General features: G+C 47.1%; 2 protein-coding genes across 9 annotated transcripts; both read right to left on the bottom strand.

Moving 5' to 3' along the window:
• Positions 1–3,711: 3,711 nt before the first annotated feature.
• Positions 3,712–25,038, bottom strand: TOM1 (target of myb1 membrane trafficking protein). 3 transcript variants are annotated; one of them, XM_052788823.1, is made up of 16 exons: positions 24,929–25,038; positions 17,360–17,444; positions 15,581–15,659; positions 15,287–15,436; positions 15,040–15,174; positions 14,638–14,784; positions 13,495–13,611; positions 12,905–13,038; positions 12,207–12,240; positions 11,525–11,633; positions 10,363–10,483; positions 7,891–7,966; positions 7,386–7,448; positions 5,640–5,699; positions 5,252–5,288; positions 3,712–5,147 (listed from the first exon to the last, which is right to left on the bottom strand). In XM_052788823.1, the coding sequence occupies exons 1-16, from the start codon at positions 24,978–24,980 to the stop codon at positions 4,999–5,001; spliced, it is 1,548 nt and encodes a 515-aa protein (XP_052644783.1). In that variant the 5' UTR covers positions 24,981–25,038; the 3' UTR covers positions 3,712–4,998. The 3 variants fall into 3 exon arrangements, with proteins under 3 accessions (XP_052644783.1, XP_052644784.1, XP_052644785.1); XM_052788824.1 differs by lacking the exon at positions 7,386–7,448 and having other exon boundaries at positions 24,929–25,037; XM_052788825.1 differs by lacking the exons at positions 3,712–5,147; positions 5,252–5,288; positions 5,640–5,699; positions 7,386–7,448; positions 7,891–7,966 and adding an exon at positions 8,798–9,869.
• Positions 25,039–25,708: 670 nt separating this feature from the next.
• Positions 25,709–42,271, bottom strand: HMGXB4 (HMG-box containing 4). Of its 6 annotated transcripts, none has more exons than XM_052788820.1 (11): positions 40,867–41,011; positions 38,569–38,674; positions 37,861–37,979; positions 36,409–36,484; positions 34,240–35,441; positions 32,971–33,052; positions 32,468–32,532; positions 32,070–32,175; positions 31,340–31,509; positions 30,026–30,148; positions 25,709–28,092 (listed from the first exon to the last, which is right to left on the bottom strand). In XM_052788820.1, the coding sequence occupies exons 2-11, from the start codon at positions 38,597–38,599 to the stop codon at positions 28,048–28,050; spliced, it is 2,019 nt and encodes a 672-aa protein (XP_052644780.1). In that variant the 5' UTR covers positions 38,600–38,674; positions 40,867–41,011; the 3' UTR covers positions 25,709–28,047. The 6 variants fall into 6 exon arrangements, with proteins under 6 accessions (XP_052644780.1, XP_052644778.1, XP_052644779.1 ...); XM_052788818.1 differs by lacking the exon at positions 40,867–41,011 and adding an exon at positions 40,438–40,640; XM_052788819.1 differs by lacking the exons at positions 38,569–38,674; positions 40,867–41,011 and adding an exon at positions 42,250–42,271.
• Positions 42,272–54,964: the final 12,693 nt, after the last annotated feature.

The raw sequence follows: 54,964 nt of genomic DNA, 5'->3' as shown, positions 1-54,964 counted from the left end.
GTGCTTCTGTTTGCTTATGCCCCCACACAGATAAAAATGAGTTACCTGCAGAAATGTTTTCCTTCCTCACAGCCCCCCCTCTGCTGCCCACCAGGTCCCCACCGTTCGTCCCTTCCCAGCATCTCCATCTGCCCTAAGCAGCACCACTAACAGTGATACAAAGGGAAGAAGTGGCTTTATTCTTGTTTTGTGAAGGAAAGGGGAATTTTGTTATCCAAAATAGGCTTTGATGAAGTTTTGACATGGCAGAGCAACATGAAAGTCCTGTGGGATGGAGAACAGCCTTCCCAGTATACCAGCACAGGACACTTCTGTGAGACAATGTTGCAGCAAATCAGGAGATATTTTTGTCAACCGCTCTTTAGAAAAAAATTTATATACTATGTGAAGGTTATTAGTAGATAGAGAGAAAGAGAAGCATGTGGTTTTTTGCCTCTATGAATGTGATGCTGGCATGCCAAGAACCACACAACCCAAACATCATGGAAATTTTCATTAACTTTTAGCATATATTTGATTTTTAGAGGTGTGGAACAACTCTGACCCAGTACAAGGAAGTTATGCCTTTCTTCAGCTGACATAGAAACAACTGTTCTGGGTCATGCAAAATATCTGTCCAGGTCAGGATCCTGTTCCCAGTGTGGTTATTAATGGATGCTTAGACACAGCGCAAGCGCTCCTTCCCGGCCCCCATGCAGTCACAACGCTTGAATGCATGCTCTGGAGCCGTCGCTCTGTGTGTCCATGCTGCTGGGCTGCAGCATGATACTTCAAATAAGGAAAAACTTTGTTTTGTTTTGTTACCGGTGGTTGCATAGCCTGCTAAGAGAGGTTGTCCTCTGCAGTTGGTGGAGCTCAGGCTGAGTGTGCGAGGGACCACAGCCATCTGGTGGTCAGAAGCCAGCAGGCAGCGTTCGTTCTTTTTAAAATAGCAACGTTAGAAAACACTTTTAAAAAGGGAAAGGCATTTAAAGGAATTCTTTATAGCGGTGTCATTTTATTTTTTCACAATCATAAAGCAGTTTTTGCCGATGCAAAACACCTGGCTTCTACTTAAAATGATCCCTTGCAGACCTGGCACATTTTTTTTTCCAAGTTCCTCCTCAAAAGAAACCTTGCAAAATTATTCAAGCTATTACTGGTATAATCTATAACGAGTATGACAGTACTAATTTGGGCATGGAAAGATTCCATGCCCTCGTCCCCATTCTTCATATTTTCAGTTGCTTGAAAAAAAAGATACGTCATCCCTGTGGGATGAATCTCTGCGCTGGGTGGCCCACAGTGAAGAGCACCGCGACCATGGCTGGCTGCATGGTGGGCAGGGGACAGGCTCGCCACGAACAGCACTTTGAATTTTCACCTGTTGGTCATTGCTTCAAACTGACCCCACTTGACAGCCACCAAAAACCCTTCCCACCTGTTCGCCCCATGATGAAAATAGTGATGAGCCAATTCCCCTCAGGGACAGTTCCCTCTTGGCTTTGCCAGCTCCTGTGCCGGCTGTCTGGGGAGAAGGAAAACAAGGTGAGGGTGGAGAAGGGGTCCTTACCCCGAGGTGGGCTCAGGGCATCCCAGGGGCAGCAAGGAGAAGCCTCAGCTCCCTGTGCTCGGGGTATACATTTGGGGATGGCTTCATTTCTCTTTGAAGGGAAGCTGCAGGCAATGCACTTAGGGAGCTGGCGGCACCGAGCGCTTCAAGCGCGCGTTGAGGCACAAACTGGTGTTCAAAATATCACCGGTGTGAACAGACTGGTGTCCTTCACGAATGCTGACCGGACATCAGAAGCCCTCCCTTCCCGGCAGAGCCAGGCAGCCCAAGTCCAGGCACCGGCAAGAGGGTTTGGGCATCGGACCCCTTGCTCCGGAGGCCCTTCTGGTCCCACAATTTCCAAACCCACCAGCCTGGGCTCCACTGTGCCTCTGCTCTTGCTTCCTATCCTTTAAGTGCTCCAGGAGGGGAAGCTCAGCATTTGTCCCTTTTGCCTTTCCTCCTTGTTCTGTTTTTCTGTTGAGACTCGCAGGAGGGAAGCTGCGGGGGCTGTCAGCCCCTCGTGTCTCAGCTCAGAGTCCTGTCTCGCAGGAGGGACCTGCCCTCGCAGGTCAGCAGCACTGGGGGGGACGCTGTGCTGGCCTGTACCTCATGGTCCCTTGATTTCGAATGTCCTCCTGCAGGCCACATTCCCAGCACAGAGCCTTTGGTGCAAGCTCTGCGTGCTTTGGCTGGGGTGGGGGGGAAGGTGGTCTCCAGGGAGCCCAGTTCGGCTCTGGGCTTGCTGCAGGGGTGACAGCAGAGACCAGAGCCAGCGCTGCATGGGCAAATCCAGCCTCTCCACCCAGGTTTCACTTCTAGTATCTGCTGGGAAAAGGATGCTTTGGAAATTTAAAAAAAAAAAAAAAAAAGGTGGCTATTTCAGGAAGCTGCGAGTGTGGTAAAAATGGACTTGTGACAGCATCTGCAGCTGCACCACTCCCCAGCGTTTACCCGTGTTTGCCACATGAAACCCTCATGTATTTGGTAAGGCAGAAACCCGCGGCTCTTGGGTTGCACTCTTCAGAGAGAAAGTGCTTTGCACGCTTCGTTCGATCTAAGCCCTTCTTAGGTGAGGAGCCTGGGGTCCTGTGGCACGGTGAAGCCCTGCTGCAGAACTGGCTGCGGGAGGGAGAGTAGCTCAGGGATGAAGCCGTGACCGTTTCGCTTCAGGCAACCTCCAGCAGAGCCACTCGTGGACTCATCAGCAAGATGGGGCAGAATGGGTGGCTTTTAGGCTCGTTAGGCTGGGCTTTCCCCTCCCCACCACCTCCAGAAGATAGCACGCGCACCCTGGTTTGAGGACTGCTGCTCAAAGAGGGTTATATTAAATATATAACAGCACCTGGTTCAGAAAGGAGGGGGGCCTCCCCCAGTTCCTCCCAGAAGCATTGGGAATGCAATGGAATTGGAAGTGGCGATTCAGTTTTCCAAGGGACAACCCATCCGAGGATAGTATGTGCTGTCCGTCTTGGAAAGCTGAAGAAGCCACAAAGCCTCCTCCCGTCCCACAACTGCTTACAGAGGAGGAAACCCAGCACCCTGCTTTTTCCAGCCCCGCTGCCACCAGCTGCAGACCAGCTTTGCTCACAGCTCTTACCCTCAAGTCTCTGCCTGGGCTTGGTACAGCTGAGACTGCAACGCAGGCAAGGGGAGAGGGAGGTGCTGAGGTTTGGACAACTTCAGCTAATTCAACTCCTTCCTACAAGTCTAGGGCTCAGATGACACTTTCAACCTGTTCAATCTGCTTTTAAGAATCTTTCCCCCAGTTCCCACTCAGCTGGACACCAGGGGATGGCATGGGAACAACTGAGGACGCCCGGTGGATACCAGAGAGCCCCTTCATAGCAACTGTATTTCTTGCGTGTCTTAAAGTGATTTGTGGGCTGCGAGGTGGATATTCGGATCTGGTCACAAGGCAGAGAGGGAAGGGAGAGGCGGCAGCTCGCCCTTTTGCTATTTTGAGATGGGCTGTAGTCACCTCCCCGGGACACTGTCCTAAAAAGCAGCGAGCACCTGCCTTGGCTCGCAGCACCCTCAGCCCCCATGCTGTGCCTCGTCTCAGCACCACAGTGCCCTTGCCTTTTCGTGGAGAGCAAATGTGGCTGCACGGTTGCACCCCTCTTCTCCCCACCAGGGTCCTCCCCTCCCCACGCCGGCGCTGAGAACGCACACCTATCTTCAAGGGAGGCTCAAGACTTTGCTCCTTTAATGTGCAATAAAAAAAAGGCAACTCTCCCACACTCAACAGGAAATCCCACCAGCAGGAGCCCCAGGCTTGGCACCCTCCTCCCTGGCTGCCTTTTACAATTGGGCAGCGTGTGCGGTTTGCTCGGAAGGGGTTTTTCTCCCCACGTGCACAGGAGCTGCTGGCTGCTGCAGGGCTGCTTTTGCTGGCACGAGATGACCGATGTCTCGCTTCACCTCTGTGCTCACCAGCTGAACAAGCTACCCGAGCAACAGCGTGCGTGTTCTTGCGAGTAGAACAGTGTCAATGCAAGGGCCTCCTGCTTTAGGGAACACAGCTCTTCGGCCCCAGCACACACAGCTACCCTGAGGGAGCTTATAGCGTTCGCCTGATCAAAGGCTCGGAAAGACTCCCCACACTGCGGCACGATGTGGTGGAAGGCATCAGTGGAAGTGAGAGAGGGAGGTGGGATTGCATCGGGGAAAGAGGGGAGAAAAGTATAATAACGGGAGAATTAAATTAACTGCAAAGTTTGCTGAAGGCACGTCCTACCCCATAGCAGACAGCCCGTTCAGCCTGGGGTACCGCTCGCAGCTCAAGCCCTGCGTGCAGCCGAGGCCGTCGATAACTGGCTGTCATGCGACGGAAACATTTGGGCTGTGGGTAGGATTCTAGATAAACTGATAGGGAGGGGGAGGAAAGGAAGAGGAAGAGAAGGGGTTGTGATTGGGAAGGTGTTGCATACCACAAGCACTTGTGCAAGAGAGACTAGAGCAACAGGGCCCCTCTACCATTAGTGTTCCTCCTCTGCCACCTGTAATGCTTCGCATCCCCATGCTTTCCAGACTAGCAGTGGCAGGCAGAGGGCTGGAAATCCATCCTAGGGATGGGGCAAGGAAAGAGGCAGGCTGGAATGATTTCAGCAGCAGAGTGCAGCCTCTCCTGTTTCTTGGGCAAGATCTCTAACTACCTCACTGGAGAGGAGGATGGGGAGCTTCTTCCGCTTTGCCCACACTGTACCAAAAACCCCACCCCACTGAACTCCCGCATTCTCTAGCAGCTTTGAAAACCCCCTTCACAAGTCTATTGTGTGACATCCCTAAACACAACAAAGATTATCTGAAATCTGAAAGCAGCTTAAAAATAAAAACAACTCAAAGGGAAAACAGGAAGAGAGTGGAGGAAGGGGACAGAGTCCTTCCCCTGCTGGCCCCTGGTCGGAGGCAAGCAAAACAGCACACAACAGCCTCCTGCTCCACAGCACACCAGTCCATAGCATTCACAAAGCAAACATAGCATCATCTTCCTTTGCTTGCTTCCGATGATGGCTGGCAGCAGGAGGGGAGACGGACGTCCCTGCCGAGGAGCTGGACAAAGTGGGTAGCCGGTCCGCAACTTTTGCTCGCTCTTCCAGAAACTTGTCAAACTCTGGAGAAAGAGAAGAGCAGAACATTAGCAAGGAGGGAGGTTTGTGGAAGAGCCAAGGTGCTGCCAGGAACGGCTGGAGAAAGGGAGTGGCTTGCAAGTCTTACCTTCGCTGGTGACACCTTTTGCATCCTCTGACTCTCCCTAGGGAAGGAGGACGAGGGCACAGTTAGAAGCAAGGTAGACAAAGGCACCTCCACAGATGTAATTCTTTGTCTGCATGGAGGGAGACAGGATAGTGCTCCCCCCACTTCCACAGTACAGACATGTCAGAGTGGCCCTGAGCCTCAGTTCATTAGCTATGCTTCCCAGAAGGCTAATTATACTGGTGTGGTATCCCAAACCCTGTGCCCTTGGCTTTTCCTCCCCTGCTCCCTCCGAGCAGCCTGTGCCACACATTCAGCAGTGCCAGCGCTGTTGTACACTGCCTGAAATCCAGCCCTGCAGGCAACTCTGGCAGGACTGCTGGCTCCAGGAAAGCAGCCCCTCACTTACCACATCAGTGGAGAGCCATTTTTCTATGTCTTCCATGAAATTGGCTTGGGGAACCGGCACCTGGGACAGAAGAGAAGGATGAGGCCAAGAAAAGAGAGGATGTTCCAGGAAACCCACTCTGCAAAAGGAAAGCCCAATCCAAAAGCTAACTCTCTCACCCCACCATTCAGTCAGCTCAGGCCCTTCCATATCCAGCCAGTGCCACCACAAAGCTCTCCCAGCTACCATTGCCACCACGCACCTGCTTCCTCTGCCCCATCCGCACCCAGACACGTATAGTTTCTAGAATACGTGCCATTAAAAGCATCTGGGGTTTGGTGGCTGGCTTTGCGGTATTAGGACTGGTCCAGTCTTTCAGTTTTGGTGAGGACTCATTAGGTGGAAGTTGGCTGCTTATGGTAGGCAGCCAGAGAACAAGAGATGTGCTTTTCTCCACACCTCCTCCCTTCTACAAACCAGTGGCAGTCTGATGTCAAAGTCTGCGATGCTGAAGATATCGGACATGCCAGGTTTGGCACCACATTAAGAAGGAAAGAAGTGATTACTTGGTAGGATCATGGAGCACAGCAGGATCTGACATCTCACCAAACTACAGAAACAGACTCATCAAAGAGAAAGTCCTCCATAATTAAAGTAAATTTTGCTTCCAGTAGGGATGAGGCTAGCTCAGAAGACTTCATGTCCCTGGCCAATTTAAGCAGCAAAGAGACACCTTCCTAATGGACAGAGATAACCTTGAGGGCAACCAAGCCTGATTCAAAACCCCAGATCCTCTTCTCCACTTACGAGCTCCTGAACAAAGCTGAGCAAGGAGCAGCCCTTGCTAGACGCTCCACAAGCAGAAGCACGAAGGCATATTTGTGGGAACTTATTTATTAGTCTCCTAATATGTATAGCTCCCTTGCTCTCAGGAAAATAGCAAGACCAAGAAAAAGAGCAACGCCTTCTTACCGAGGACAGGCAGATTTCCCCAAACCAGGGAGCAAGTTCAGATAGTTACCACAGCTGGCAGATGGATGAATGGGGATGGAAGAGGATGTGTGAGATTAGGCAAGTTTCAAAGCAAAGTGGCTCTGTCTACCCAAAGAGGAACTCTTTGGGGTAGAAGTGCATTCAAGCCAACTGGACAGCATGTGGGGAAAATTTCTAGAGCAGACATCAGTCTGGGCACTAGTTATTTCAGGAAGACAGGCTAACAAGCTTCAGACCTGGGAGTGTGTCAAAGCCTCAGCGTGCCTGAGGGGATGTAATTGCAGGAATTCCTGCTGCCAAAAGACCAAATTCAACAGCCTGAAGGCTCAAACACTTTAGCTAGAGGAGGAGGCCTTGAACAGAGTAAAAGCTGGAATGTGTTTTCCTCCAAATGGGGCAGCTTATGCTGAGCAGGAGAGGCTGCAGGGGGAATGAATGGCGGCAGCCTTCCTCATGATGCCACCAGCTAGTGCCTCTGCCCCAGACACCCACCCCAAAACAGGCCATCCTCTAGCACAAAGAGTGGCACATGCTCTCCTGGCCTCAGAGCTCCTAGGATTTCTTCCTACAGACATGTTTACTTGAGGAAGGACTGACACTCTGCCTGCTTCCTTCCCAACCCTGGTCTTCACTACTGGCCCAGACCAGGGTTGCTCCATTTCAATTTGCAGTCTCTGCTGATGTCTGCTGTGCATCCTCACGTGCTGCGCCAGCACCACCTCTAGTTCAGCAGCCCCAGCCTCCTTCCTCCCTGCTGGTGCTCCACGATCTCACCATTCCTTGCCGCATCATCCACTTAGTCAGTTGGGCTCCATCACTGGAGGCACCAGACTCCCCCTGGTCGAGAGAGAGTCAGCACTGAAAGCTGCTGTCGCAGAGGGTGAGGGAGAGGGGAGGCAATGGGTTTAGGGTGGGGGAAAGAACACACTAGTACTGGTGGCCTACTTCTCTGATTGCAGAGAGAAGGCAACTGGACTCGGAAACCTGCTGAAGAGGAATAAAACATACATTTCCAGGTGGAAATTTCCCTGCAGATATAAGGAGGCCATCCTGTTACTGACTGAGTCAACCCCAGACTTTCCATAGTTCCCCACTGCTGGGGTTTAAAGAATGAGGTATATAGCCCAGGTAGGACATGCAGGTTGGTGGAGACTGGGAGTTATCATCAGTCATGTTAAACACTTGATCTTTTCCAAACAGACAGCACATTTATCGCGTTGGTGAGCAGGGAGGATACTTTCATTGCTGGTGATGCACTGAAAGCTCTGTGGCCACTTACCGTTCCTGTGTTCTGCTGCCGGGCATCCAGGGCACCAGCAAGTCCTTTGGAGGCTTGGGGATCTTCGTACTTTACCCTGAAAGCATGAAGTTAAATAACACACAGGCTGATGAGATGCCTGAGAGTGAAAAGCAGGAACTCCTAAACATATATTCAGTGCTTCTGACTGCAAAACTTTTAATCTCTCGTCATTCTGCTCCCAAGAGCTTCTAGAAAAGGTGTGCAACACCCCTGTTAAAGATGTAGCCCACCAAAAACCAGACTAATCTCCTCACTGCAACATCACTGTGGGACACCACAGGACAGGCCTGGCACATGACAAGAGGATGACAAGGCATCATATGAAAACAACCATCCAACAGGCTAAAACACAGACTGACAGAGCTAGGTGAATTCATCTTCTTCACATTCATCTTCTCTGGGCTTGACTACAGAAGAGAGATAACTAACACAGACTGACCAGAAGACTACAGCTACTTTAGAAAGGATTTGAGTAACAAGCCCCTACATATTCACCTACCTTCACAGACACAAACACAGCTCAAAAACATCTCTTTAACTGATACCACTCAAGAACTGATGGTGGCAGAGACTCACTGGTCTATGCTACATAGGAGGTGAGACTGGATGATCAGAAGAGCCTAGTGTTGTTTCGAGGTCTCCAAATGCACCATTACAGCAACCTCTTTCCACACACAGACACACGTCTCACCCATAATCTCCCTCATCCCATTTCTGTGTCCCCTTTAGGCTGCTACCACACATGCTAATGCCACACATCACCATTTGATCCATGCAGAGTGGGGAAAACAGTCCATCCTTGCTGGGAGAATAAAGCCTCTCCCAGAAACTCTCCGCAAGCCTCTTCTCCAGCTGCTCCCAGGCCCCTTGCCGCAGATCCAGCAGACCATCAAGTGGAGCTGTTTTTGTTGGGGGCCAGGGGCTTGGGCCACCGGCGCTCAAACTTCTCAAAGAAGTGCTCATCAGTGAAGGGGCCGCTGTGGACAATGGCATCAAGGATGAAGTACAATGCTGCTATCATGCCACTGATGAGGAAGAATGGCAGAAAAGGCTTGAGGTGTTTCAAGCACTGCTTTGCCGAGACAGACATGAAGCATGGGAGGGTCAGGAACAAACTCCAGCAGCCCTGCCTGTGTCTCCTGCCAGCACGTCCCGTCCAGGAGCAGCAGGGCAATGGGTCTGTTCAGGCGGAGGGAGACACTGAGAGCAGAGGCTGGTGAGTGAAATGTGAAGCCTGAGACAGTGAGAGTAGAGGCTACCTGGCAGGAGTGCAAGTGCGGGCAGATGGAGGGCAGTGAGGAATAAATAGAAGATGTCTCTTTACTTGGGCAGAGATCACAAGCCGCAGTCTGTTAAAGATTGCGCCACAGTAGAGAGGATACGATTCCACCCCTGCCCAGATCTCCCCCAGCCTCCAGCACTGAGCACATTCCAGTGGCTCAGGTGTCAGCACCACTGTTTTTGTCTGGGCTGCCTCTGTCCTCAGGCAGTACACCCCACAGTAAAAGTGGTGGGGAAACCCATGGGCAAAACACATGAAGTTGTGTGTAGGCCACGGGTTTTCCCACTACTTTTACCAGAAGCAGTCTGAGGCAGAGGAATGAAAGCAGACAACCTTAAGAGACCTTAACTTGCTACTGCCCAGCTGCAGAACAAGGCACTCCAGTGGATGGAGGTCAGGAGCACAGGTCTTTGAGGGCTGGAGGCAGCCATGTGCCTCTGAGCTCTACTGCTTGGTAACCGGTGGAGAACAGTGGATGACTCTGACAGGCAAAACAGCGTGAGATCAGCCACAGTCTCTCCAGCCAAAGGGATCTGGTCGGCACAGCTCTTGTCGGCTCCTCCCAGAACATGGATTCAGGAATCCACTCTTTGCAGTAGAGAAGAGGCCTCTTCAGTTCAGCCAGTACTATGGAGACCCAACTCTTAGTGCTTTACACCAGGACATCTCAAGCACACTATGGAGGAAGAAACATCAGTCCCGCTTACCAACAGGGAAGCTGAGGCACAGAGCAGTGCCCTGCCCTGCAAGCCACAACTGACTGCATACTTCCTGCACTCCAGTTCAATACTCTGTCCATTACGCTGCATCGATATTCAGCAGTTCCCAAATTTAACATCACCCCAGTCAGGGCACATGAGTTGAGAGGCAGACAAGAAACCTCAGCCAGTCTTACTCCACACCTTCATCTCCAGACACTGCATTTCCCCAGCACATGTGGCACTGCAGTCCCCACATGCAAGAGACAGCTTCCTTCTGCCCATGCCCGGGAGAACACTGTGAAGGGGAGACAACGGCAGCAGGAAGAAGGACTGGGAACACAGAGGTCATCCCACAAACACTGTGTGTCAGAAGAGTGCATTTCTATTGCATCCTACTGTCTCCCAGTTGCCCCGAGCCCTCCCCTTTGCAAGAAGACAGGACAGGACAGAGTGGGCTGCTACACTCACTCTCTGCGCTGCTCAGCCAGCGAGCTGCCACGGGTCAGGGCAAACATGTCAAACTCTTCTTCCAGCTTGCCAGAGGTGTCGAGGGTGTGCAGCCCCGCACTTACGCTGCTCGAGCCCAGGTCTGTGGGAGAGAAAGCAGGGTGAGCAGGCAGCACAGGGCAGTAAATGGAAGGCTGTGGGCTTGGAGGGTGCTAAGTGGAAGGCTAGCATCAGAACAAGTTAAACTGCTCTAGGCCCACTCCTCTATGCTACCCCTCAGCTGCAGCACAGTCTATGCATGTGTGCAGTGTTGTGGGTGAAGTAACAGAAGCAGTTTCTTCGCCTGCTCAGCAGATATTTTTAGCTCAGTCTCAGGCAGCAGCAGTAGCATCAATTTACTGCAGTGATGCTGAAGGCTACATGTTCCTGACCATTTAAGACAACTCAGAGGGAACTGCTCCATAACCTGTGGAAGAAGATAACCTGTGCTTCTGGGCAAGCACCTCTGAGACAGATGAGCGGACTTTCATGACTCAGGCATCATCTGAAAAAACCCTGACTTGAAAAAATATCTCAACTGGCTTGTCTGTAAAAACAGTCTTGCCAATTTTCTGTAGCTGCATCCAAGCTGTACTGAACGTGCTCACAGCTAGCGAGAGCTTCAGGCAATGCTATGTATGCTGTTGGTATGTCTTGAAGAACCCTCAGGACCTCTCAAGCTTTCCGAGTAAACAACCTGTCAAATCCTGGGTCCTCAGCCCAAGATGCTCATGGCTGCCTTTGCAGCACAGCTCAGCTGCTTTTCTTCTCCCAGACTTCAGTGGTCAGCCTGACACCACACAGCAAGAGAGGCAACTGCACTGCTGCTTAGGCATTGCAGAGGGAGCAAATTTCTGCCCTACCCTGCTGGAAGGCCCAGTCCTTAGCCACAGCCTAATGCTGAGGTCCTTCTTAAGTCATGTCCACCTCCTGCACAACATGAGGTGTGGATGCTGAGACATATGCTTGTGTGCCTTGGGGCATATACAAGTTTCTTCATGAGTTTATTAGTTGACAATACACCCTATTTCTCTAGGTTACTTTATGAATGTCACTAAATAATTTTGCGAGGTGATTCAAGGGCAGAGAAAGGATTCCCAGAGCAGCACAGGAGGACTGAGGGGAAAACCATATGGCAATATACTCATTCCAGCCAGCTGAGAGGAGAGATTGTTGGTGACTTCAGGCTGTCTCACTGCAGAAGGAGGACTGGGTCCCAGGTCAATCAAGCTGTTCTCTGCCTCATTTGGTGCCTTTCAAGAAAAAGAAAGGAAGATGATGGAGAGTTTCTGAAGCCCAGATACCCTGACCCTTCAGTCCTAGCTCATTAACACTGGAGAGGGAAGCCCTTCTGTAACCATTGAAAGATACCAGTTGTGAACCCTCCCCTTGTGAGAAGGGGGACAGTGACCAGAGACCTCGCTGGCAATAGTGTCCCAGGGCAGAATTTGCCTTGGTAGCCAGCCTCCCAGCTCTGCTGGATGTTAGTAAGTAGGGTAGGTGCTGGTTCAGAGGACAGGGCAGTGCTCAGAGGACAAAGGAAGGCTTACGTGGGAATTGATCCTCTCAACGTTCAATACTGGAAAACCGTAACTGCTGCTGGTCTGCTCTTGCTCTTTGGGTGAGAGGAAGGCTCCCACTGGCAGCAGGGGAGAGGCTAGCAGTGGGAAGTGGAGTGTCCTGCACACCAGTATGGCCTGGTGCGGCTGGGCTGGGGAAGCAAAGCCTACAGCTTGTAAGTGGGGCAGACTGAATGTCTCTCCAATTCAGCAGGACACTGCAGGATGGAAACCGAGCTGCACAGAAGGGCAGTTACTCCGAGTTACCTTAACAGGCTGTCCTGTCCGAAGACGCTCGAACCTGCAAGAAAGATGACAGGATGCGTTTCAGTAGCATGTGCTTATTCACCCACAGCCCAAGAGACTTCTTATAAGGTTTGGCACAGTCTGCCCTTTCCTACGTACTAGGAAAGGGGGACCATGGATCAGGGCCCAATTCCCCCTCAAGACCGAAGACACCACAACAAGGCCCACAGAGCTGATGTCTCCTGAGAGGTGGTGTGAGGAAGCTTCTTGGGATCCTCCAGAGCTACTTCTAACCAAAATGGTTCAAACCCAGCTCTCCATACAGACACAGGGACTAAATTCTCCAGACTTCATCCTAGCGTAAGAGATGGGTTTGATGAAATGGAAGAAAAAAAAAAGGCGTGCTGACCCCACCTGTGCAAGTCCTTTCTGCCCCCATCTGCCTCAGAGCTAGAAAACCAGCTCTTTCCATGCAGTTCCCTCCTCCTTTTTCTGGATTATGCTGAGGGACATCTTTATATTCCATCAATAATTTACACAGCAGTTTTGAAGGAACAGGAATAAATCAGCAAAAACTGAGAACAGGCTTTGTTCTCAAAGATGGATGATACATCTTGAACACTATACTCATGGGCAGACCAAAAGGGTGGGACAGAAGGCCTTCAAAGGGCAGTAAACTCTTGTGGAAGAGCAGGGCAGAGAAAGGAGGAGAGAGGTACCTTTCATGGCGCAGAAACACATTGTTGAGGTTGTCATTGATGAGGAGCAGCTCTTCAGTGAGTTGCTCATGGAGGACACGGGGAATCAGCTCCAGCACACGCTGCTGCATGGCTCTGCATGTCCGATTCAGCTCCTGCTCACAGCAAGGGGAAGTTACCATGAAGGTCAGGCTAAGGCTGAGCACTCACAGATTTGGAAGTCTGACTGGGACGGACAGACCCCAGAGGCTACTGGGGTCTATCCTTGCTGATGGGGTTGGTGGGCAACAGATATTGGTGTGAGAGGTAAACTGAGTGAGCTTTACAGACAATAACTGTATGCCTCTTGCATAACACATCACCCAGAAAGGCCCTCGGGGACTACAAGTCCCCATGTGAGATGATTCCAGCCTCAATAGTGCAACTTCCCTTGGCCATTGAAACTCCACCTTCCCTTTGTCTCCCTTATCCCATCACTCCCTGATAAGGCCCACACTAAACTGTCCAGTGCAATTGTTCCCCACGCCTGGCATGCGTCATGCCTCAGTCCATCAAGTCATTGCTAAATTGAGCTGCGTGTGCCAGCCCTCCACCCCGCCAGTGTTCCTTACTTGCAGCAGCTCCAGGTCGGAAGGCTCGGCCTGGGACGGCACCAGCTCCGTCAACATCTCCGACATGACCTTCATGTTCCCATTCACCACTTCCAGCTCACTGCGCAGCTTCCCGATCTGCGAAAGGGAGGGGACGTGACAGCTCTGCCTGGGAAGACTGGGGAGACAGCTGAGGTAGCTCTGAATGGCGGCACACTGCATGTGTATGTGTTCACAGAGCCGAAGGGAACGGCCACTGAGGAGCTCATTTGTCACCGCTCACTTCAGCTCTCAGGAGGTCCCAGCAGAAGGAAGCTCCATTACTTACCATCAAGTTCATTTGCAGGTAACAGGTGCCAGACCCTCACCTGAGATCTTTGGCCACTAGCCTAGCCTTGATTTTTAATAGCCTGCACAGGCTGCTGTTATGATTCAAATCTCTCCCCAGCTAGCAGCTCCTGTGTGGCAGCCACTCAAATCGTTTCATTTCCAAAGCGGTGTAAGAGGGGGAAAAAAATGAATTTCCATTCAAAAGGTGAGCCTGGGCTAAGTGTGCGGTTGAAGCTTTATCCCTCTGGTTTTATAAGCTGCTAAAGAGCCTCCTGAGAACAGTTTCTAGCCTCTGTTCTGCAAGGGGATGCAACCTACCAACAGCTGGAGGATTGGTGCTGAACATGGTGTCATATGAAGTCAGGGTGAGGAAGGAGAAAAGAGGATGGGGAAACAAGTGAGAACGCCCTGGCCTTTGGAAACCACATAGCCAGACAGGGTTGATTCATACAAAGTCAGCAGTGAGGCAAGATAAACAAAGATGATAAGGAGGCATCTACTGAGCAAGCTTTTGCTCTACTGTGCTACAAAGACCCCACTCAAAACCTCTGTGTCTCAGTTCCCCAGTTCCCTATAGCCAGGAGATCTTCCCTCTATCTGCAAGCAGCCCTGCCTTCGGAAAACATAACCACTCTGTGTTTGTGGTATCCCAGCTCATCACTGTGACCACAATGGAGCTGTGGGGAGCTCTTGAGGGACTATGCTTTGGAGGAACAGCTCCTTGAGGACAGAGGCTGGGGAAGGACCAGGACAGCAGTCCCAGAACAGTGTTTGTGCAACAGCCCCCAAACACAGGGAGAATCAGCAGCACCATGGGGCTCGTGTCCAACTCACCTGCTCTGGTGTGGGTGTGATGGGCGCGTCGCTGGATGTGCCTCTCCCGGTGGGCAGGGTGACAGGGTGGAGGATGGACTCTATCTGCTGAGGGCAGTTGACCGCAGGTGAGTTCTGTCCGGATTGGGAGTCAGAGCTATACACAGTCTACACACAGAGGCAGGAAAAGTGACAGAGAGAAGGAGATGTTAGACACTCAGAGCTGACAGGGCAGTGCAATTAGGAGAGAAATGTTGATGACAACTCCCCAACTGCTTTCAATAGCAATTCCAGCAAAGAGGCTGTCCTGGAGCTTCTCACTTCCCAAAAGCCCTCTAAATGCAAGCTAGAGTTCCTGAAGTCCCGTCATAGCTCCAGAATGACAGCTGCCCAACACCCTTCTCTTCAGCAATGCTCCCGTACCCTCTGTGGTGTGTGGATGGGTGACAGCATGTCCAGATCAGTCATGGGGAACTCCAGACCCTTCCGTCTCAGGTCTTCATAGACAGCGACGACACCTGTCAAGTCCGGTGAGCTGCGGAAGGCGTCCGCCCAGGACTGGGGAGAAGGAGACAGTACAGCCCATCATCATTTACAGTAGTCTTCTGTACAAATGCCTAAAGACAAACACTCTCTGAACTGGCACAGATGCCCACGCTTCTTAGCTCACCTGGATGAGGGTCAGCACCTTGTCATGCACTATGGCAGGCGGATTGTTCTTTGGCAGGATTGTTCTCACCAGGACACCTTCTACAAAGTCCTGGCTGGACACAAGGACATGGAAGCGATGGCCGCAGTTTTTGACGCATGTCTCCAGGACCTTCAAAGGCAATGAAGCATTAGCTATAGCCTTCTCTGCCATGTGTGTTCGTCTTGTTGGCTTTAGGTACCCGTGTCTTTTCAGCAAGGGATACAGCTTTACAGCAGGATATCATAGAGCTGAGAAAGAGCCCTGACCACTCACCGTCAAAGCCAGCATAACTTCATGGAAGTTCTTATTCCCTACAATTCTCTTCTTAATGGCTCGGAAGGCATCTTTGGGCCTGCAGCAGAAATCAGATGAAGAAAGATCATCAGAAGTGTCAGACCCACCTACAGAGAGGCAAAGCAAAACGGCCACTGGCTCTGGATGCCTCATACTCAGCAAGTGACCTTCCCCACCATGTTTTCAGGGCAGCTTGAAGCAATGACTGGTAAAGCAGCTTCTGCCTGTGGTTCTGCAAGAGGAGTGGTGTCCTGCTAATGAGTGCTGTTAATGAAATTGGAGGCACCTGTGCTGATGTCTGCAACAACTCAAGGTGTACAGGACACAACAGAAAGCAGAGTAAAAGCAATGCTAGAAATGCACTACTTGGGGGTAGAGTAAAATCTCATGGCAGAGAGACTGAAGAGGAGGAGATCACAAAAAAGCTTGGCATGGGTTAGAAACAGGAAGGAGAGAGCAAGCTGCAGCAATCCTTGTGTTGCTCAGAGAGAAGCTGTTTAACAATATTTCCCTGGAGGAAAATAGGCTAAAAAGCAGCAGGGGAGATGCAGTGGCAAAATCTTGCCTATATTGTAGGTGGGCAAGAGAGCAGCAGCATAGCATGGTCTCCTTAACCATTCTCAGAGTGGAGAAGTACTGCGGTCTCAGCCCACCATGGTCTTGTGAGAGGGCACAAATGAACCAACATGCTCTGGCAGAGCACATGAAGAGCAGCCGGGCTGGAAGAGCAGCAGTGCTGGAGAAGAGTGGGGTGGAGAACTGAGGCAATGAGAAGGGCAGGAGTGTATTGGCCCGTGGGGCAGTATGGCTGCAATGGGTGGGCATTAGCAGGGCAACGGGAGAGCCCGCCATGCCAGGAGGGTACAGCTGTGTTATCTGGCACTCAGAACTGAAACACCAAGTGGCCACAGCTCAGGACTGAGAACTGTGGGCAGAGACAGATGTATTTGCACCATGGGGATAGCATGGAAAAGAAGTGGTGACAGATCTGTGAGTAGAGATGTTTGACTTTGTTTTCATACAACTGTGAAGCTGCAAACTGGGCTTGCTAATCCTCTGTCAGCATCACTGTGGGGTAGGACAGCAGGAGTGAAACCTACAATTTTTATTCCATGTAGCACCTTCTTTTTTACATGCTGCTCTTGACATCCTCACTGTGAGAAGGAGCAGTCCCCCTTGAATTTACTGGCAAATCCCCAGGTCCAGAGTTAACAAGTCTGGCAGATTTCTGAATGTCTCCCCACAGGGAGAGGGAGACAAGGGCTCCCCCACCACATGTCTGAGTGACCGTACGTGAAAATACCTGAGAAGCGAACCCCAGCAGGACTTGTACAGTCAGAGGACTGAATAGCAGCCTGAGATTCTCCTCTCTCCTCAGCCACCAGCCTGCAGATTTTTACATTCCCAGGGGAGAGAACGAGAGGGGTATGAAGGAGGAATAAACCGAAGTGGAAGAATTGCAAATATGCCTTTGGGAGATGGGAGGCAGCCTGGCTTGAATCGAGGTTCCCTGGAGACCCTGAAGGCCTGTTTGAATGGCTCCCAGCACTCACAAAGATTACGGGGAAGCATCTAACAGATGCTCTGACAGCTTTTCTGTGTCTCTAGGTCTCCTAGCAGAGTCTCATCTAAGGGACTGTTGGGAAGCCTAGCTTATTACCTCCACCAGTGCAGTGCTACCACTGCAGTCTAGGGATGTAGTGTTACAGGGTGTGCTGGGACCTGCCGCTGGATGTGTACCCTTGCCAGCTCCCTTACCCTTCTTCAGTCTCGTTAATGATGTCGCAGATCTCCATGTTGAGAGCCCAGTCCTCACTCCGCAGGGACCCATCAGTAGCTCTCTCTGGAAAAGAGAAACCAAGACATGGCAAGGCTAAGAGCAGCTCTGGCACTCTCACAGGCTGCTGCTGTTCAGCTGTCAGGACACCCCAGAGCCCAGCCACCTTCTCCCTGGCTTCCACCACGAAACGCGAGGAGAATCCAGCTGCAAAGTCCAGGCCACCAAGAGCTCCCCACTAGGTGTCACCACTGCAAAGCACATGGCTGGCCTGCGCTGGGACACGAGGTTGCTCGGTTTTGCCCATGCCACCCATGCTACCAACATATAAACAGACACCGTGTGATCTCTGGTGTCCTGCACACGAAGGAAGGGGGCTCAGCATGACTTCAGCTCCACAGCTGGAGAAAAGGGAGTTTGTTTTGTTGCTGCAGGGCTAGAAACCGTGAGTTTGGTCTGCTCACACTGACATGGATCTAATGTCAGTGGCACCACTCTTATTTGCACCAAATTAAGGAGACAAAAGAGTCAACCCCCTTCTTTTTACATGGGCCCTACAAAAACAAACAAGCAAACATAAACAGCCGAAGCAGGGCTCTTTCTTGTTTAACATTTACATCTCTCCCCTGAACTTCTGGCCTCTGGGGAGTATGGACTGAAGTGGACTGCAGACTGAAGTCGAAGCAGTATTGTTTCGGCTTTGATTGTGTCCCCTTTAATTAGGAATTCCTCAGTCAGCCTTGATGTTATTCAAGGCAGAGATTTGGGAAATGAGCAGCTATTACTGAGAGCACCAGTGTCTCCACCCTATAATCAGCCATGTCTTAGTCCTAGCCGCGCCGACTGACTGATGCCTTCAGGGACACCACCAGCGGCTGGGAGAAAGAGAACTGCCAGTGGGGCAGGCAGGACCCAGGCACTTTCCAGACCATAGGGAAACGCAGAGACGCAGCAGATGGCAAGCAGTGGACAAGAACCATCCTTCCCAGCTCTCCCATCCCATAAAATGCCTGACGTAGCACTGCGGCAAGAGAATTAAAAGTAGCCAGACCGGTTTAGCACCTACCAAGTGTTCTTCAGAAGAGCTCAGACCCAACAAGGTACTTAGAGAAGTGCCTGCATTTTTAAAACTGCTGTGCCTGCAAAATCTGGAGCTGGCCCTTGCTGCTGTGGGTCCTCTACCCCTTTGGAGAGGCCCTTCCTCTACAGAGCGGCCTTTTCTGCTTTTGACCCAGCAGCTAATGATCCTTCTGTGGGAATGAAATGCCCATTCATGCAGTAATGGCATAGGGCCATAACGCAGGAAAAAGAAGATTTTTTAACTCCTGCCTGGGTAAGCACATCCATCATGTTTTGGGATGTCCTGTTTTTAGGGGTCAGGCAGAGAGCTATTCACAGCACTGTGCAATGGAGCCTCTTATACATGTGTCCCTCCCACAGATTACACACCACAGCGTGAAGCTACCTATCTGCATCTTATCGCAACCCAGCCACCACCTTTTCCTTTGACTGCAGAATGTATTGATTACACTGTGATTACGCTAATTACATTGTGGCCACAGCCAGATGGAAGAGGACAAAGAAGGGAAGGAGAGTGGCAGAATGTTCCTGATGCTCTTCCACCTTTCTGAAGGTCTGGCTACTACTGTAATATCCTGAAGGCCCCTTGATTCAGGTGAACTTTTGTCACTTTGAGTATTAATTTTATATAGGAATCCTCGTCTCTTGCAGATCTAACCTTCCTCAGTGAGGCACGGGAGGCAGCATCGCATTGGGTGATGTAGTGGAAAATATATCCAGGGCAGTGGGCTACAGGGGAGCATGTCTGGTGCACCAGGGCATATACCATTGAATGAGGTTCCCTCCTGCTCTGGGACACCACACGGCCAGCCTTGCCGGCAGGCAGATTGCAACTCAGGTCGGTCTGATGGATTTGGCACACATGGTCACAAAGTCACCCTTCGCTTGCACTGTCCTCCAGCATCCCCTGCTCATGACACACCTTGGTTTGAACCCCAGCCTAGCCAGAAGTTTCTCCATACTGTTTTCTGCCTCTGGCAATGAAGCACACAAAACAATCACACGGTGTTACTACACTGAAACGAAGTCCACATCCACTCTTCTCACCCCTGAAGAAAACCACAACTCAGGAACAGGGCTGAGCCTGCTGGGAAGCTCTGAGCTACAGAAGGAACCAAGAATGAAATAAAAACTGCCTTTAACCATCAAGTCCTTGCTGTTCAAGTCTCCCCAACCCTCCTCATCCTCATTTTCTCTGTACACAAACATGAACTGAGTCTGCAAACACCCTTCCCTTGCTTCCCTATGTTTGGTGGCACTCTGTAACCTGCTCCCCCCAGCCCCCCTTCTCCTCCAAACACACCAATCCTGCCAAGGTCGAGCAGCAGGTTTGCTGTTCAGATAGGAATGCAAACAAACTGTGCATGCTCCTTCACCTGGCTGGCCACTTACAGGAAAATGAGGCTTCCTCAGAAGCGACATACACCGCTCTGCTGTTACCCCACAACGCTGTGGTCATCCTGCTACCATCACCCCTGTTCACACGCTGGTCAATGAAGGGCTGCAGGAAAGTAGCAAACCTGCCATAAATGCAACATAGGTTCAAAAAATACAAAGCTGGAAGAGCAGTATTAGGGCATATGGAAAACAGGAATGTGACCATGATGCATTTCCAAGGACAAAGCACTTGAATTTACCCAGTACAGATTAAGGCCTGGCCTAGCTGGCCTTGGGACAGCTAATGCCCCTTTAATCCTCCTTGCTTCCTTCCAAGCACTGAGGGACTGTCCAAGCCTAGTAAGATATGTTGGGAGTTTTCTCCGAAATCCTGAACTTTACCCTTTTACTAAAGCCTGCAGAAGGGAAGGAAACAAAGTCTATTCATTACTCACATGAAGGATCAGGGTGGCTGGCCCCATTTCATGAGCCGTAATTAGCACATGAGCTGTCTGCCCCTCACGAAATCTGAGCCTGGGATGGCTGGGGACAGTGACAAGTCCCTAAAAACAGCAAGCACAGGAGGCAGGGCATGGCCGCCCACCCAGCGCTCTGCCTGGCTGGGCTCATCAGGCAGCATCTACTTCTGCGTGCTAATGAGCTGAGCCTGACCTGCTGCGGAGAATTCCCCCCGGCGGAGGTTATCGGCGAATGTACAAATGCTGTCTCCCTCCAAGTGCGAAACCAACTGACTGTTGAATGTACAGGAGGCCCTTCACGGGGCCGCTTCAAAGCCACATTGTTTTGGCAGCCAGTCCGGCTTCCCGGGTGTGACAGCACTGGGGTTTGTCTGATTCCAGCCTGCTGCCTCACAAATTGCTCGGATCAACCCAGAACTGCTGAGGACTGTGGTATGGGTTGAACCAGAGCATTGGCTCTTTTCCTGCCTGGCATTTGATGTGCTCCTGCTGACAGCAACTAGGTTATAAAAGTTATCTGGAATCATCAGATAAGAAAGAACCCTGAGCTTGGCATAACTGACACAATGGAGCTGTACATTGCTTCGTGCTATGAGTAAACTTTGCAGCTTTGCTTCTTTTCATGTTTATTGTCTCTGCCCTCGTGGCAGGGGAAAGGCCACTGTGGGGCTGGCGATCCCACCCAGCCATCCCTGCAGCAGCACACCGGCAGTACAGTCAATAGCGCAGGGCCGTACAGGAGCTGGGGACAGAAGATACTGAGCAGGCTCCTGTCCCCTTTGCTCCCCGTCACAGATCTGAAGCACCCATAACCAGCCAGGTGCCATTCAGAAACCCTTTGCCCGTGAGGTGCTCTGCCATAGCTCATCAAGAGACTGCGTGCCCGTCCTCCAAGTCAAGCCCTTAACCAGGATTCCCTACAGTGCTCAGTCCTGCTGGCTTTAAATTCCTCAGCAAAGCATCAAGCTCCTTCTCACCCATTTCAACACGTGTTTGAGGGCACCAGCATTTTGTTGCATGAGACAGCGTAAGTTCAGCAGAAAGCAACGCAACAGTCCTTTCTCCCAACCTCCCTTCAATTCATAACCCCCCTGGCCCAAATTAGCATCCTGCACAAAGTCTCCTTGCTAAGCCTCACGCTTTCGCTTCCCTTGAGGAAACTTCAGCACCAGCTCAGTCAGGACTCCACCATTTAGCTGTATTGCTCCTCCCAAAGACGGAGGGGACAAGGCGCTTTCTAGAGAGAAGAGAGATACGGCTCCAATTCAAGGATGGCGATGGACACAGACTCGCGCTGACATAGTGCTGTGGGTATTTGGGTCTCTGAACTCCTTCTGCTCCTTTCCTTTGAATCAGCTCAAACTCTTAGGGATCAAATGACTCTTCAACTGCTGCCTTTGCCCCTTCTCCTCCAGACAGAGCAGGCACAGAAGACAAGGCAACACCATTTTGAGAAGCACTGCCTTGCAGGGACCCATTTGGCTCTGACAGGAGAGTGTTACTGACAACAGCTGATTACTGCTGCCCACCAGCTCCCAAGGTCCCAACTCACAGAGGGGTGCAGGGACACCTGCAAGGTAGGATCCAAATAGCTGTGGGGATTTTTCTGGCATATTGTGTTGTATCTGCCCCTCTTCCTCACCCATGAGCCTCTCTTACCTGCTCCTCTTTACAGTCTCAAATTTTCCTGGCATATTGTGTTGTATCTGCCCCTCTTCCTCACCCATGAGCCTCTCTTACCTGCTCCTCTTTACAGTCTCAACTTTTCCTGGTTCTCATGCTTCAACCAACCCCCAACCATAAAAAACCCTCTTACTCTCTGTGCTACACCGTTACTTCTCTCCCTTGCCTGCCCTCACTGAAATAACCCGTCTCTGTCCCTTTCAGTATTGCTATAATTACTAGTTATTGCAGAATTCCAGGGTCAGGAGAGAGCAGTGGCGGTTTCCTCTCTGTTCTCTCACTCAGAGCACCTCCTTGAATAGATTTTCCATTCTGAAGATTCTCTTAGCTCCTAGATGGAGGTGCCATGGATTTTCTTTTGAGGGGGGAATCCAAACTATGATGCTTCAGCACTCTTTGGAAATTTTCCCACTGGTCAGAAGTACTGCGTTTAAAAAAAAAAACATACAACAAAAACAAACACCCAAAAAACCAACCAAACAAGTCTGTATTCATCTTACTTGGGAAGAGACATCACGGTCCAAAAACAGGACAGAGGCAACTTTTGTGACTAAATCTCAGCACTGAGAGTGAGAAGCTATAAAACCTACTCCTCTGCAACTGACTCATTCTGTGACGGATCACTGAGATTATTCCTTGTCAGCAAAATAAATGGGACTTACTAGATTAACATTAATGAAGGAATCTGAGAATGTCGCTGCAGTGTGCCACAGAGGATTTTTTTTTCCTTAGCCTTCATTTAAAGCTATTTTAGACTTTATAAGCTGTATCAGGCATACATGACTTTGCCCAAGTAATTTACAAGGATGCAGTATTAGCTTTCTGCAGACAGCCCAAAGCAGCAGCACTATGCAGGTTTGGTGATCAGGCTCATGGATTCAACATGCAGCTGCCACGGACCTACCAAACAAGTTTGGGTAAGTCATGTTCGCGTCTCAAATTAAACAGGGAAGATACCATTTATCCATGTCCCCAGGATGTTGATAGGCAATGTTCAAAAGGAGAAAACATTCCTATTTTCAGCCACCAGCCCTTTCAAGTCCTCCACACTGAGTTCCTTTCTCATATGCTGCAATTACTCCACCCCTTTGGACTCCCATAACCCAAATCAACCCCAGTCATTAAGATTTCTCCACTGTCACACCTCTGGTACTAAGGACTCTAAACTCCTGTTTAACAGCACTCTTGAAATATTTTTTCCCTCTTCTTTTCTGTTGGTTTGTTACTTAAAATTCCCTTCTTTAATCTAAGCAAAGCCCAGAGGGAACCCATTTACAATCTGGTTACTATACTGATCAGAAGATCCAGAGGGCAAGAAGTGATCTGTGACATCTAAAGATAACTTCAGATTGCTGCTACCCAAACACAGAAACGTATCTGATGCACTCACTGAGGGAATCAAAGAGCATTCATTCTGGAAAGGGCAGGAGACGGTTTCTCCCGGAAAGTGTGATGAAACCTGTGACATTCATCTGGGGAGACGTCAAAGATCATCCAGAGGTTTTTGTTACAGAAAACCTTCCTTGGTGATCCTTCCCCGACCTTGCTGTAGTGCGTCTCACCTAATCTCACCCAACACTAGAGAGTGGCACATTGCAGTGCCCCCGACCCACATCATTCAGACAGCGCTTTGGGTAGCCTCTAAAATAAGCGGTGCTTATAAAAGCATTACCTAAACCAGCTGCTTGCTCCCTTCCCACCCCAGCCACAGCAGCCTATCCACCCATGCAAACACACCCAAACCTACTGAATCAGGGACCAGATGTTCGCAGCCAAGAACAAAGGTCTGCACAAGTGACAAAAAAGCAAGACTGAGCAAGTGCATAAACTTACAAATGGCTGTTGAACGAGCTGGAGTTTAAATGGGCAACAGCAACCTTCAAGCACAACTTGAAGGCACTTAGACAATACAACATGGGAAGAAAAGAATCTTTATTCTAAGTATTTTAAGAACTGCATCTCTGTTTTGAGACCAGTGTAGCTGGTCTTGTTCTAATTGTAACATCTCTTTGCTCCACTTCCTCAGACTACGTCCTTCTCCTGTGTTCATCTAGTTGACCTGAGCACAGGGACTAAGAGAGACTGCGTGTCTGCAGGCCTGCAAGGTCACAGAGCGGACGCTACACTCCTGCCGTTGATTTCATTGCCAGAGCTGGTACTCGGCCCAGTGAGAAGGCCCGTGGTGCAGGGGAGGTGCTCTCCACAGAGCCAGGGCATGGCCCTGCCAGGTCCTGCTTGTCCCAGACCTCTGTGCCGGGAAGTTCAGGGCAGGCAGCCACCCCCGGGGTGCCCAGGGCGCTCGTCCTGCAGGCAGGGAGCACTGATCAGACTAGGTGAGCCACAACGCCCCGGGGCCAGGCCAGCCCCAAGCCCGTGTCCTCCCCCACTGCCTCCAGCTCAGTGATGGCCGCCCCAGGCCGCCCTGTCACCTCAGGGAGAGCTCGGCCCCTTCCCGCCCAGAACGCGATAGGCCGCTGCAGCTGGAACCCAGCCAATCAGCAAGTCCCGCTGTGCCCCCCGCCCCTCCCGCGAAGCCCCCAAAAAGGTGCGGGCGGGAATGGCCCCGAGCCAATCACGGACCTCGGCTCAACCGGAGGGCGTGGTTCGGACCACCCGTCCGCGTCCCCTTTAAATGAGGAAACTTCGCCTCGCCACCTCAAGACCCCCTCGCGCCCGGATTGGCTGGTGGGGTCGCCGACGGAGCCGCCTCGGGCTACGCGCCCGCTATTGGTCGTCAGCGCCCGTCAGTCAGAGCGGAACTCTCCTCTCATTGGTCGACGCCCTCTCCGTCCCGCCGCGGAGGCGGGGGCCACCGCTTCCCGGAGGAAGGGGTCCGGCGAACGAGCGGGCGAGCGCCCCCGGGGGCGCGGGGGAGGGCGAGCGAGCGGGCGGGCGAGCAAGGGCGCGGGGGTGCGCGGCCGCGGGTCTTACCGATACGCTGCCCTACGGGGGAGCTGAAGGGGTTCCCCAGCAGAAAGTCCATCGCCGCCGCCGCCGCGTCGCGATCAGCTGACGCCGCCGCTCACGTGACCCGCGCGCGCGCCAGACCGGGGCGGGTGCCCGCCCGGGCTTCGTTGTGACGCCAGCGGCCGCCGCCCGGGAGGGGCGCACGGTCCGGTCCGGTCCGGTCCGGCCGTGGGGGGGTCTGAGGCGGGGAGCGACGCGGGGACGGCAGGGACGGAGGCAGGGACGGTGTCACTGCCGGCCCCGTAGGCCTTGGCTGGCAGGAACCGACCGCCACCGAGAGGTTTCTCCGTTTTCCGCAACCGCCGTGCGCTTCGGGAGAGAAAACCCGCCACCCAGCCTTCGGCCCAAATACACGAAAGCCCGGGGCGATAGGTTTTGAGTTTTCCGTAGCCCCGTGTCGGAGCGTGCTGGCGCAGGGGCGTACGGACCGGTCGGTAAGGCACCGTGTCCGGCAGCATCCTCCCGGCCCGAGCCATCGGCCAAGGCTCGGACCCCGGAAAGGGGAACACGTCGATGACCGGCGCAAATCGCCGTCACGCCTTGACATCCCGCGTTAACACGCTCGCCTCAAGCCCCGCGGGCTGTTCTCACCTGAATGCCGCCGACCCGAACTGAGGCAAGGCGGCAGGGAGGAGAAACTGAGCGAGTTTGAGTTTAGAATTTGCTGAGAAACACTAGGTAGTAGTAGTAATGACAGCTGCAGAAAACACGGTGCATGCCAGAAATGAATGACGATACTCCAAATGTTAAAAAAAATTATATTGTAAGTACAGTACAAAAAAGTTTCGCTGTATAATTGTAATGTAATCTGGATCAAACAGCAAAGAAATAACAAAAATATAAAAACTGCTAAGTCTTGCCAAAGTTTTCCCTCTAGTACCAAATACCACAAGATACAGATTATACAAAGTGTACAAATTTTAATAAAAATACAATACACCAGGGTTGTGTGTGTTTTTCACTCTTCAAGAGTTTTCCATTGTACAGACGACAAAGCTAAAGCTGATCCCCTTCTGTTCCTTAGAGCGCAGATCTATCCCTTCACCACGATGCTCTCCATTGTAAAGGGCTGGAAAGAGCCATGGATTTTGTGCCGCTCCCAACAGCGGATGCTTTAGTACAGGTCAGGATCCGAAGCAGGATGAGACTGCCTCCCTCCTAGGCCCTTCCCAATTCCAGGCTCACTGGGATTAGTGATGTATTGTTAAAACACCTATGCTCTGGTCTGAGGCTTGGGTTGGGAACTTGCACGGTGGTCTGAGAACCTTCTGCCTCCTCCACTGACCGAGAAAAACCCAACAGTGCACTGAGAAAAGCTCCGTAAGAGACAGACTACCTTGTGCAGGCACAGCTGGGGAATACATGGTAAAGAGGAATGGGGAGAAAAACCATCCTGCACACCTGAGGATTTAAGTGTGATTTGGGGCTCAACCACAATGAGGGACAGCTCACTTTCAACTGCCCTGAAAAACAGAAGCTAGACTTCAGATTGGAAGTAAAAAAGTGCTCTTCTGTCATTTTAAAATTTTTACATTATAAGGCTGGAAAGGCTAGAATCAAATTATATTTCAGTTGTTCTACCTACCTTCACAAGATAGCCTGTTTCTACAGACACTTAAAAACTTCCTGGTGTTTCCCCATACAATGCCAATGCTTACTACTATGCATATAGCTGATTCCTGCAGGAATTGGGGTGAGGCAAACTTGATTCGTATTTTCCACACACTGTTGGGTGGAGGGAGGGATTTTTGCTTTTAAATTATGTATATATATATATATATATACACACACAGAAATATACAGGATAAATTAAAATCTGTTACAGATATTGGTAAAAGTTAAATACATACGATATGAACACCACATACACGTACATACAGACACACAAAAGCTTATATGAGAATCAAGTGCTCTCCTGCGGCTCCTCTTCTAGAGGAGCAGAAAACCAAACACCAAGTATGCGGCTGGAAGGAAGGGGAATCGGTCCAATCAACCCACATGTGCCTTACTCAGCCGTAACTGCTTCAAACTGGTCATCAGTCACTGCCTCACAGCAGCACCACGGCTCTTTCGATACTGCTGGTGAAAGGGATGGGGGATGAGCGATCTCAGAAACCAAAATTGTCTGTTCACAAAACAGGTGCAAGATGGGCAGAAGCAATCCAAGTTTTTCCCATCCGCTTCCGCGCTCCTCTCCATCAAAGCAGGCTGACCATGCCCTGGAAAAATCAGCAGGAGGTTCATTCTCTCAAGCCAATGCAGTTGGTTGATGTATCGTGCCAATGATGATTTGGGTGCAAGTCCACAGGAAAAGATTAAATTTGTTGTCATCTTCCACTTTACTTCAAATGCCAGCTACCAGACCAGCCAGCTGATGCTGACAACTTTCAGTTACTAGTGACTGAAGAGGGGGGGTTGGAAGAAGTGACCAAGAGGCAAAGACCTCTGTATCTTTGATCAGCTATCCAGCTTTCCCCTCACGCAGTAGATTTTAAACTGAAAATCAGTTAGAAACAGGGCTGGTGAAGAGTTCAGTTCTATTCCTTGGTCCAAAATATATCATCATCTCTACCTGCCCGTAGAATATCAGAATACTTTAGTTTGGAAGGGATATCAGGAGGTCATCTGGTCCATCCTGCTGCTTAAAGAAAGTCCAACTAGAGCAGGCTGATCATTCAGTTTATCACCAAGGATGGAGAGTCAACAACCTCTCTGAGCCACCTGTTTCAATGACCCTTCTCATGGTCACGTTTTTTCTTTATATCGAGAAGTCCATTCTCTGGCTGCTTCCCCCCCCCAAAGGATCTGAATTTAAGGCGAGTATCTCAAAAGCTTTCTGAATTCTTCATACAAAATACTTTCAGATTGGAGGACATTTCACTCACCAACACAAAAGGGTTTTCTCAGCTTAACTTCACAACTTTTCATAAAGTAGAAGTCAAATAGTTACAATCCTATGTATATACTATACAGATATAAAACTTTAAAACCCTACACACGGAGCCCATTGGGAGTGCCGGCGTAGTGCATATGTACACAAGTCAGTTACGCAGAGGTTGAGTACATCCCAGGATCCTTTCCCATCAAAGTCCAGGCATGATGTAGGCAATGTTGTCTAGTGTATTTGACTGGGAAAAGAAATTCAGTATTTTTTTAGTGTCAGGGAATGACTCAAAATCCTTAAAAAATGACACAGACGAGGGTACTAAGCCGGTTCACTTGTGTTACAAGTTATCATATAATGAGACAACCAAATCTGCCTAGTCATCACCACCACTGCTAGGCTTATTTTCACATTTTTGGAAATGTAAGTTAACTAAACATAAAGGTAGCTTCAGTACTTATAACCACGTGGAAACAAGGAAAATGCTTGAGGCTTTCCTCAAGTGACCTCCTCGTTATGAACCCCATACTCTGTCTCTGAATTTGAAACAAGCCACATTGACCATATCACATCAACCACAGGAAAGACTAGTGCTAGGACTTGAGCAAAGTGGTCAAAGTTGTAGCATATAAAAAAAAAAATTACTTGACTTCACACTCACAAGTCCTTCATGAAATTCTGTAGTGTAAAAGTAAAGAGAAAAATCCTTAAATACACCCACTAATAGGGTGCCAGATGGGAAAAGAAGCACCCTCCAGTTTTTCCTGCAAAACATAATAGAATCCTGAAAGAGTCCTTGTGCACATCAGAAAACAAGACCCAGCAGTATATTATCTGTATGTTCTTCAAATGCAGTACTTCAGTAAGCTCAAGCCTGTGGCTGGATGGCTGAAGAAGGCCTTAGGAATGCCACCTTTTAATTGCTGAAGACAGAGGAGCTGTAGCTGCACCAGTTGTGATTCTAGAATTTAACAATGCCATCTACTGACTGAAAGGACAAATTGCATTCTACGTGCAACATGACCACTAACAATTTTATCCACGTCTTAAAACACCACTGTCGTTACATATCTGATGATAAAAATCAGAATTATTTATTATCAAGTCTGAATACCAGTTTTCAGAAGTGAAGGGTAAGTGCCTTAATCCACCTAAAGCTCCATTGCTCCTTGTAAGTTGATCAAGTTTGAAATATATGCACCATTAGTCATACGGTGTCATTGCTCTGAATGCACTTGGCAAGCAAGAAGGAAAAAAAGCATAGGATGTTTTTCCATGGCTTAGGATGGGAACACCCCACTGACTCAGCTTTTGTGCAGGCAGCCAGTTTGTGGGAGCTCACAGTCTAAGCTGTCAACTTTATTGTTAATAGTCCGTTCTCAAAATGAATCAATGTTTGGGCTGCCCTGTTATAACATGCCTATTCATATCCCATTTTTGTTGTTGTGTCTGCCAGATTTGTTTTTAATCTCTTAACTTTTGCAGACTATATATTTATTTTTCATTTCTGCTCCTCTCCTTCACTGCTTTATTCATGTCTCCTGTTGCAGGCATGACTCCTGATTCCTTTTATGCTGCTGCCATCTTAATCTATGTCCACATCATGCTACAGAGATGCCACAAGCTGTTGCTAAACCAGAGCTCAATATTAAGTGTAGTTTAAAGTGAAAAAGAACCTGTAGTTACACAGTTCCTTAAAACACAGACTATTTTTCTTTCCTTGGAGAAGGTTACAGCCACATGTAAAAGGCCGTACTCAATCACATTAGGAATCCTGAGATCCCAAGTTATTTTTTTGTGCTACTAAAGGAAAAACAGATTGTGTGATACAGAGCAGACAGAAGGTGCTTTTTATTTTTACCGAAAAAACTTTCAAAAATACTGGTATGTGTACAGGCACTTTTATTTGATTCAAATGGATTGATTCAGTCACTAAAACAGGACCTACACACACTGCAATCAACGCTACAAATACTCGGTCAGTTACCACTGGGAGAAAAAAAGTTGCAAAATATCATACAACAGTAACATCTGAAAGAATTTCAAGAAATATTCCAATATAAGACCAAGACAATTTTCTTATTGCACTGGAATTATCATCACATCATAAGACTGATTCATCAAAAAACTCTAGCTGGACTCCACTGAAATCAAGGAAATAATCACAAGGAACTCACCAAAACGTGCTTAGGGCAGCCATTCAACTCAGGTAGTTGTGTGGTCAGACATGCTAACGGGCCCAAAGCACAGATGATTGAATCTAGAAGTACTGACAAACTTCCTGAAACAGCCACCATTCCCTGGAAGTAAGGAAAGAAAAAAATTGATAGGGATGAGTAGTGGAAATTATGGTTCTTTCACAACTGTATCGATTCTCATGCAGATACAGTATCTTCACTCTTGAGCTCCTCTAGTCCACTTCCATTATTTACACAGTAACAGAACTGTCATGTGCTTCACAGAGAGACTGCTGGCTCAAAAAAATTAAGAATTCAGTAGGCAACATACTAGTGTAGGAAAAAAGTAGGGAACAACAGAAAAGGTCAGAAAGTTGTCAGTTGCATAAAACACTTAATTCCACAATTTTTTAAAATGTAATTTCTTTGCCATTTCGTACGATCTGTTTTGTTAACTACATGAGTCCTAAAGACAATAGTTTTATTATTGAAGTCTAAAGAAATGCTAAGTCTGTAACAATTGCTTTAACCATTGACATACTTTAAGGAAAGGGAATTTGCTTGTGTGCCTTTCTATAAAGGGGGAGAATTTACTCTGGTTGTTCCTCTGAAGAATGACCTCAATCAGTCATACCAGAAACAAAATGCAAGAACATTTATTTTACTGCTGATAAAACAAGCAAGCATAGTGGGATGAGATGACCATGCTAGCCATAAAATTCAATTATATTATTTGAGCCAAATATGTGTGTTCTCCTTACAGGCTGGGCTGAATTCTGAAAGTGTGCGTGCATGTGTGCGTAGAATCACTATCATCTAACAGTAGGAAACCCTTAAAATATGACATCTTCTATGTTAGCCCCTATCCAAAGCACTGGCAATATGATACTACCAGAAAACAACAGGATATGCAAAAACCATCTTGGTAAAGGCTGATGGTTTTCTAAGAAGTCTTGAGACATTAACAGAAACTGGACCAGAGACTGCTGGCAAAGACAGCAAGGAAGTACCAGATCCAAGGTGAACATATAGTAAGAAAAGACTGAAGAGTTTACTGAACTAAGAATTGCCTTCGAGGACCTAGAGCTGCAAAGGACCTGTCTGTCTTTGATGCCTACTGTTTACTGAGAAACAAGACTTTTTATTTCACTGAAAACAAACAGGAATGCATCAAAGACACAACACACCATCTCCAATTTCTCTTCCTAACAGAAAAGCATTGGTTAAACTTCTAAGTAAAATAAAATAATAATCCCTCCAGTCCTGTGTGGAGATTACAGGACATCACTGTGACATCGCTGGTTACAGACTCACCTCTGTTTCCTGCAATCTGTGACCAATAAGGCTCAGAGATTCACCCAGCAACTGTAAGTGTGCAGCTACATCAATAGGATCTGTCTCAGGGACTTTGGCTGGTGAGGAAGACACCACCACAGTGCTGGTGGGGGATTTCTTATGAGGGGAAATCACTCCTGTTGGAGAAGCTGGAAACACACAAATAAAATTCCATATTCTCTTCTTTCTTTCTTTTACTTACAAGCCTATTTACTTAGTAAAGTTCAAATATCAAAGGCATGAGATACTTAAATAGTTCTGTGGACCTGGTCTTGTGGTCTTTGGAGTCAACACTTTCCTTCTACATGCACAAAGCATCTGCCTCGGCTGAATGCAATCTGGGAGATTTGGTTTGGGAGATTTGATAAAGAGAGATGCCAAGCCAAGAACAAACCTTTTCCTCTAGCAGCAATCTAATCCCACTAGAACTTCCCTGCTGCCTCTTCTTATTTTACATTTAAATCCCTAAACTGCCAAAAACAATACCATTCTACAAATTAGACAAGGAAATACTTTTGAAAAATGCTGATATCATTCTCACTCTCACAGTAAAATTGTTTTTGAGTAATATGATGATTTAAATGTCAAGCCTTGTGAGAAAGCATGTAGGGGTGTGAAGCAGGAAAGGACCTTTGTTCCTTATTCCACAGGCAACACTATCTTCCCTGTCCAAGAAAAAAGACCAGAGCAAATAAAGTGCAACAATTACCTTTTATTTTTGGTGCCCCATCTGAAGATGATGCCTTTCTCTTCACAGTGGTGGCTTCTGCTTTATTTTGCTTGTGTTGAAGATACTGAGCTTTCTGTTTCCAGATCTGCAGTTACCATGGTATGAAAAGAGAGATTCGTAACATTAGGTAATTGTTACCTGATGCCAGGACCCAGAGGCAGAATGATGTTATGTAGCTAACTGGTGAAGCAATACCATAAGAAGAAAATGGATGCTTTTATGATCACAAGGGCAAGGTTTCCATACTTTCCATCTCTACATACTTTGGCGACATAGGTAGTATTTTTCAAGGTATGGTGGCAATGCTGCCAGCACGTTCTGACCTAAGCACCTAGTTTACAGAAATCATTTTACAAAAATGCCTCACGCACACTCACCAGTTTATCCTTCTCAGGTAGCTGCTTCCACACTTCCGCCAGTTTTTTACTTAGCTCTCCAAAATCTAGCAGGAGGAAAGAAGAAAAATGTTTAAAACAAATGTTTAAAACAAATGAAATCATAAAATCATGGAGAGAACATAGGAAATTTACTGGCCCATGCATACACATTACTCTTTATAACGAAAAAAAAGCTTGATCATAGGAATATAGAGTCACATGTGTATATACAGGAAAGTGACACAATGAAGGTAACTCTTTAAGTAAAGAAAGAAAGAGCTAGCAATTTCTTTATCCAGATTCACAGCTTGGTTAAAATGCAATGAAATCAAATAATGAAATCCACTCCTGTCCCCTTTGTCACCTCTTATTCAAAGAAAATTGGCAGATTCTTTACATTCTGTCAAAGTTAAGACGTTGGTATGAAACAGAGACAATACATTCTGCTAATTAATCCGACTGGTGTATAATCAAGAGAAGAGAAGGCTAGATTATTCTCTTACCTATTCCAGGGTGCTCAGACACAATAGTTGTACGATATTCCTTACAGAACACTTGATAGGCAGACATGTTTTTCTTCTTTGGCTAGTCAGAAGAAGAAAAGGAAACAAAGATTTTTAATTATGATGAGACCTACTTGAATTTAATAAGAATTTGGCATTTATTGAAGACTTAAAGAAAGCTGTGGTGCTTACATCAGGAACCTAAAAAAGCAGCGTTTTACATGTTCTAGCTGCATTTAGTGTTTATGAAAGCACAGGAACCAGCCAGAACCAGTCTTGGTACAAGGCTTATCTTGCAACAACTCTATCAACGCATTTCATTCATAAGTTACAACAACGTGCTATTCTAAATCCAGGATCAACATACAACTCTGTTAATATATCCATTTTAAAACTTAAAATAATAAAAAAATGTATCTGTCATACTATTCACAGTACCTATTACAGATCTGTCAAAACAATTCAGTCCTCATCACAATGTTTTGTTCCATTCCTTGCATCCTTACAAACACTTCAAATTGGCAGGAAAATAGACAGTGTAAGTACACTGACAGCAGAGGCATAAGCAGTTGCTGAGCTATGATCAGAGAAAACTTACCAAATAGAACAGAATAATGGCTGAACAAATTTGGGCTACATCTGCCCATTTCCTGACACAAAGCAACTCTTGTCTCTCTGAACATACAGAAACTGCTTTTCCCCATTTATATACTTACACAGCTACAGTTCTATCACCTGTAAACTCATTCATACGCTAGCTACCATTTCTCCTACTCATATTTTTAAACACTAACCATGGAAAACTGAATTTATGAGTACAGGACAAAACTGTGAATGTGGTAGTCTATAAGAATTAGAATTCCATTTGAATACAGGAGTATACAGGTAAATATCTTCACTTTTCAGGTTACAGCTCGATTCCTTTTTACCAGAACTGTGATGATGGACCAGATCACTAGTCCAAAAGTCTGCCTGGCAACAGCTGGAACTGGTTACCTTAGAAAATGATGCAGTTGTGCTTGGTATATAACCTGTACCAAGCAAATTAAGTATAACCTTTTCAAAGAACCTCCATTGGCTAAAGACTGCCCATGCCACAAAACCAGAATGACATAGTGGCTGACACATTTTTCCAAACATGCTGCACTGAAACCATCGATCCTGGTATTAGTTATCCTTCTGTTTCAATTTAACATGCCTTTGTAATGGAGTGCCTAATTCACCATTACCCACCACCCAATTCCTATTTTCCCTCCAATTTTTCCTTACTTTTTCTCTTTCTTTCTCTCTTTCCTTTTCCTTTTCTTTCTCTCTTTCCTTTTCCTTTTCTTTCTCTCTTTCCTTTTCCTTTTCTTTCTCTCTTTCCTTTTCTTTTTCTCTTTCCTTTTCCTTTTCTCTTTCCTTTTCCTTTTCTCTTTCCTTTTCTTTTTCTCTTTCCTTTTCCTTTTCTCTTTCCTTTTCTTTTTCTCTTTCCTTTTCCTTTTCTCTTTCCTTTTCTTTTTCTCTTTCCTTTTCCTTTTCTCTTTCCTTTTCCTTTTCCCATTTCTCAGCTTTGTCCTTCTCCTTGTCTTCCTTTTTCCTTCTCTTCTCACCTTGACCATCTGAGTGAAAAGCAGCAGGAGGTGGAGGAAGAACATAGGGCGTACTGGGAGGAGGTGGTGGTGACACTTCAGCTACTGCCACAGGACCGTGCCCAGAACTCTTTTTAGACTTAGAGTGCTTCTTCTCTCTGTGTTTCTCTTTGTCTTTTTTTTTCTTACTTTTTTTTGACTTCTTCTTCTTTTTGATTTCCCGGTAGGAGTCATCTATCACTAGCTCTCCAGCCTCCAACTCCCCACCAGAAGAGGAACCAGATTCTGGTGGTGCTTCCACACCTGAAATCTCATACTCGCTCCCATGGCCCTCTGAAAAAAGGGAGGTGTCAGCACCAAAACTCTCAGAAGGTGGATGTGAGTCCGGGGGTGGTTTGTGCTTCTTCCGGGATGACTTCAGGAAGCTCTGCAGTTCATGACCCAGCAGGAATGAGCCTTGCTCATCTCGAGCTGATTTCTTTGAAGATTTCTTTGCAGCTGCTGATGCTGAAGAATAGGAGAAAGAATCATCATCTGCTGCACTACTTTTCTCTTTCGGTGAAAGGATGAGCTTCATCTTCAAGCCATCAGGTTCACGAAGAGTAAGTGTCTCTGTGTTCACATAGAGAGGTTTCATTTTTTTAGATTTGTGGAAGCTGCCATCATCCACTGAGTGCTCCCCACTGCTACCACTCAGCTTCTTCTTGTGGTGCTCCTTTTTGCTTTCAGAATGGCCAGAGGAAGAATAAGATGATTTTTCAGAGGTCTTCTTTGAAGACTTTGAGCTTGTGGCCAAAGGTGAGGTGATAGCCTTGAGTAAATCCATGGTTGTATCAGCTGAGGATGGGCTAGAAACTGCTTTTTTCTTCTTCTTTGATGGTAGATCCAAAGGCGAAACACCTGAAAAAGATCAAGAGAAATGTACATCAAGATGATTCCCTTAAAGACAGCATTACACCAGCCCAAAGAAGTGAAGTGGGAATCCTGCAAGACTTATGATTACAGCTAACAGATTTACATCCTGGCTTAAACAAAAGATCTCTGAAGCTTGTAGCCAGCTTAGCACAGCCTTACTGATACAATTCAGGAGCTGTAATGCCCGAGCTGGTCAAATAATTCAAGGCAGGAAGACAGAGTAGGAAAGTTCTTGAAGTTTTGTCAAACTCTTCATTCCATTGTGAAATAACATATTTTGATGAAAAAGTATCTTACTGAGCCTGAAATTACATCTCAAGTGCAAGGTTTTTGTGCCATTTTTAGCCAAGGTGAGACCAATGAATTGAAAATACAAGCTTTTTCATTCTGAAAACAGATTTTGATGACATTTCAACTGAGCCTTCTCTTTTCATTGGGCCAAAAATAAACCTTAAACCTGTTAAGCTTTTATGAACAGAATTGTCATCCTCTAGCCAGCTTATTAATTGTAAGAATAATGTTTCTGTATTTAAACTGAACCCAAAAGCATTTCTTTTTCACCCTGATGCATTCTATTTTTATAAATTCAGAGAAAGTAATACTATCTGCAAGTAAAATTACAGTTTGTAATGTAATAGGGAAAAATGAAATGCAAATGCCAAAAGGGAAGGCATGGGTTAGAAAACTACAACTTGTCAATCAAAAGAGCGTGGAAGATCTCTACCCTCAACAATGGCAACTTGGTAAGCTAGACTCTGAAAATATCATTCCCTAATCTTCTACTGTCTGGTGCTGATCAGCATCAGGCTTCTGATTACTTGTCCTAAGACAGGTTGATGTATTCTCCCCCCATAAAGTGCTAACCACAAAGATTGATGACACTGGTTTTACAGCACCCTTTCCTCAAAGTCATGATCCCTTAGCCCTTTCCCATGCTTGATTACTATCTTACCTCTGTAGCAGAACTCATCTGAGGAGTGCTTTCTCTTCTTTTTGTGAGGTTCTGTCCCTGGAAAAAGATCACTGTCCTAGAATAAGAAGAAAAAAATTGCTGACAAACAAGAGGGAAATAATACGAGATTCACATGGAGTATTGACATAGATAATAATTTGTAGGAGATATCAAGAGTTATTTGTATTACTGTAACACCAAGGAACCCTAGGTATGAAACAGGATCATTATTCTAGGTGCTAAAACAAGCAAAGGAAACATATCTGTCCCCAGGAGCCCACGCTGTAGGTTTAAGGTAAGAGACAAAAAGCATGGTACGGATAGGTGGGAGAATACAAAAAATGATCTTAGTCAGAACAGGTTTCAGCACATCAGCCACCTAACTGGCATCAAGCTTTCTTTAGGCATTGTAGCACAACATGGCTATAAGGAAATTGAAAGACAGATCTCTATAGGGAGCTCCCCCCAAGCGAGAGGAGCAGTACACAAGAAAACTTGAAAAAGCACATTTGAAAGTGTTAAGAAATGGGCAATGAAAGCCAGCACTTGGAGATCAGCTGATGAGTTGATAAAAGGCAGACATCTACCTCTTAATAAAGCTAAGAAATAACTAAGCATGCATAGGCTGTCAAGCCTTGAAAATGAAGGTGAGCAGTTCATGTTTAATAAGCTGAAAAAGATAAAAGTGAAAGGAGGTACAGAGAGGTGACAATTATAATGATGGGCCAAAAAATTGTCCTTAATATGTTATGTCATCCAATTATTATTTATCTCTTGACCAATTTATGGTCTGAAAATGAAGCCCCTCTACAGAATGCCATCTGCATGGTAGAAGATGATTTTCACTTTAAACTAGAACTTCTTTTCCAGATTAAAAAAAAAAAAAAAAATCACACAAGATAGTTACCTTTGAGCTAACAGCAGAAATTTTAGCTCAAAGAGGAAAGTTTTGAAGAAACTTAAGTTGTTACTACGTGATTTCAGAGTTAAGGCCCCAAAGAGGTGAATAGGGCAAGTTCATACCTCTCAAGAGCTATCATTTCAGGCTGTCTGCAGAATCAGGAAGACAACAGTGCATCAGTTAACATTATATTCATCCTTTGCTGGCTATTTATACAACCACAAATTCTAAGAAAAATCTTTTGTGTGTGTGTGTGTGTAAAAAGTTATTCATGCTATCTTGTGACTTGCAAGGTTCTACATCAAGACTAGGACAGCATCCTACTACCCTATTTTCTGAGGCCAGAAAAATCAGAATCGGTTGTAATTGGGACTGACCCCCTCCTTTTTCCCAGGAAAGTTACTGAACAATACAGGACACGATTAGCTGCTCTTGCTGTCTTCTACATGCATTTCTATATAAAAAAGAACAAGAAACCCACCCATCCCATTCCATCACTAGCTTTACACATATCCTTACACCTTCAACCTTTTCTCTGAGGGCTTCCTGACCTGAGTTGCTATCTCGTCTTCCTCTTGCAGCAGATCCTTGTAAGAGCGTTTTTTCTCTCGCTGTATCCTGCCAGTTGGCAGCCCCACGTCATCAACACTTCGGTCACTCTCTAGGTACTCTAAGATTTACGAGAAATGGGAAAAAAGGAAGAAATGAAATACCCCATTAAGGAATGACAGACATGTGGACTATGCACAAAATAAGATAACAGTGGACGTTGGCACAGAGTGATGCACAAAACCCAACAAGCACAGGGGCCTTAAAGGTAACAGTCTGTACTCTCTGACCACAGGGATGGGGCTCAGTGCTCTAATGCTGTAACATAATCACTCCAGATTTCATTTCTAACCCTTGTATATTTCTCCTAAAGACAACTGGACCTAGAAATGTTACCATGACTAAACATATCCTTATCCCTCGTCTCCCGTTCCATTGAGCTGGCAGGGAGAAGAAAGGCTGCAGTGGCAGAGTTTCCAATCAAGGTGTTTGCATTAGGAAATACCACCCATTTCTCTCAAGTTCTAATCCCAGTACTTTACACCTGGAAGTCAAGGGCTTGGGATCCTCCAACAACTTGGCCAGGTTAAATTTAAGGGCTCCACAGCATACTAGCTTCCTTTCCCACTCTGACTGCATGGCCTGGCAAAGGCTGCAGAGGGTACCCTTTTTTTTTGGCAACTCCCTCTGAGATTATGAAGCAGTCATACCTTCTTTCTTCTTGGAGTCATCATAAGCCATGGTGGTCCTGCAGGAGCCTGAGAATGTGTTGCCACGTCTGGGCTCCTTCCCCCGTTCCCATCTACAGGAAAAGGTCTGAGAAACAGAGAATGAAAATAACCCTCCCATAAAGAAGAATCATGATGTAAAATGGGAACCTTCCTCTGAACCAAGTGAAGATTCTCTGGAAGACAGTGGGAAAGGAAAGGGGTCTACCTTCTTGTCAGTTCATGCTCACTCTTCAGGCTTGACAGAATATTTTTTTGAAATTAAATTGGAAGTTGGTCTTCTATTATTTTAAAGATATAAAAGACCACCTATTCCTTGTAAAATCTCCAAGACACTGAAGTAATTTATTTACAAAAATAGAAAGAGGGTGAGAAGACAGCTGAGTTTGATCTTCATGACACACAAAACTGCACCCAAACTTGTGTAAAAGCCATTTTCTGTCAGGAGCCACTGTAGCAGAGTGGGATGTTTAAAGAGAGATTTCAAACCCTTGAATCTCAGATGAAGTGAAGGAAAAGAAGGAACCAGGCAGAAATCATTGTCCTACAAAAGAAGTATTTCAAATCTTTTTAACTAAAGGATCACACATTTTATAGTGAAGGTGTCCATCCTTCTGATGTGTTTCCCAACACTACCACTGCAGCCATTCTGAATGCCAGCCTGGGAGAGGGAACTGAAGCAAGCACTCCTTTTCACTAGGCCTTCCACAGCGCCCCAACCTCTGTCAGCCCCCAGGTTTCAGGCCTCCTCCGAGTCATTCTGTTCCACAGTTGCTGGCATACAGCAGGACAGTGCCCTTATGGAATAGCTGCACTCTGGTTCTCTCAGAGTAAACAGCTTTTGTTCTTCAGTCAGCAACCAGCTTAACATGAAAAAATCGACCTTCTGCTCATAAGCAATTAAACCAATTGCACCTAACTGATTTTGTGTGTTTCTGTGTATGTGCACACGTGTGTAAGCATTCAACCACAAAGACCATGCAACTTGTTCATTCTAGCTGTCACGGCAATCTTGCCACACTGAAGTTACACTTGAATACCTTGAGAGCAGGGGAACTTGTGCTTGTACATCCCTGCACATACCTCAGTTTTATAAATAGTTGGCTGAGAATGTACAACATATTCATCCTATAGTGGTTACTTAAGCGAAACAACAAAGTCCCAACTAAATCAAGCTTGCAGGTACACAGAAGATGTTTCTGTTTAAATTCATAGGAATACACGTTATTTCTTCAGGTTTTGGGAAACCAACCGCCACAAAATGTTTTAAGTCAATATTCTGACTACTATACATTGTTGGTAGCAAGCACAGCAATTTGTAGGCAGAATTTACGTATACAAGCAAGAGCACTGCCTATGTGTACGCACTAGAGCACTGCACTTTGCAATACAAAAGAGCATCTTGCCACTTGTGGGCTCACAATCTTGAACCAGATCTTGGCAACGTTTCATGATGTTCAGCTGTCATATGGACTTCGGTGGGAACACACATGATACCAAAGCACTGTGCTCAAGAGGACAAGGGCCTCATCGAGATACTGCTCAGCAAAATAGAGCTGATGACAGTCGTTCATGAACAGATGACTTGGAGAAACTAAGATCCGTTTATAGCTACACACATACCTTTTACCCTCTTTTAACATCTTATTTGCTTGGCAGGTGTAAAGATTGGTAGATAACGCCCAAAGGGGCTTACAACTAGACCTCTAACCCTGCAAATACAACACATATCCTTAACTAGTCTTGTCCTGTAAACCCTAATTAGGTTCCCCTGCTTCAAATTCTGTGGTTTCAGCAGTAAACGCACAGGTTCAGTGGAGAAGCTCTACCTGCACGTCTCCCCTTCCTTACCGCACATGCTCGCGGGATCGCGGCCAAGCGTTGCTTTTCTGCAGCCCCCCTCCCGGGACTCCACCGGGACCTCCGCGCTTCGGTCCTCCAAGGGAGGCCGCACACCCCACTGGTGACAGACGGCGGCGGGTGGAACCGGAGGGTCGGGCTCCCTCGCTCCATTTCCCCGCCGGAGCTCCCAGCGACCCGGAGAAAAACCGCGAGGGGCAGGCGGGTCCCGCCGGGAATGCCGAGCGAGGCGGAGGAGAGGGGGGGCAAACGTCGGCACCGGCCCCTCGGCAGACACGGGGCCGGGACCGGTCGTCGTCCCCCGGGGCACCCCACGGCCCAGCCTCGCGCATGCACGCCAACTCCCTCAGAGCCCGGGCCCCGCCGCCGCCGTTTGAAGCGGGCTCGGCCGCCCCCGCTCCCGCCCGCGCGTCCTCTCACCCGAACGGGCTCCGGCCTCACTCCAGCCCGCGGCTCCGCCCCTGCAGCAGGCCCGAGCTTGCCCTGACGGTAAAACCGCCGAGAGGCGACAGGGCCTGCCGGCCCGCCGGTAACCGAACCGCAGAGCGGGGAGGTGCCGCGACCGCCTCACTACGCACTGCCACTTCCCACCGCGCCGCCGCCGCCCGCGGCCGCCATCTTGGAGAGGGAGACAAGGGAGACCCGCCCGGGGCCAGGGACAGGGAGCCGAGCGCCGAGCACGTCCAACGTGAACTCCCGCGGGGGCGGGGGAGAAGGCGGGCTGCGGGATTGCTGAGCGCATCGATGGGCTGAGGCGGGAGGGGAGCGCCATTGCCCGCCGTATGAGCGGGACCCCGCACCGGGCTGTCACGGTCTTGGGGCGGCAGCCGCCACGCAGTTAGCTTTCCCCGCCACGGCACGCCGCTCCTATCGCGGGTGAGGTTCGAAGTACTGTGCGCCGGGGCTTACCCAGAGGCTTGGCCCCGGGGCCTGGCTTGGGGCCTCCTCACCCGCCCGGTCCCCCGCTGGTGCAAGCGTACGGGCCCAGGGCTGAGGCCAGAGTGAGGGGCCGTAGCGTGCTGCTGCTCGCACCGGGGGCTGGGCCCACCCGCCGTGTGCCCAGGCACCCCAGGGTGGTTCCACGGGTGCTGTGTGCCCTTTCAGAGGCGTGGGAGCCACGCGTGGGCCAGACGCAGGGTGCCTGCGCTGGGCCCCGGCTCGTGTAGAGCGTGTGCCCACCTTCCCCCCGTCTTTGGCACAACCTCCTCTTTGTGCATGTGCTGTGCTGTCGTGGCACAGCTTCCACTCTCTCATTATCCCTTTCTTTTAAGAGACGAGTCTCGGAGCTGGCTGGGCTTGCAGCGTAGGTTAGTTGTTGGCTGCTTGTGCCTGCCACGGTGGGTCAATGGGAAAGGGTGAAATCCTGTTTGTTATTAAGCAGTTACAGACCCAGCACTTTCATGAGATTAGTCATGCACGCGCACGAGCAGGCACATCTCCTGTAAGCCTATCTGATTGCCTGAGGAACTGAGTAGATGTACTGCACAGGTGGAGAGTCAGGACCAGCCGGAGCCGAGATACACATGTCTGAACAGCACACTCTGGGGCTACTGCCTGTGAAGGCATCGTGCAACCCTCACACCCTTTCCAATCAACTGTCCAAAGGTGGCAGGCAAGAGAAAGGCACATTACCCCCAGCATCTTCTAAAGGGCTCATTCATTACCGCAAAGGATTCAAGACAGAGGTAAAAAAGCTCAGGAAACAGCCTGGTCAGAAAAGACATCTTTTTCCCACCAGGTTAGCCTGTCTTCACTCTGACTGCTCAGGAGGTCCCTGTTCAACAAACCTCATTTAACTCTTACCTTAAATCCCATCATCTCCACTGATGCAGGAGTCTTCATTTAGATGCTGGCAGACACTCACATGACTCTGTCAGAGGCTGCTCAGAGTCACATGCTGTCTGCAGACTACAATTCCCACATGCCTGAGGTTAAACCTGACCCATCACAGACATGCTGGTTCCCCAGGGTTTACAGATCCCCTTTCTGGTCCTGCTGATGCTTTTGTGTCCTAACAAGTACATAATGATGAAAATAATTATTTGTGGTACAGTAGGGCCTAGAGGAATTAGAAGAAGATGGAGGCCTATGCCTGTTATGCTGTGTGAGTACAGTTTGATCCAAAGTGAGGGGTACAGCCTCTATGAACACATCAATGTCTGCAAGTGCAGCAGCTGTAACACATCAGAGTAAAAACCCACCAGCCCTTAGGCTGTGCAGATGTTCTTACACATGCATGCCTGCTCCTGGTGAAACTCTAAAATCACTCCTTGCCCTCCAAGTCATAACCCAGGGAGGAATTACCCAGGTGGACAAGTGCCTCTGCAAATTTATGACCGGGACCTTGCCAGAGTTGAACTCACCGAGACTTACTCTTTACCTCTGATTATTGATGATGTTTCTAGGAATCCCAGTGATGGATCCATATCCCATTTGGCAATGCACAGTACAACAAAAACACGGCTCCTGTCACCAGGATTTTACAGTCTTCAGCTTTCTTGCTTGTATTACGGACTGTATGGAAATATCAGTTAACTCCTGGGAGCGCTTGGCCTATGGGTCAGGTGGAGGCAGAATGGGAGCAAGGCAGAATAAGCCATTAGCATGGTTGGGAGTGGCTAGGTGCAGCCTGAAGGAACAGGGGTACGGATTGCTTTGAAAATTGAAAGCCCAAGTTAGCCTGATGATGGCAAGCATTTGATAATGACAGCTAGTAAATGTGTAGGGATGCTATGTTTAATATTCTGCACCCTAGAATGAGAAAGGATTCTAGCTCCCCTGCAGTTTAATGTTTTTAGTGCTGGATGGTTCGTAGGTGTTAGATTGTGTCAGTGATTGTGTGTGGAGGATAGAGAATGAATTTGCAGGTGAATTTGCAAAATGAGTGTATAGCAGGATACTTGCACATAAAGCCACTGAAGCACCAATCATTCAGACTTCCCCTGTTGCGATCTATCCATGCTCCTTTCCTCCCACAGAACAATCATAATGATAATAATAATAGTAATTGTAATAGTAACAACAACAACAACATGTAGTCCCTCCTACTGTACTTTTCATCAGTGCAGAAATGCTCAGAAAAACTCACTTCAATCATTCCCATTCTTCAGAGCTAATAAAGGGAACCAGCCAGCACAAACCACTGGCATTTACCGGGTGCTTTCAAACACCTTAGCCTTTCCCTTTTCTAGAAAATTCAGGGATCTCTTTAGAATATACACCTAGATTATACAGGTCAGGTGGGGAAAATGTCAGGATGCCGATAGCAAATTTAAGAGAGTCACAAACCCTTCAAATCCTTAGCACTGGACAGAATTGTTTCTTTGTAGTCTTGAATATAAGAGGTCATAGGGAGGGAATCGGAAAATCAAACAGTCCCTATAGTTTTTAAGACCTGAAGTGCAGCTTCAGTCAGTCTCAGACTATTGTGAGAATATTGCTTATTCCTTTTGTTGAGAGCATCTTGTATTCTTTTGCCTACATGCCAGGGAGAGAAACTGTGAAAGGGTACATGTTGTGTTCCCTCAGGTGTCTTTTTGGCAGTGAGATACATATTGTATGAAATGCTCTTGCCAGTGCAGAACGTTTTAGGACGTGTGTATACTTTCTTACGCTTAATGCAAGATGAGTTGTGTGCTAAGGGCTTACCACCCATGAAACCACCCAGTATGGTCTTGCTTTCCTCACATTATATCCACCATCTATCCTTGTCTGCCTATTTTCTCCTGCCTGCACTAAGGTGTAATTTTCTAGATTTAGTAGCCCTCTTTTTGTTTCATTGTTTTTTAGTACTTAGTTCAGTGTGGTCTCAAGTGCAGTGAGTATAAGAGGAATGAATAGTAACATAAGCACAAGCCCACAACCAAGTTACGTACAGAATTAAATACAGCACTCAGAGCTGTATGAACAATTATCAATTATCCCTGTCATAGTTTGCAACTCACAAGTCTCTTTTCACTCCTGCTCCATTTTCCCATAATTTTTTCCTAGATGCCAAGATGATTTGGCATTAACTGGAATAGGACCTGGATTAAGACCTCCGATCCCCGCCTATCCATGAAAAGCCTGCTTTGTTTTGCACAGGCAGTGCTACTCTTCTCTGTGCACACTACAACACTTGTATATTACTAGCTACCAAGCTGCCCTTAAAAAGGAAGCATGGCTTGTTACATTTGGATAGGTTCTATGAAAAATAAGTCTATTTTAAAAGGCTTATGGCTATGAATATGGAGGAAGTGACCACAGCGTTACAGTGGACTTTAGGTGAAATGGACCTTGCATGCCAATTAACTCAGCCATATTATTTCCGTAGTCTTATTTATAAACAGGCTAGTGAGTCCTGTTTGAATACAAGGACTTGCTTCCTCAGAGAAGCAGAACTTCAAAAGATTTGTTATGTGCATTGTTTCAGTGTTGAGGATTTACTTAAATTACTTCCCGTTTGTCTTCATTTTTTGCAGGATGCATTCATTTTCTTGCCTCTTCATCTGTGAATAGAGTCATTAATGAAGCCATAAGGGTGCGTGCATTCATTTGTAATGTCAATACAACAGCCTGAATGTTCCCCAAAGCCACAATGTCTGTCACGGTGGGGACACACCTTCTCCCCCTGCTGCTACCGCTGCACCCTCTGTATTTGCATGCTGAGAGAGGTAAGGTGAGGTGGGAGGACAGTGTCCTCATCCTTCTGGTGGGGAAAGAGTACTGTGTGTTACAGCAGGATTAGTGGGGTCCGGAGAGGAAGAGCGTGCTCCTGGATGTGCTTGGGCAAAGGGAAAGGGACGGTACTGGAGCGATATGCATAGAGGAAAGGCTAAATGCAGACAATTGGTCAGCATCGGATTTGCCTCTTTTCACTGATTTTTATCTCCTCCTCCTCACCACCTGCCAGGGAGGTAGAATTGGTTTAACCTCAGTTTCACAAAGCCATACAAGGCCTATACCACTGCTTTCAGTGCTCAGCTCTCCCTCCACGCCTGCTCCCTGGGGACCTTGCTGGTCTCTGCTGACCACAATTCCTCACAGCCCTGGTCCCATAAAACATCAGGCATTCAGCTTATCGTGGTTTAACCCCAGCCAGCAACTAAGCACCACACAGCCACTCACTCACTCCTCCCCCCTCCCAGTGGGATAGGGAGGAGAATCAAAAAAAAAGAAGTAAAACTCATGGGTTGAGATAGGAATGATTTAATAACTAAAGTAAAATAAAATATAATACTAACAATAATAATAATAAAATATAATAACAATAAGAAGAATAGTAATGAAAAGGAATATAACAAAAAAAAACCCCAAACCAAAAAACAAAACAAAAACCGAGAAAAGACAAGTGATGCACAATGCAGTTTCTTACCACCCGCTGACCGATGCCCAAGCAGTGATCCACCCCTCCCAGCCAACTCCCCCCAGTTTATATACTGAGCATGACTTTCTATGGTATGGAATATCCCTTTGGCTAGTTCGGGTCAGCTGTCCTGGCCATGCTCCCTCCCAGCTTCTCGTACACCTGCTTGCTGGCAGAGCATGGGAAACTGAAAAATCCTTAACTTGGGATAAGGGCTCCTTAGGAACAACTAGAACATCAGTCTGTTATCAACATTATTCTCACACTAAACCCAAAACACACTGTACCAGCTACTCAGAAGATTAACTCTGTCCCAGCCAAAACCAGGACACAGCCCTATCTGTGTTCTTGGTTTACATTTTCCTTTTTTCCTTGGATCTGGTAGTCTATTTCATTTCCTCCTCTAATACCTTGACTCTCTCCATTACAGCCCTCTTCTGTACAGGCCAGACTGACCTGCTCCTCTCTTTTTAGACAGAGTGGCATGATCCTTCACCTGTACAAAAAAGCCTGTAACTCCGGGCTGCTTCATTCCTGCAGTTTTCTGTTTATGACAGAACCACAGCTTCAGCATCTGTCCTGCACAGGGTAGCAGAAATTATTATATTGCTAAAATTTCTCTTCAGATAATGTAGATGGGTCATGGCTGTTTCTGTGGACCAAGCCTGCACATTGCTTCTGTTTCTGGCTACAGATGTCATAGCTGGAGATCAGAACATTTGGGAAGAGCAGAAGACTTCGTTGTTCTCTGGACAGCTGCAAAGTGGCAGTGGAGTTTGCAGAGGCTGGCAACAGGATAGTGCTGCCTGCAAAACTCTTGGGATGCCAGCTGGGCTAATGCTAACCTCATGACTGTGGTGTGCTGTGATCTGTGGAGCTGCTGCAAAAATGTGGACAAGAGGTGACGTGTGGAAAGGGCTCCAAACTCCCAAAGTTTGGAGGCATGGCAAAGGCAGTAAGAAGATGCACTGGTGTTGGGACTGGGTGAGGAATAACAAAAGGTGCCTTGTACACCCGCATGCATTGCAGAGTGGTATGTGTTGGGGGAAATTGGTAGTGTTGCAGGACACTTTATATGTTGCAGCCATCCACACAGCAGGTAATTTGCAGTGCTTTCAGGATCATGGGACTAGACAAGATGATCTGGGTCATCAAGTGCTGTTCCCTGCTATTGCAGGCCTGCTGTCATTCAATCCCTATTGTAAACTGATCGATCTTTATCTTAAAAGCAATCAAGTCTCATCCCCCCACAACACTCACTGGGAGGCTGTTCTAGAATTTCCTTTGTCTGATGGTTAGAAACCATCTCCTGATTACCAGCCTAAATGTATTCATAGTTAGCTTGCATCCATTTGTTCCTGTGCCAACATTTTCTTTTAGCTAATATAATTATTGTCTCTTGTTGCTGTTTTTGCTCTGATGTATTTATAGAAAGCCATCATACCTCCTCTCAGTTCTCATTTTGCTAGGCTAAACAAGGCATGCTCTCCTAGTTCACTCCTACCTGGTGGCCTCCTCCTTCCTCTCCCCATGCCTGCAGCCTTGCTCTTTGCTTGCTCACATTGAATTCTTCCCTGAAGCTGGGTGACTGGTAATGGACACAGTTTGCTCAGAGGTCTCACCAAGGTCTTATACAGTGACTCTAATACTTCCCTCTCTCTAGAGGAAATACTTCTCTTTTTTTTTTTTTTTTTTGTGAGGATAGAAGAGTTGAGTACTTTCTTAAAACCTTTGGATACAACTTTCTGATAAGATGTTAAAAAAACAGCAAGAGTCAGTCTGCATTATAATTTCCCCTGTAGTCACAGGGGGATATGGCAAACAAGGAACATATACAGCTTATTCCCAGCCTTTTGGGGACCAGGACAGAGCCTGCTCAGCTCTACATTTACTCTGTGATTGCAGCACATGTAATGTGGAGCAGGGACTGTTGTCTCAGGTAGTCTGTCATACTGCCTTGCAGGGTGAGCCACCACCATCACACTGGAGGCTTTGGGGTGCTGGTCGTGTGGGGTCTGGAGCTGACTTTGTCTTGCTTTGTGTCTCCAGCGTGCCCTAGCTACTGCAGGGCTCTACCATCTTTCTTCTCTTCTTTCTCTCTTTTCCTCCCTACACTACTTTTTCTCCTGATAGTCAAGGTGCCATTGGATGCTGAACATGCAGCTATGACCCTTTTGCTGCGTAAATGCAGATGCTCCTTTTACCACTGTCCATGAACTGGTTGGCTGCCTGCTTGATCCACATCTGTCTGAGATAATACTGGATTTATATTTAGGTGGGTACCAGTTTTAACTGTCTTAAATAAAAATTAACCATTTGCTATATTGTGCCAGATAGATCACAAGACTTGTAGCATTTGCAGATGGAATACAGGATGAAATTAGAGAAGTAGGAACATGGGAGATGGTTATAACATTTATTAGAGAGAGGATATTTATCCTGGTCATTTGGCTTATGTGTGCAGGGGCACACGTCATGGTGGAAAGATCTTGGAGTGCTGAGACTTTCTGGGAATCGTTGCTCAAAGGAAAGAGGAACTGTACTACATGGAGCCACCAACCCATGTTTCCCCAGCTATCTAAAAGCAGCTTGGCCTTGGAGTAAATATAGCCGGTCAGGAATACAGTGACTTTTTGTGTGGTTGCACTAGTGTTTGTTAACAAACTTGCTTAAAGAAGCCTCACCTTTCACTGTGCCACAAGCTGAAATAAATATTAACTCAAGCTCACTTTTCTGGGTTACAAGAGAACCTAGAAATAAGGACCTGTGGCATTGCAACATGGTACAAGAGAACTATCTAACTGGGAAGTCTGCAGTCTGGGCCATGACTGAGCTAATGCTGGGAAAGATGTAGGAGTGGAAGGTCTCTATAAAATGAATTTTAACTGTACTTTGCACCAAGCAGACAAAGGAGTCATAAATCTGAGCTTAATTTTTTTGTGTGAAGACAGTATTGGTCTGAAGCGTATGTAAAAACATGGGGTAAACTTGCAATGAGAACATTTTCTGTGCAATTCGCATCAGAAACCTATGGAAGAAGTTGAGGTGCTCTGAGATGGATCAGAGTGGAAGCTCCTTCAGCTCATAGCTCACTGCAAGCATGCAACAATATTTTGAAATTTCTTCTTTTCTTCTTTAATTGCTGTCTAGATGGAAGTTGAGGGTTTTCAACATGTCTGGGGATGCTGAAGCTGTGACAGTCTGAGAAGCAGTTTTGACCAGCCCCCCCAGTGATCCTCAAATCCTCACCACATGCCCGAGCTGTGTACTGATCCATTGTACGCTATACAAGGGAGGAGAAATTGTTCTCCCAAGAAGTGCTGGTCCCACATAAGGCACACAGGTCTCTGTGCCCCACATTTATTTTGGTGAAAAGTCTGGGGAAGAATTTGATGTTTCGTAGTTAAGGTTTCAGACCAGGGGAGTCCCAAACAAGAAAAAAAGCTGTTCATTTCTATGAAGGATACAATACTTAGTGTATGTACATAGAGAGAAGCAGAGAGATTGTATCAGTGTACATCCCAGTCGTAACTCATTTCTCTTTTTAACAGAAGCAGCCTGGTAAGGCTATTGAGTATTGGTGCTGCACTTGGAGCACAGAAAGAATGGAATGTTTTATGGTCCTAAATTCAATTCACGGTTAAATGTCTCAGGTAATGGAAGCTTTTACCACTTCACTTGAGAGACCATTGTATTGTCTGCTAGATTTCATAAGCAAGGAGTTTTCTTTTTTATTTAGTTGAGCTGCTTGCTTTTTCTGAAGAAATAAATGACCAAATAAAAAGCAAATCTGAATACCTCCCCACTGAGTCTATTTCAGTTGTTGCCATTTTCTTCACATTTTCCTCCTTGAAATGCATTAGTTTCCAGTTGAAGGAACCTGAAGAAAAGATGATTATTACCAAGAAATTTGCAAATTAGCACAGCTCAAAACACCCCCACAGCAGTGTTCTAGTAAAATGAGTGAGGCTGGGCTAAAACCTCTATATATTTATTTGGATCATTCTGTATTTGGATTTAGCAATCCTATTACTGAGCTGAAATTTAGGACTCTTTAGATACATTTGTCCTGGAAATAGCACTGGTAAATTATAAGCTCTGATAGGTGGGAGGATGATGACAGCGTCTAAGATCAAACAAGGAGAAAAGCAGCAGACATTCTTCCTTTTCTATTAAGTGTGTTTGCATATTTTCAGCATATTCAGCAAATGAATAGTTGCTGTGGATGGACAAAATTAGTGGTTAAAGAGAAGCAAAATGCACCAAGTATGGGATGTGGGATATTGCAGTGCTATTACAGAAATCAATGCTATGCCTTCAGCAGTAGTTTTCAGTTCAATTTAGATCACCTCCAAAGGAGGCAGAGAGGGCAGTTGAGTCAGACCACCAGGATGAGTCTGTGCATGGAAAAACTGCCATATAAAGAAAGATTGAAACATTAGTGAAGAGATGTAGAAGAGAAGGGATGGGAAGTGTACACTATATAAGGTACAGTGCAGGAGAAGATGTGACCACTCGTTGCTGTTTTTTATGAAACAAGAAGAAAGGAGAGTTTAGTGGAGAGGAAAAAGACTGGTAAAAGGAAGCTTTCTTCCATATGACAAAAGGAGGCAGTGGAAATCCCTGCTTTTGTGTTTCTCAGAGTCCAGGAGCACAGCTCTAAACAAGGGTGGAAATTTCTGTGTTAACCCTAGTGTAATTGCTGTAGTTGAAAATGCATTTTATTTAAACACTGCCATTTGGGAAAGCAGAGCCCTCCCATGTTCCAGAACAGAAGTCAAATTTGGATTCTGAGAACTTGTCAAGAAATGCTCCTGGGAGACAAATGATCACATAAATGTCAACTGCAGCATTTCTTAAATGTTCCTGCTCCAGTCATTGCCAGCAGTAATGTCTCAGCAATATCTTTTGGGCTGAACGTGGATCCACGCAACATTATGTTCATTATGTTCTGAAGACATCCAGCACTGAATTTTTCACCGTATTCCTCTCTTTACCACAGCTAAGTTCACAGTTTAAGTGCATATTATCCTGCGCTGCTAAGCTAGTACTACCTGCCAAGATTTACAGCATCTTTCCTTAAGCTCAAACGGCTACAAAAATCACCAGATGGCAGCAGAGCCATTTCTGGTCTCCTCTTGCCCTGAACTCCTGGTCACAGCTGCATGCTCTGGGGTGCTCCTTGTAGCCACAGTTCCCAGATTTGCAGGGTATGCAAAGGCAGCTATACCTCCTGAGAAAGTACTTGCCCCTTTCTCAGCAAGAGATTTATGTTCTCCATTTGGTGCCTCCACGAAGTCTGGGTTTTAAGGGATGATTCTCTTATTTTTTTCTCCAGAGTTCTTATTTTTCTCCAGGATTGCCCCAATTTGTAGCTTGCAGACACTGCTATATACACATGCTAACGGCTGCATTCTTATGGTATGTTATAGGCTGCCAAGGTAATGCAAGGTAACTAACTTACTTAGCTTTGGCTAAGAGCAGAGACTGTCTCTGGAACCAGCAGAGGTTGACTCCATGGCTCAGGGATGAAACTGGCTAGTAGGAATCTTGTTAATGGTGCTATTTGCTGTTGTTCCACCATTGCAGTTGGTTTTGCTCAATAAAATGCTAAAAGCAAAATGCTAAGAGAAGAGAAATACCCCAAAGGATTACAAAATTCAGAATAATTTTGGTCTGGAACAATCCTCAAGTTTCCCAATTCTGGAATTTCCCATAAAAATGAGTAATTCCCAGGCAGTTTCCCAGCTACAACCATTAGACACTGAGGCTCCGTAGCAGCCTGACGGATGGGTGCACAGACAGGAAAGCAGCCTGGCCAGTGGTGTCAAGTGTTTTCCTGCTTTCCCAAGAAACCTCACTGAACTTGAGCAGTCTCCAGGAACCATTCAGATGTCAATGCCAAAACCAGGAGAAAGTTTCCTCTGGTAGTCAGGATCTGGTCTCTGTGGGTTCAATAACTCCTTCCCTGCGTGTTTCAATGACAAGCCGAGCTCTAGGGCAGGGGGAAGAGGGAAAGGTTATTGTGATTCTTCTGACTTGCTTCTTTTAAGAGAAAAAACCAAAAAACAACCCACACTTTTATTCCCCCTAGAAGAGCTCCTTTCAATGGAGTTTTAGGTCTGGAGGTAGATCAAGGTAAGTGTGTTCAAACCTACTGGAAAGGACATGGCTCTTGTCATAGATTTCAAAACCACCTCTACCAAACTCTCACAAAATCAAAAAAATGCTGCTGTGCTCAGTAAAAGGCAGATGGAGGCTTCTAAACAAAGGGTTGTCAAACATGTTCCTGGATAGAGAGTCTTCCAAGGTCACTTCCTATGTAACCTGTGAAATTATGGATATTTTTTTTTTATATTGATACTGGGGGTTGGGTTGATGCATCTGGAAACTTTCACAAGATAAGGGCTTAATTCTTATTCCCACAAGTGTCCCTATTACAATTTGGTGGTAGAAGGAATCCCCCAAATTGGTGCTATTCCACCCATTTTTAAAGCCTTCTTTACACATCCAGAGTTGTGGAAAAGTAGTAAGTAGAAAAGAAAAGGAGACTCTTTTATATATTTGCACACCCAGACATTCACACATTTAGGGCTGCAAACTTTTACTTCCTCATTCTCCCTCCTACTTAACTTTCTCCATGCTGTCCTGCAGTAGGGGTTGGAAGTTTGAAATGGACTTAAAGCAAAAATACATGCTCTCTTTTATTATGACCATATTTCAAGGGGAAAATGGATTATACTTTTATTGGACTGAATGCATTCAATTGCAGCAACTTTTATTATTTCAAAACAAAGTTTTGTTGTTCAAACAAAAGGCTAAGAGTTACCCACTGTGCCAACTTGAAGCATTTCCCTATAGCTCATTTTTAAAATAGCCTTTAGGATTTACTTGACTAAATCAAACCTCAGGAAGGAGAAGCTTGTGGAGGGAAAATCACTGCATTAGAGGTGATAAAATGAGAAATGAGAGAGACGAACATCAGTGCAAACTCATCAGCATCAGAATAAACTCAGAAATAGACATTCTACATTTCCATAATGCTGTCAGCTGCCACTACAGAGACAGGGATCTTTTACCTCTGTTTATACTGCTGCTAACTTAATTTATAGCAATTTATTCTATAAAAGTAGACAGTAACTTGACTGGCTGGGAAAAAAAATCCCCTTTGTGCTGAAAATAAAAATGGTAGTGCACATAATAGATTTCTGAAAGTAATTTGAATGGCCAGTTAAAATGCAAGGTGAGTTAGACATATTTTTAGTAAATCTCAGCATGAATTACCTACTTTCATATGCACATTTGTAGATGGATCGATAAAGGGCAGACATGGGACATTTACTTAGTAAGGTTGGACGGGCCCAGGTTAGCTCACCACTCGCAGGCGTCTTTATTTTGCTGGGATTGCATGCGAGGAGGAAGCAAGAGCAGAAGTGGGCGCAACACCCTCCGGGCTGAAATCAGGTGCCTTTTCATGACCAGCATTGTGAGAAAAGGATCTGATACAACTTTGTCCCGGCAAAAATGAGCAGTGCATGTCATTTCTGTCCAGATGGCAGAGAAGATAAGAAACACCAAGCTTTCAACAGCTTTCAGTCTAGTAAGATATTTTGCAGGCAGACATCAGTATGTTCTGCTTTTGCTCCAAACCAGCTGACACAAGCCCCACACTGGAGGCTTGTGCTAAAGCCCATCCCTCAGCACGGTGTCTTAGCTCGGACTCAGCCCTGTGCTCACCACCACTGCTCCGTGTTGGGTCTGGAGCTGATTTCATCCTATCAGATTGGCTCCAGAGCAAGTTAGCATTGGTTTGCAAGATATCATGAAGACAAACCTAGAGATGTTGGGATGTCAGCCTTTTGGGTGAGGTTGCACCCCAGGTTGTTAAAGCCCATGGCCTGGCTTAGTGAGATGTGTTCTACTTTCAGGCAGTGGTCCTCGGTCTCTTCATTCCCTGAGCAGGAGTCTAGACCTTCTCCGTAGCAAACAAGCCTCTTGGTGAGAAGCTTGCTCTTAAGTACCTTTCAGGCCCCCTTAGAAGTAGTTCATGAGCCTTTAGGGGTCCATAAACCAGAGGCAGAAAAGCATGGCTCTGGAAAGTGTAAGGGATATAATCATCAGGCTACAGGTAAACATGTGCTTAAATGCTTCGCTGATCAGAGACGGACTGCTGAACCGGGGCCCTGGGAGCTGCCTTGTGACCACAGTTATTCCCTTTATGACAAGAAGTTGATCTTCAAATTGAGGTGGAATGTTTTCCTGTTGCAACATAACCTGTTTTTGCAGGGGAAAGGAAAGGGAGGAAGGGACTGGCAATAGTTTGTGGCAATCTCTGCTCAGAATTAAAATAGCTGGGAGCAGAGCAAAATTAGGAGTACAGTCACTGCTGCGCAGACACCACCAGGCTTGAATTAAAAAGGGGATGAGGTAGCTGAGAACTGAGCCGCATGGACCAAGCCGCAAAGGGAGAAGTGTCATGCAGAAACAGCAAGGTCTGGCATATCTGATAGTGACTCTGGGTGCAGAGAGGCGTGAGAGGTTTGCATGATACCTGTCTGCCAGATTTCTGGCTCCAGAGAGTGCTGGTCCAGAAGAATCTCACATCTCGTGACAATGTCATGAGCAAAATTTTGCACCACACCGATCCTGCTGGCCCGGTGGCATCCCCAGTGTTTCCAGGGTTAAGAGGTGAGGTTGCCCTCATGCAGACCATCGCTTCTGAACTGTGAGGACTCCCATGATAGCCCATGTTACTCAGCCCAGCTTTGCCCATGCCTCCCACCGTTCGGAGGTCTGCAATGCGCTTTCCCTTGGGCAGCTGCAGGTTGGCACCACATCCTCACCTCCCATGGCTGTGGATATCGCTGAGGTTTATGCTGCTGTGCGGGAGCAGCTTGGGGGAGGACTGGCAGCACTCTTGGCCCCACAAACAGCCTCTGCATGTTCCCCCTATGGCACGGTAACTCACCTGGTGTACACAGAGCACCCATGTGAGTCCTGTCTGAAGGCTCACAATGTGGATGGTGTGAAAGACCAGTCCTGAGGGTAAACTGGCAGGCTGGTATCTCTGAAGATGCATCCCCAGCTTTGCCTGTGTCAGTGCCTCGGGATCAAACCAGTGGTCAAACTACTTCGTCGATGCCTGCGCTGCTTCAGATGAGCTTAGTAAAAATC

This window comes from Harpia harpyja, chromosome 6, assembly GCF_026419915.1.
Source record: "Harpia harpyja isolate bHarHar1 chromosome 6, bHarHar1 primary haplotype, whole genome shotgun sequence".
NCBI lineage: Eukaryota > Metazoa > Chordata > Aves > Accipitriformes > Accipitridae > Harpia > Harpia harpyja.
This window is presented reverse-complemented; position numbering and strand designations above follow the sequence as displayed.

Coding starts and splice junctions, on each gene's coding strand:
- TOM1 (XM_052788823.1), bottom strand. CDS start 24,980: ATGGACTTTCTGCTGGGGAACCCCTTCAGCTCCCCCGTAGGGCAGCGT. Junction 13,612..14,637: donor TCACACCCACACCAGAGCAG/GTGAGTTGGACA, acceptor TCCCTTTCGCAG/ATCGGGAAGCTGCGCAGTGA. Junction 5,289..5,639: donor AATGGCTCTCCACTGATGTG/GTAAGTGAGGGG, acceptor CTCCTTCCCTAG/GGAGAGTCAGAGGATGCAAA.
- HMGXB4 (XM_052788818.1), bottom strand. CDS start 40,599: ATGGAGCGAGGGAGCCCGACCCTCCGGTTCCACCCGCCGCCGTCTGTC. Junction 31,510..32,069: donor TGGGGCACCAAAAATAAAAG/GTAATTGTTGCA, acceptor GTGTGTTTCCAG/CTTCTCCAACAGGAGTGATT. Junction 28,093..30,025: donor GCTGCCCTAAGCACGTTTTG/GTGAGTTCCTTG, acceptor TTCTTTTCCCAG/TCAAATACACTAGACAACAT.